This window comes from the organism of the source record quoted next, unplaced genomic scaffold, assembly GCF_019419815.1.
Source record: "Pyrus x bretschneideri cultivar Hongxiangsu unplaced genomic scaffold, Pyrus_bretschneideri_v1 Contig20, whole genome shotgun sequence".
NCBI classification, from domain to species: Eukaryota; Viridiplantae; Streptophyta; class Magnoliopsida; order Rosales; family Rosaceae; genus Pyrus; species Pyrus x bretschneideri.
This window is the reverse complement of record NW_025999502.1, coordinates 1,313,882-1,379,884: the sequence shown is the minus strand read 5'-3', so window position 1 is coordinate 1,379,884 and position 66,003 is coordinate 1,313,882. Positions and strand designations below refer to the sequence as shown.

General features: G+C 37.9%; 3 protein-coding genes, 1 non-coding gene and 1 pseudogene across 4 annotated transcripts in view; 3 read left to right on the top strand and 2 right to left on the bottom strand.

The window, feature by feature from the left end:
* Positions 1–21,686: 21,686 nt before the first annotated feature.
* On the bottom strand, positions 21,687–24,804 carry LOC103942006 (annotated as a pseudogene).
* A 2,032-nt stretch (positions 24,805–26,836) lies between these two features.
* On the bottom strand, positions 26,837–30,728 carry LOC103966535 (putative pentatricopeptide repeat-containing protein At1g17630). The gene is given in 3 exon segments (XM_009379707.3): positions 26,837–27,466; positions 27,468–29,292; positions 30,600–30,728. Coding segments are annotated over 2 exon segments (2,154 nt in total). The 5' UTR covers positions 29,067–29,292; positions 30,600–30,728; the 3' UTR covers positions 26,837–26,911.
* Positions 30,729–38,779: 8,051 nt separating this feature from the next.
* LOC103966544 (ethylene-responsive transcription factor TINY-like) lies at positions 38,780–39,885 on the top strand. The gene has a single exon (XM_009379718.3). It carries the CDS (start codon positions 38,888–38,890, stop codon positions 39,611–39,613), a length of 726 nt encoding a protein of 241 aa, XP_009377993.2. The 5' UTR covers positions 38,780–38,887; the 3' UTR covers positions 39,614–39,885.
* Positions 39,886–51,477: 11,592 nt separating this feature from the next.
* Positions 51,478–51,550, top strand: TRNAR-UCU. Its single transcript has one exon. It is a non-coding gene; the product is annotated as a tRNA-Arg (tRNA).
* Positions 51,551–65,341: 13,791 nt separating this feature from the next.
* LOC103966568 (ankyrin repeat-containing protein At5g02620) overlaps positions 65,342–66,003 on the top strand; it is a 2,147-nt gene continuing 1,485 nt past the window's right edge. The window contains 4 exon segments of the mRNA XM_048583807.1: positions 65,342–65,486; positions 65,488–65,555; positions 65,558–65,686; positions 65,769–66,003. The exon segment at positions 65,769–66,003 is cut by the window's right edge and continues 181 nt beyond it. Coding sequence (XP_048439764.1) covers positions 65,383–65,486; positions 65,488–65,555; positions 65,558–65,686; positions 65,769–66,003 — 536 coding nt within the window. The 5' untranslated portion in view covers positions 65,342–65,382.

Genomic DNA, 66,003 nt, shown 5'->3' with positions numbered 1-66,003 from the left:
GCCGCATGTCATATATTATGCCTCTCGGACTCTCAATGATGCCCAATTGAACTACTCCACGACGGAAAAAAAACTTCTAGCTGTGGTTTTTGCTTTAGATAAATTTCGTTCATATTTAATTGGTACTAAAGTAATCGTTTATTCTGATCATGCAGCTTTGAGGTACTTGCTCACGAAAAAGGAAGCAAAGTCGAGGTTTATCCGTTGGATTCTTGTTCTTCAAGAATTTGATATTGAAATCAGGGATAAGAAAGGAAGCGAGAATGTAGTGGCTGACCATTTAAGCCGAATGATCCACGAGGAGCATGAACATGCCGTACCTATCCCTGAAACTTTTCCCGATGAGCAGCTGCTATCCATTGAGGTAAGTGAACCATGGTATGCAGATTTAGTGAATTACTTGGTGGCTAAACAATTTCCAAATGAGCTCAATAGGCACCAACGTGACAAACTTAGGCATGATGCACAGTTTTATGTATGGGATGATCCGTACTTATGGAAATTTTGTCCCGATCAGATTATACGTCGTTGTGTGCGTGATTCTGAATGTCATTCAATTTTGAGTTTTTGTCATACATATGCATGTGGAGGGCACTTTGGCACACAACGCACGGCCCTCAAAGTGTTACAATGTGGATTTTATTGGCCTAGTATTTTTAAGGATGCTAGAACGTTTTGCCTAACATGTGATAAATGCCAAAGAATGGGTGGTATTAGTGCAAGAGACCAAATGCCGCAGGTTTCTATCCTAAATGTTGAAATTTTTGATGTTTGGGGTATTGACTTTATGGGTCCCTTTCCATCATCATATGGTTTTTTGTATATTTTGCTTGCGGTTGATTATGTGTCGAAGTGTATGGAAGCAAAAGCCACCCGGACTAATGATTCTAAAGTGGTTGCAGATTTTATTAGAACTAACATTTTTGCAAGGTTTGGCATGCCACGAGTGATCATTAGTGATGGAGGGTCCCATTTTTGCAACCGGACCATTGAGGCATTATTGAGGAAATACAGTGTCAACCATAGGGTTTCTACACCTTACCATCCTCAAACAAATGGCCAAGCCGAGGTTTCCAACCGAGAGATCAAGCAAATCCTAGAAAAGACCGTTGGGCCAACAAGAAAGGATTGGAGTTTACGGTTAGATGATGCACTTTGGGCGTATCGTACGGCATACAAAACCCCCATTGGGATGTCCCCTTTTCGACTTGTCTATGGCAAGGCGTGCCATCTTCCCGTGGAGTTGGAGCATAAAGCTCTTTGGGCCGTCAAGAAGTTCAACATGCACTTAGATGAAGCGGGAAGCCATAGGAAATTCCAATTGAATGAGCTTGATGAAATACGGCACGAGGCGTACGAGAATGCAATCATTTACAAGCAAAAGACCAAAGCTTTCCATGATAACATGATCCGTGGGAAATCCTTCTCCATTGGGCAGAAAATGCTATTGTTCAATTCCCGTTTACGTTTGTTTCCCGGTAAGTTACGTTCCAAGTGGATTGGACCGTTTGTTATTACTAATGTTTTTGTTCATGGTGCAGTCCAAATCCAGATCTTGAAAACAGGACATGAATTTAAGGTGAACGGGCATCGTTTGAAGGCCTATTATGAGAACTTTGTGGAGCACACCGTGGATGACACTTCCTTGGGTGCCGTGGGCTCCAATTTGGAGTGATTGGGTTTTTCGTCCGGCTGCAAGACGTAAAAGCAAGCGCTTCGTGGGAGGCAACCCAATATAGTGAATAAAGCTTGTTCATTGATTTCCGAGTGATTACAAAAAAAAAAAAAAAAAAAAAAAAAACATGGCAGAAAGATGGAGCCTTCACAAAGGTTGTGTACGTGAGGCCCCACTACGTGGCAACACTCTCGAAACAGGAGGCATCGGAGCAAGAGGCATCGGAGTGGAAGGCATCGGAGCGGCTTCATGCCTGTCGAATAATTGTTGGCAAGCACGTGCAAACTTCGGTTCTCGTACTTAAGCTGTTTTATCTCCTGCTTAAGACTCTCCACCTCTGCCATCAAGGATTCAACCTGACGAGAACGAGCAAGAAGGCGTTGGCCCATGTTGGACACAGAGCCAGCGCACTGAACGCTAAGAGCCAAGGACTCTTGAACGGCCAACTCATCGGACCGTCCTGAAAGCAACTGACTGTCTTTGGGGGTGAGGAGGTTCCGAGTTACTATCGTAGTTGTTGTTGCATTCGTCATTACAGAGTCCTCATCTGTAAGAGGGCCATGAGAAGATAAGAAAGACGGGCACCATACCTTATCCTGACGCGGCACAATAGGATCATTGCTTAGACTCAAATCTAAGCAAATGTTCGATGGGTTGGATGAGCTAGCCATTGTTCAAGAAGTTAAAAGAGAAGGGTTGGATGGAGTGAAATCTCGACAGGCCGGAGATGATTTCTGGGAAATTTTCAAGTGTGCATGCTAGAGGTGATCGATCACCTCTATTAAATGAGAGGCGTTCACCGATTCAGAGATGAAGAGACACCACTCTTCAAAACCGGAATTTCCGGCGTAAAGATCGCCAGCTCGTCAGATGCAATCCCAGCTTTTCAGAAATCGTGTGTAACTTTGTCAAAAGCTCCCAGCTTTTCAGAAGACGCGTGGAAGGCGAGAAATCAGCTGCACACTTTAGCCGACAAAAGTGGGTGACAAAGCCGAAAGCTCCCGGCTTTCCAGAAAGCGAGTGCAACTTTGTCAAAAGCTCCCGGCTTTTTAGATGACGCGTGACATTTTGTCAAAAGCTCCCGGCTTTTCAGAAGACGCGTGGAAGACATTGCCGCATCCGCACTGCCATTGACCATTACAATTCCTATATACATCAACATTCATGGCAAGGCATATACCCAGAAGTGCATAACTTTCCTTCTCGGCCAAAAATGTAAGCTGCAACCAACCCGCACAAACATGCTCAGTTTTCTCCTTCTCTTGAGAACACACTTTCAACCATGGATGTATCCCCCAAAGAAGATACCAAAGGCCTGGAGTACAAAGGAGGCAAGAGGAAACGGTGGATCGAAGCATGTGGATTCATCCGCTGCCTTTTCGAAAGCAAAGGTATCTCATATCATCAAGGGCGAAAGCAAAGGTATCTCATATCATGCTCTTTCCCTGTCTTTTCCTTTGTCCTTGATATTACTTGCATGGCAAAGTGAAAGAAGCAATCAGCCGGCACTTGGAGTCTATCTGGACTCTATTCCCTGGTTGCTTACCTAGCGTTGCTGAGCTATCCTCTAACCCTCTTCAATACTAATTGGAGAGATTGAACAAAGAAACAGATAAAAGGAGTAAGCTCAGACCTTCGGGGGAGACCAAAAGAATCTTGCTGCCCAGTTCAAGAGTAGCACAAAGGAAAATCAACGATCGGAGGAAACCAAAAGAATCTCCAGCTCAGTTCAAGAGTAGACTGTGGAAAAACTCAAGATGAAGCCTCACTGCAATCACCAAAGAGAAGATGGAATTTACACTCCATAACCAGATTTGCATCCCTAAACTCTTCTCTTTGTTAGATACATCCTGCCATGTTTAGTATGTTTAATTGTTGTTTATATGTTTGCTTGTGTTTAGTGTGGTTTTAAGCTTAAAACATTGAGGACAATGTTTGATTTAAGTGTGGGGGAGTTTCTAAAGTGTTTTGATGCAAATTCGTAGGGTTTTATCCACCATAACTTCAAATGTTGTTTCTTGCTGTTTTTAAGTGTGTTTAGTGTGTTTTGACTTAAAAATTCGAAAATCACATAAAAATTTGAAAAACATGTTTTGAAAAGCCTAAAAAGAGTGTTTTGAGTCGTTTTTGTGTCGTAGGTCACCTTCCAACACAATGATAAGGATTTGGTTTCTAATTGCATGACTGATAAAAAGAGTTATAAACATGGAGAAAAGTTTGATTTACTCTTGGTATATGCTTGGTTATGGTTATAATGTATGACTTCACATGCAATCATAAAAGAAAAATTCGTTTTTGTAACATGCTTGAAGGAAGGAACTCAAACAAACGCTACAACCCTGAGAGACTTGAGCCTATAACGTTCTTTGGAGAGTATAATCTGTGAATTCTTGTTTTCTAAAGTCGTTGCATGATCTCATTATTCTTTGCTTGGTTACTACTTAGAATGCGTTTCATCATATAGTTCCAAATGCTAGAACTCATGCCCATTTCATTCAAAGCATGTTATTGATTTGCATAACATATATCAAGATGAAGTTGTGTAGTTGCCACCATAGCCAGATAGCCTCACTTCCCATATTTCGTATATGTTGTAAGTTTTACCCCTGTTGAGCCGTGTTAGCCCATGTTCTTTGTTAACCCACTTTATTCTCACCTAACCTAGAATATGACCGTCCTTACCCTTGTTCTTGAAGCATAGTAAGCAATGAATTCTTTTTGATTAAGGTATTGCAGAAAATAAGTGTGGGGGAAAGAGTGTTTATGTAAGTTGATGTGCCATGGGCACGGCCAAAAAAAAAAAAAAAAAGAGAGTTGAAAAGTATTGTTGGTTGAAGTAAGGGCCCAAAACAATAAATTAGGCCCTAAGAGTTGTTGAATCTCCCCCTTATGTCTATAAGTTGATTTCTGCATGCCAAGTGAATTCTAAGCCTTAATTTCATTACTTTGCTTGCTATTGTTTAAAGAACTTTTGTTTATCCCTACCTTTCCTTGTGAGCCAATATCCCAAGCCCCGTTACAACCCTTGACTTCTATCTTGAGTGTTGTGCATTTCAATTGTGGAGTTTGAATTTGGTATGAGCATATGGTGTCACTGGTTCTCGCGTCTAAGTAGTAGCATTCCATTCATGAGATCATATCTAAACATGCTTATTAACTCCAGAAATTGCGTTCTTTGTGATATATATATGTGAGTGTCCGTTTTCATGTTTACATCAATCTTCTCACATATGACAAGATTAGGGTGTGTAGTTAGAAATTCTGAGTGAAAATCGAGTGCATATCTTGTAAGGAATTGAGCAAATTCTCTAAGGCATGTTACTACACTCAAAACATGGTTTTAAATGCTTAATTGTGAACTAGTATATGGTGACTATGATTAAGAATGTACTTAAGTGTGAAGATGACTAAAATCTGTGAGAATGATGATTTTTAAACATGTCATGTGCATTGGAAATCCCTAAGACGGTTGTTGGAAGGTTTAAGTTGTGTTTTACGTGTTTAGTGTCGTTTTGTTTATTTGTTTTTATTCTGTTTTGCTCGAGGACTAGCAAAAGTTAAGTGTGGGGGAGTTTGATAGGAGCATATTTAGGCGACTTACTTAGCTTGTTTTCATGCATCTATGTTGTTAATTCATAGTTATTTTAGTCCTTTATGCTTCTTTTGTGTGTTTTCAGGTTCTAAGGGCTTAGGGAGCAAGAAAGTGCATTTTGAGGCTATTTGGAGCATTTTTAGGCATGGATTGGATAGCTTATCCATGGATCCAAAAGGATGGACGAAATTGAAGGCCATTGATGCACTTTAGGACATACAACAAAGGGCCTAGCCCATTCTCTCTTATTCTCTCCCTTATAGCCATGCAAAGAACCATGCATTCCATCAAAAACAACCCTATTTTAAGCCCATTCTAAGACCTTGCCATGCATCACATGCATTCCTTCAATTCAGCCACCATTCATTCTTTATTCCACATGCAATCATCATCACACACCCTAGCTACCATTCACATGAATTCACATGTATCACAACCCCAAAACCATCAAGAAATCTTCCCCTTGCCGTGCACATTCACTCACCACAAACAAGCCACATGCATTACACCCCACATGTCCCTTTAATCCTTCAAACATGCACCCTTTATTCTTTCATTAATTAAACCACAAATCAGCCACACATTCACCCACATGCACTCTTTAATCATTCAACCACAAAGCCACATGCACATTCACCCTTTTCTCCACACCAAAACCGTGCATACACACTTCATTCCATTCATTCATCATTCCATCTCATGCATCACCATTTATTCCACCCTAGAGCCTCATTATTCAATCCATCATTCAGCCATCTTCCACCCCCTTTAACCATTTAACCCACATACATTCACACACACTTCACATGCAAAATGATGCGAGATTTATACGTACACAAATCAAACCCTCTTTTTGTCAATTGTAGTATAAGTATAAGTAGGGATCGTTCTGGACCGAGGATTAGGAGGGATTGCTAAAACCTTGGAAACTGACTCAAAAACGTAAAAACAAGATAAAACACTAAACTAGACTCAAAGAATGTGAAACTAAACGTTAAAACACTAAGACAAACCAAAAGACTCAAAATGCTTTAAAAACACAAACTAAATTGATTTCTAACTAAATTGAACAATAAAGTAAATGGGGATTGGATTTGGACGACTTTAAACTAAAAATGGAAACTTGGAAATAAAACAAATTGTAAATATGGATTTGACGGAAATGAATGGATGGGAAGCTAGCTAAGGGGTTCATCTCCACATATGTTATACTTGCATACAAAACGATGTCTAATTGCTTTTCAATAAACCATGAATTCTCAACGCCCCGGGTTAATTAGGTCCGCTTAAATTAACCGTCAAGTTTTGCTTAAGTTAATGAATTGGATGATTGCATACGACAATCCAAAGCATTCCTTACAAGTTCCCTACATGAATTGCATAATAGAGATACAAGCAAGAATCATTAAGCATCATGAAAACTATAAGTGTTGACGAGGCATTCGTTACTATGATTGCATGAAACTTATGCCAAGAATATGTTTAACACGATTGTTTATAAGCAACCTCCACTACTTGTGAATATAAGTTCATAACTATTACGTGAAACTCACTTATATTCTAGCGTCAAATTCATGCATGAAAATTAAGCGTTCATTCTTAATAAACATACATAAATAGGATATCAATCAAATAATTAAACAAATTGAATTCACAACTTATGAAACGTAATTAAAAGTAATCAAATCATATTGCAAGCATAAACATATATTTCGAATCACCACCTAGCTAAGGGGGGTTTAGTTCCTCATACGTACAAAACAAAGAGAATTGAAATTAAACATTGAAATCAAAGAAACGCCTAAACATTCCAACAACTCAATCTTGAATTGTATGAACGTTTAGGCCCTCTTATCTTCCTTTTTATTGTAGCATAAGGTCTAGGGATAGTTGGTTGGGGGGATGGAAGTGTTGGGGAATTATGGAAATGGATGAGGATTGGTGGAAATGGAAGATGGTTTTTGGATTCTAAGGGAGACTCACGGCTAAGGGAGAAAGGAATGTGTTTGTGGTGTGTTGTTGTGTTGTGAATGAGATGATTTTTGAATGAATGAATGCAAGGGTATTTATAGGAGGAGTGGAGATGTATATGGCTATTTGTTTAAGGTGTTTGTGGTTGCAATGATGAAGAATTGCATGTGGAAATAAAAGGGAAAATGTGGTGAAATGATGAAGTAGGAAGGTGGAAATGCATGTGAGATGTTGGAAAGGAAATGGGAATATGAGTAGGCCATGGCATGGGAGTTGTTTTGTTGGTGTAAATGTGCCATGGTTGCAATGATGAAGAATAAAGGGTGCATGTGGGGTGGAATTGAATGAATGCAAAGTGAATGAATAATGAAATGAGTTAAAGAAGGAGAATGTGGTGAAATGATGAAGTAGGAAGGTGGAAATGCATGTGACTTGTTTGTGGAATAAAGAATGAATGGTGGAATGATGAAGAGTTGCATAAAGAATGCATGTAGGGTTAGCTAGGTTGGCTTTGTTTGGGTGCATGTGTGTTAATGGTGGTTTTGCATGTGAATTGATGGATTGTTTTTGATGGAATGGATGGTTCTTTGCATGGCTTTTGAAGTGATTGTGGGCTTTTGGAATTGGAAGGAAATGCATGGCCTTGGGGTTAGTTTAAGAGAGAATGGGCTAGGCCCTTTGTTTTATGTCCAAAATGAATACAAGGCCTTCAAATTCGTCCAACACTTTGGCTCCAATCATATGCTATCCATTCCAAGCCCAATTTTGCTCCAAAATGCTCCAAAATGCATCTTTTTGCTTCCTTAGCCATATGAACCTAAAAACACACGAAAATGGCTTAAACTACTAAAACAACTATGAATTAACAACATAGATGCACGAAAACAAGCTAAGTAAGTCGCCTAAATATGCTCCTATCACAAAACAACAACCATTCACACACAAAACATCACCATTCACCCTTGTGCCGTGTATCCCAATCCCTTTCCAGCTTTCCCTTTCATTTCCACCACTCATTATTCATCATTGCAGCCACCTACATGCATTACTCATTAACCTTTCATCATGTAGACAGAAAATAACACAAATTCCACTCCTTTGCCGTGGCACACATTAACATTCCAACACCTTCACATGCAATTCCAGCTTGCATATGCTTTCTTAGCTGTTTGTTCATCATTAATTAGCCACTTGCATGCTTAAACAAACAGCCATTTACACCTTCATTCTCCTATAAAAGCCCTTGCATTCTCATCATTCAAGGCATTCCTCATTTCATACACAACACACCACAAACACACCATTTCCCAAACCTTTGCCGTGCATATCCTTCCATTTCTGTGCAGTTTTTCTCCTCCATTGCAGCCACTATCCAACCACTTCCCATCCCTCCAAAACACTTCACACCATCACACAACCGATCCTTAGACCTTGTGCTACAACAACGAGGAAGAGAAGAGTGCCTAAACGTTCATACAATTCAAGTTTGAGTTGTTGGAATGTTTAGGTGTTTCTTTGATTTCAATGTTTAATTTCAATTCTCTTTGTTTTGTAAGTATGAGGAACTAAACCCCCCTTAGCTAGGGGGTGATTCGAAATATATGTTTATGCTTGCAATATGATTTGATTACTTCTAATTACGTTTCATAAGTTGTGAATTCAATTTGTTTAACTATTTGATTGATATCCTATTTATGTATGTTTATTAAGAATGAACGCTTAATTTTCATGCATGAATATGACGCTAGAATATAAGTGAGTTTCACGTAATAGTTATGAACTTATATTCACAAGTAGTGGAGGTTGCTTATAAACAATCGCGTTAAACAAATTCTTGGCATAAGTTTCATGCAATCATAGTAACGAATGCCTCGTCAACACTTATAGTTTTCATGTTGCTTAATGATTCTTGCTTGTATCTCTATTATGCAATTCATGTAGGGAACTTGGGAGGAATGCTTTGGGTTGTCGTATGCAATCATCCAATTCATTAACTTAAGGAAAACTTGACGGTTAATTTAAGCAGACCTAATTAACCCGGGGTGTTGAGAATTCATGGTTTATTGAAAAGCAATTAGAAATCGTTTCGTATGCAAGTATAACATGTATAGAGATGAACCCCTTAGCTAGCTTCCCATCCATTCATTTCCGTCAAATCCATAATTACAATTTGTTTTGTTTCCAAGTATCCATTTTAGTTTAAATTCGTCCAAATCCAATTCCCCCCTATTTCGTTGAAGTCTTAGTCTTAATCTTTCTTATTTTTAGTTTTGCTTTCTTCGAGCATTAAATAGTGTTTTATATTGTGTTTTTACGTTTTTAAGTCAAATCCAAGTGATTAACAATCCCTCCTAATCCCCGGTCCAGAACGATCCCTACTTATACACTTCACTACAATTGACAAAAAGAGGATTTAATTTGTGTGCGCATAAATCTCGCATCAATGTGAGGTGTAGGATGTTCCTTGAGGGCTTAGCCGCGAATGTACACTTCGCCTGGAAGGTTGCTCATGTTGACTATCGGAGTTTAACCCCCAACCGTGAATGTATGTTCGTTCGTGGGCCTAGTAGAGAGTGCATGCTCCTCCGTGGACTAAGACGGGAGTATACGCTATCTCAAGGGCCTAGTCGGGAGTGTACACTACCCAAACGCTCGGTTCATGTCTGGTCGAGTGGTTGCTTGCCAGGACGCTGCTGGAGAGGTTTTTCATCTATACTTGTCCTTCTTCGGGACACCTCGTTTGGGGCACGTTGCATCTCGGTGCGCTGCAAGAGCTAGTTCACCATGGTCTTCTGATATACAAGGGCGCTCGTCAACTCTATGACTTGTCGAGATAAGTTTTGTTCTCCATTTGGGTTGGAAAAGCTTGGAAGAAATGTATCTCCTTGAGTAGTGGAAATGTAGTAGACTCCGGGATACATTGATGGCCTAAATGGGGATGCCCTTGAAACTACCATTATAAGAGGAATGGAACTCAAAGACAAAGGGACATAACCTATGCACACTCAAGGCAAGAATGAGGATTCCCTTGCCGTGCCCAATTGTGAAGAAGTGGAGATAGTGGCTGCCCTTGAGTCCTTGCCACAACATATTAGTAAGCCTCCAATCCCAATTCCAATTCCCGTTTCTACTAATAAGTTGTTACCCTCAGTGATTCAGGTACCCTCTCTCGAGCTTAAACCATTACCAAATCATTTAAAGTACGTTTTCTTGGGAGACCAAGAGACTTTACGGGTCATAATCTCTTCATCACTCACGGCATTAGAAAAGGAAAAACTAGTTCAGGTGTTGAAGGAGTACAAAACAGCCATTGGATGGACCTTGGCCACATTAAGGGGATAAGACCTACAACTTGCATGCATCACATACTTCTAGAAAATGGGGCTAAACTAACTCGAGAAGCTCAACTCAACCCTCCAATGATGGAAGTGTGAAGAAAGAGATTATCAAGCTTTTTTATTGTGGAGTGATTTATCTAATTTCGGATAGTCGTTGGGTTTCACCGGTTCAAGTTGTTCCAAAGAAATCTAGAGTCACTATGGTGAAGAATGAAAAGAACGAGCTTGTGCCCACCCGTATCCAAATAGGTTGGAGAGTTTGCATTGACTATAGGAAGCTTAACGCCACCACAAGGAAAGATTATTTCCCTTTGCCATCCATTGATCAAATCTTAAAAGGTTAGCTGGTCATTTTTTTTTATTGTTTTCTTGATGGTTATTCGGGATATAATCAGATTGTTATAGCTCCAGATGATCAAGAAAATACCACTTTATTTTACTTGTCCATTTGGTACTTTTGTTGATCGTCGAATGCCATTTGGTTTATGTAATGCACCAGCCACCTTTCAAAGATGCATGTAAGTATCTTTTTAGATTTTGTTAAGAAGATTATTGAAGTTTTCATGGATGATTTTAGTGTTTTTAGAGCATTGAAACTAACCTTGTTTTAAATTGGGAAAAATGTCACTTCATGGTAAAATAAGGCATAGTTTTGGGTCACATGATTTTAGAAAAGGGAACTGAGGTTGATAAATCAAAAATAGATCTTGTACGCTACTTACCCTCTCTCACTTCGATGAGAGAGGTTTGTTCTTTTCTTGGATATACAGGTTTCTATAGACGGTTCATCAAGGATTTCTCGAAGATCTCTACACCCCTATGCCGACTTCTCCAAAAAGATGTGCCATTTGTGTTCAATGAAGAATGTGAGAAGGCCTTCAATCACCTCAAGGAGATACTAACTTCAGCCCCCATCATAGTTCCACCAGATTAGAGTCTTCCTTTTAAGCTTATGTGCGATGCCTCTGATTGTGCAATAGGAGCTGTTTTAGGGCAAAGGAAGAACAAGCAGTTGCATGTCATTTATTATACGTCCCAGACCTTGAATGATGCTCAATTGAACTACTCTATAACTGAAAAAGAACTTTTTGCTATTGTGTTTGCTTTAGACAAGTTTTGTTCTTATTTACTTGGCACTAAAGTTATTTTTTATTCTGACCATGCAGCGTTGAAGTACTTACTCACAAAGAAAGAGACCAAGCCAAGGCTAATTCGCTGGATGCTTCTCCTCCAAGAGTTTGATATCGAAATTCGGGACAAGAAAAGAAGTGAAAACATGGTGGCTGACCACTTGAGCCGTTTAGTGCATGATGAGGAGTCACTACCTATCCCTGAGACGTTCCCAGATGAGCAATTGCTGACCATTGAGGTAAGTGAACCATGGTATGCTGATTTGGTGAATTATTTAGTGACTAAACAAGTTCCAAGCCCCCTAAATAAGCACCAACATGATAAACTCAAAAAGGATGCACGGTTTTATGTATGGGATGATCTATACTTGTGGAAATATTACCTTGATCAGATTCTTCGTAGGTGTGTGCACGATTATGAGTTTAATTTGATTTTAACTTTTTATCACCCTTATGCATGTGGGGGTCATTTTGGCACACACACAACGCACAACCTTTAAAGTTTTAGAATGTGGATTTTATTGGCCTACTATCTTTAAGGATGCTAGAACTTTTTGTATGACTTGTGATCGTTGTCAAAGAACGGGCAATATAAGTGCGAAAGATCAAATGCCTCAAAACCTTATCTTTTTTGTTAAGATTTTTTATGTTTGGGGTATTGATTTCATGGGTCCTTTTCCTTCATCTCATGGTTTCAATTATATTTTACTTGCGGTTGATTATGTATCGAAATGGGTGGAAGCAAAAGCCACCCGTACTAATGATTCCAAAGTGGTTGCAGATTTTGTCAAAACTAATATATTTGCCAGATTTGGAATGCCAAGAGTTCTTATAAGTGATAGGGGTTCCCATTTTTGTAATCGAACCATTGAGGCATTGCTTAAGAAGTATAACGTCACACATAAGGTTTCAACACCTTATCATCCTCAAACAAGTGGGCAAGCCGAGGTTTCTAATCGAGAAATCAAGTAGATTTTGGAGAAGACAGTTGGGCCAATTCGAAAGGATTGGAGCTTACGTTTGAATGATGCATTGTGGGCGTATGGTACAACCTACAATACTCCAATTGGGATGTCTCCATTTCAGCTCATCTATGGGAAACCATGCCATCTCCCTGTGGAATTAGAGCACAAAGCACATTGGGCAGTCAAAACGTTCAATATGGACATAGATGTGAATGGACTTCGTAGGAAGCTTCAATTGAATGAGCTTGCGAAGATTAGGAACGAGGCTTATGAGAACGCTCATATTTACAAGGAGAAAACAAAGGCATTCTATGACAAGATGATTCGTAGCAAGACATTCTCAAAAGGGCAGAAAGTGTTACTTTTCAACTCCCGCCTTCGATTGTTTCTAGGTAAGTTACGTTCTAAATGGATTGGTCCTTTTGTTGTTACTAATGTTTTTCCTTATAGTGCAATCCAAATTCAAAGTTTAAAGACCGAACAGGAATTCAAAGTGAACAGACACTGTTTGAAGCCTTACTATGAGTATTTTGGGGAACATGTCGTGGAGGATGTACCCCTCCATGTCGTTGGCCCTAGTGAAGCTTGAATGAAGGTATCGTCCGGCTGGAAGATGTTAAAGCAAGCGCTTCTTGGGAGGCAACCCATGTGTTCAAATAAAGAAGACCTAGGAATATCCGACTCCACAACCAGATTTGCCTTCCTTAATCCTACTCTTTATTGCTTTTACTTTGCCATAATTGTCATGTTTGTTAGTTGTGTTGTTAGATTATTGTGTGTGAGTCTATGTTTGAAACATTGAGGACAATATTTGGTTTAAGTGTGGGGGGTGAACAAAGTGTGTTTTTCATGAATTTCGTCAGATTTTATCACCTATCACTTGTGAAGCTGTTACTCACTGTTTTTAAGTGTTTTTATTATGTTTTGAAGTGTTTTAATGTGCTTTGAAAGGAAAATACAAAAATTTGAAAAAAAAATCGAAAAAAGTTTTGAAAAAACCAAAAAAGAGTCGTTTTTAGAGTCGTTTTTGTTTTTTTTGTTAGTGTCTTAGGGTACTTTCCAACACAATGATGAGGATTTGGTTTTTAATTGCATGATTGCTAAAGAAAGTTACAAACATGGATGGTAGTTTGATATGCTCTTTGGTTTATGCTTAGTTGTGGTTGTCGTTTATGAATTCACATGTAATCACAAAGAAAAAAAAAATCAGTTTTTGTAACATACTTAAAGGAAGAAACTCAAACTAACGCTACAAAAAATCAGTTTTTGTAACATACTTAAAGGAAGAAAAAAAAAATCAGTTTTTGGAGAGTTATTAATCTGTGATTTCTTGTTTTCTAAAATCGTTGCATGATCTCATTATTTCTTTGCTTAGTTGCTACTTAGAATGCGTTTTCATCATTATAGTTCCAAATACTAGAACTCATGCCCATTTCATTCGAAGCATAATATTGAGTGCATAACATACAATAAGATGAAGTTGTTTAGTTAAACCAGAGCCAAAAAGCCTTACCCTTTGCATATGTATTGTAGGTTTAACCCCTTTGAGCCTTATTTAGCCTATTTTCTTTGTTAGCCACATTAACCTTACCTAACCTAGAATAGGACTATCCATACCTTTTGGCCAATATTATGCAAAAAAACAATATTATGCAAAAAAACAAGTGTGGTAAGGTTTCTTGTTGGAAATTTATGAGGTTGTACGTTTTGTGTGCCAAAGAAAGAAAGGGCACGTGAAAAAAAAAAGTGAAAAAGAAAGAAAAAGAAAGGAAAAGAGTTGAGAAATAAGTGAGAATGATCTCACAAGTATGGGTTGTTGAAGAAAGGGTCCAAAAGTTTGAATCTGGCCCTAAGTGTTGTGTGAATCTCCCATGGGTGTTTAAAGTTGATTTCTGCATTCAAAAGTGAATTCTAAGTGTTTATTTCATTACTTTGCTTACTATTGCTTTAAGAACCTTTGTTTATCCTTAACCTTACTTTGTTAGCCAATACCTTAGCCTCATTACAACCCTTAGACTTCTATCTTGATTGTTATGTGTTTCAATATGTGGAGTTTGAATTTAGTACGAGCATATGGAATCCCTGGTTCTCGCTTCTAAGTGGTGGCCTTCCGTTCATGAGATCATATACATGTTTATGTTAATAATTCCAAAAAGTGATTTCTTTGTTATAACACATATGAGTGTTAGTCTACACATTTACATCAATCTTCTCACATATACTTAGTGTAGGGAGTGTAGTCAGAAAATCTGTGTGAAAATGAGAGTATATCCGATGAGGAATTGAGGGAATTCTCTAAGGCATGTTACTACATTCAAATTGTTGTTTTAATTGATTAAATGCGAGCTAGTAAGTGGTGATTGCGGTTAAAGTATAGGCTCGAGGGTAAGGATAGCTAAAATCTGTGAGAGTAGTGATTTTTAACATGTCATGTTGCATTGAAAATCCCTGAGGCAATTGTTGGAAGGTTTATGTTGTGTTTTGTTTGTTTTGTTTTGCTCGGGGACTAGCAAAAGCTAAGTGTGGGGGGATTTGATAGGAGCATATTTATGCGACTTTGTTAGCCTATTTCCTTGCATTTAATGAGTTAGTTTCTATTTATTATAGTGATTTAAACTATTTTCGTGTGTTTGTAGGTTCAATTGGCTAAAGTGGCAAGAAAAGGCAATTTGGAGCATTTTAGAGCAGTTTTGGGCTTGGAATGGATAGCATATGCATGGAGCAAGGTGGATGGACAAATTTGAAGTTCAAGAAGGGCTAAGAATATACTAAAGAGATGGAAGAATTAATTCAAGACAAAGAAGATATGGAGTTCATCAAAGAAAGAAGGAAACATGAGCCAAACTACCTTATTTTGTCTTAGCCAATCCTAATCCTACACTACCTAAGTTCCAGCTGCCAAGGGGATCCCTAATTATATTAGGACACCTAAATATATGATTCTAGAAGGCTTAATCCTATTTCTACAAGGGTGTCGCACCTATTCCTTCTAGAAAACCCATTCCTTGCCATGCACTCCCTTTCCCTTTTTCTCCAAGATCTTGCCGCATCTTCTTTCCCTTTTCTCTCTTGGGTTCTTATTTTAATTAGCCTTTTTCCTTGTGGATTTGGAGTACAAATCTTTCTCAAAATTTAATTAATGCCATGCCCTTTCCCTCTAAATATATACATTGTGCCGCACCAAATAAAAGAAACAACCAATCACCCACACACTTTAACCTATTTTCAGAGCCAAACACCTTTGTGCCGTAGCCTTGCAATGAGAAAGGAGAGGAGACCCTTGGAGCCGTGCCCTGCCATTCAAGTTTGGATTGTTGGAACGTTCTTAGGTGTATTTTATCTTTTGTTTCAATGTTTAATTTAAGTTATCTTTGTTTAAGCGCGAACATGAGGAGCTAAACTCATTTTGGCTAAAGGAGACTTCAAAGCCATGAACATATATGTGATATGAATTGATTTCATCCAATTATTGTTTCGTAAAACATGAATGTGATTTACTTATCTGTTTGATTGATAACTTATTCTTGTATGTTGATTAAGGATGCATACTTAGTTTGCATGCATGAATTTGATGCTAAAATATAAGGGAATTTCACCTAATCGTTATGAACTTATATTTATAAGTAGTGGAAGTCAGTAGTCATGATTGTGTTAAGTAAATCCATGGCAGGAGGATCATGTTTTTCATAGTTACGAATGCCTTGTCAATGCTTATGATTTTCATAGAACTTAATGATATTTGTTATGTGTCTCTATCATGCTAGGGAACTTGATAAGAATAATTTGATTGCGTCGCTAAGTCCAATTCAATGAAATTAGGGAAATCTGAGAGTTAATTTGTGCAGTTCACAATTAATTTGGGGCATTGTCATTCATGGTTTATTGGAATAATAATTGGAAATCGATTTGTATGCATATGTGTCATGTGTGGAGAATGACCCTTTAGCTAGCCTATCACCCATCAATTCACCCAATTTCGTATCAACTTACTTAGTTTCGGTAATTTGTTTGTTTAAGTTTTAAATTCGCCTTTTAATAATTTGTGTTTACTTAGCTAGGACCTGTTTAAATCTATTTCTTTTAGTGTTTTGAGTCAAAGTAAGTTAGAATTCATCCAAAATCACCCTTAGTTTCTGTTTTGAGTCAATTTGCTTGTTTTGTACTGTTTTGAGTCATTCTAGTTTGTTTTGAGTCATTAGAGTTTAGTTTTCTGTTTTTGAGTCTAGTTTAATGTTTTAGAGTTTAAATTTGAGAGATTAGCATCCCTTTTAATCTCCGGCCTATAACGATCCCTACTTATTCATACTACAACTACATGGTTTATGTTTGTGTGCTATTTTATATCACATCAAGCAGGCTGGGCCGCGAGAATGGGCTACTCGGCAGGAGCAGGCTGGGCCACGGGAGTAGGCTGGGCTGCGAGAGTGGGCTACTCGGCAGGAGTAGGTTGGGCCGCGAGAGTGGGCTGGGCCACGAGAGTGGGTTGGGCCGCGAGAGCGAGCTACTAGGCTGCGATAGTGGGCTGCTGGGCTGCGATAGTGGGCTGCTTGGCGGGAGCAGGCTAAGCCACCAGAGTGGGCTGCTCAGCGTGTGGCACACGTGGGTGATAGGCTAGGGCTCCGCTTGGCAATGCGTTGGGTTTGCGTTAGGTTTAGGCAGCACGGGCCGATTTGCCTTGGGCTTGGAATAACAAGGCTTGGGCCGTGGCCTTGGTGCCGTGGGCTTTGGATGACACGGCTTGGGCCATGGTGGTGGCGTCATGGATCTCACCATAGGTGGCTACCATGGTGGCCACCGTGGTGGTTGCCATGGTGAAGCCTTGTGGTGGTGGTGCCGCTCCACTTATTGTCACGTTTAGCCTCATGGATCTTCATGGTCCCATCTTTTGAACATTGGAATTTCCGTTCGTTGAAGTTTCCAAATTTCTTGCCATTGTACTTTTCTTTTACATTTTACCAAAGAATTTTTGCAAATAAAAAAATTTTAAAATAAGAACGTACGAAAAATCTACAAATGGACAAGAAAATAGAAAACCTTGGATGTGAAAGTCTTTTACGAGTGTGGGACTCAACTCTCAATGAAAGCATTCTTCCTCTTTGTTCTTGGACAAAATTGCACCTACAAAACAAATAACACCTTTGGTCAAAGCCAAGAGCCTCAGGTGCCTACGATAAATTTTGTTGGGGGGGGTTGGGGCGGTTGTTTGGCCAAAGAACCTCTGATGCCAAAGTTAGAATTTTGAGGGCAAAGTGTTTGAGAATTTTAGCAAGAGCTTTGGAAGTGAGTTTTGGAGAGAATGAGAGGGCATTTATAGGGGTGTAGCTGGCCCCCTTGGGAGAGGAATGACCGGTCAATTGGTCCTATGGGCTAGGTTTTTTATTTGTGTTTAATTGGGCATAATTGAATAATTAACCAATTAATTAGCCAATTAATAGAATAATTGCCTAATTGATTAGCTAATTAGTATAATAAAAAGGGAAAGATTTGGGAGTTATCTTGTGGAAAGAATTTGATGAGGATGGATGAAATAGGCTTTGAATTGTTACCTATTTTGGGCACTTTTGACTTGGTTGAAAGATGATTACCTGTTGCTCATGCGTAGGAATCCTGATCTGCCTCAAGGGTATTCTTGTCCTTTTCTATCCAAAGATCCATGTGTTACATTGTGATTATTTTTGGCTCCACATCCACGTCTGTTAAGCCCAACTACTTAAGCCCGAGCCCAATACTTCTTCTGTTGTAGTAGGCTCGTACCTGCACCATCTTCGGGTCCATATAGCTAGGGTTACCTTTTATGACGAATATATATATATATATGTAATAATGAGAGCTGTGGAAACTTATGAATGATTGAATGAAGTCTGTCTCTTTTTCCTCAATTCCTTTTTTTCCCCTTTCCTCTTTAATTTCTGCATTGTCTCTGTCAAGTTTCCCTTTTTCAGCCATCTAAATCCAATTGGGCATACCAACTGTTATTAGAACCCGTTGATTTGATGGCCAAAAACACACATTTCACCACCCCCGATCCAGATGTCATGGCTGCGGCGGTCGATGTTCATCACAAACACCTACGTATGCAAGTTGATGACTTGGATGAGTCTATTTCCACCTTGGAAATGCAGCAAACACACCTCAAGAAATCTATTGATACCTTGAACTCATCCAACACAGCTTTTCAAAACAATACGACATCTTAGTTTGCAGCGTTCCAATCCCTTTTCCTTGACGAACTTAGACTCCTCAAATCGAGTTCCCCATCCTCCCAAACAACCACCCACACTGTCACTCACCACACAGCCATCCCATGTTCAACCCCCTTTCACCCTCCACATCAGAACCCTTCACCCTTAGGTCACCGCCATTTTAACCCTAACTCATCCCCCTCATTTCGCTCACGTTTTGCACCTCACAGTGCTCAACCATCAAGCCTCGGCCTTTCTCACTCACTTTTCCCAAACATAGGCCTCCATCCACCTATACCACCACACGACCCACCCCAGTTACAACCACCACACCAAGCTGACCTAACCCTACCCACCCTCTCTACGTTTTTCCTCACTCTTCTCACCACATACACCATCTTCCTTCTCGACCTATCCACAATCTTTTCATATCATACCCTTCACAACCCCTAACTCATCACCCCCCACTCCACCTATATTACCAACCCCACCTTTCTAAAATCCTCGTTCCCATTTTAAAACTATTAAAATGGAACTGCCAAGATTTAATGGTAAAGATCCTTATGGGTGGTTAGCCATGGTAGAACGCTACCTTGACTATTATGAGGTACCCCCTCTCAAAATCAATAGGTTCTCGTGGCTGCGTGCAATTTTGGAGTTGATGCCTCCATCTAGATAAAAGGCTTTGAGCAATGTTATGGGCATGAAAACTGGAACCTTTTTGTGGAGATGTTACTCCAACGATTCAGGGGCGGTGATCGTGCCAACATTGAATCCCAACTCACACATATCCAGCAAAAGACCTCTGTTAATGATTATTTGGCAGATTTCACAAGGCTTTCTTGCCCAGGTCACGGATTGGACAGAAAACCAATTGAAACATGTGTTCTTAGGCGGCTTGAAAAAGGACATCCACCATGACGTCCTCGCCCTTGAACAGGAATCATTACATCAAGCTCAAAAATTAGCCAGAATTTTTGAATCAAAACTCTAAGCCAAACGTTATGTTCATCCCACATTTCCCTGCCATTACCTACCCCCTACCACCACTTCCCATTCATCCATCTCCTCTCCAACACCAACAACCACCACAAAGCAACTTCTCTACCTCTTGGGCCTTTCAAACACCTAACACCAGCGGAGGTGCAGGAAAAACGACAGAAGAATGAATGTTTTGGTTGCCACAAGCAATATTCCCCCACCCACAAATGCAAATCCCCACTGTTGTCATACTCGACCCTTCACTACAGGAGGACGATTCACCTGGAGTTCCATGACTATCATGAGGAGGCCACAGTTGTTGAAGAACCCGCTTGTCACATGCTTGAGTTTTTCACTATCCCTGGAATAAATATAGGCAGACCAATGCGGTTGAAATGGTCCATTTCCTCCAAACCAATCATTGTCCTCATTGATTCCGGAGCAGCATGTAACTTTTTAAATCCTCAAATTGCTGAACAATTGGGCTTACCTGTGCAAGAAATTGAACCAGTGAAATTCACCACAACATCACATGACTGCTACTCCTCTAAACGAGTAACAAATGTGACTCTCAAGATCCAAGATTACACACTGCACAGTTCTTTCCTCTTACTCACCATACCTAGGTGTGACATCATTTTAGGGGCGGAATGGTTAGAATCTTTGGATTTTAAGAATAAAACAATGGTGTTCTCAGTGGAAAACAAGACTTATACCCTCCAAGGATTGACACCCTTAGTGTCTTTATTCCTTACAGGCTACAACATCGATACTTTACTGGAACACCCATACTCCCTCTTAGCCTCCATTACCACCCCAGATACTACATTTACCCCACCCATTGACGCTCACCCAGCCATCATATCTCTCATCCACCAATACAAACACCTCTTTGATCCCTTAGTCGGCCTTCCACCCAAAAGATCAATAGACCACACAATCCCACTCCTTCCAAATACAAACCCCATCAATGTCCGCCCATATCGATATCCCCACTACCAAAAGGCTGAAGTTGACAAACAGTGCAGGAATTCTTGACTTCGGGTTTAATTCACTCAAGTTCAAGCCTCTTTTCTTCCCCAGTCCTCCTTGTTAAGAAGAAAGACGAGACATGGCACTTATGTATTGATTACCGAGCCGCATAGGGTTGGAGGTGGAAAAAGAGAACGGCAAGTTGTCGTTTTGAAATAAGACAAGACAAGTCGTCTGGAATGAAATAGCAACATAATTCGAAAAAAGAAAAAAAAAATCGGAGAAGGAAATGCCTACATAAATAAAGTTTACCAAAAATTAAAAATTAAAAAAATTAAAAAAAACTGTCACTGTCACAATATTGTCATGTTACGTGTCCGTGTATGTGCAACATAGTTATTGACTAAGGAGAAGGAGCGGAGCTTTCATGAAATCGAGAGGAAGAGGATGGGGTCATGGTTACAGTTGGATTCAGTTTCTCCGAAAATTACATAGCCGCATAAGGTTGGAGGTGGAAAAAGAGAACGGCAAGTTGTCATTTTGAAATAAGAGACGACAAGTCGTTTGGAATGAAATAGCAACATAATTCGAAAAAAAGAAAAAAAAAATTGCAACATCAAGCATCCATAACTAACTAAGACTGGAGAAAATGTAAATTAAAAAGAATAATACTAGTAAATATTTGGCTTGTCAGAATAAAATGTGTTATATAACCGATTGTATACAATCATATGTCTATTCCTCTTATCACGTGATATATAAACAGTGACTTTAAGTCTTTTACAACACTGACATGATATGTATTGTATTTGTCATGTCGTACCCTACTTTAATATCGTCTCAAAATCGGCAAAGTGTAATTCTCATGACAAGGAGGGAAATGAATCAAATGACACAAATAGCAAGGCAATAGAAATCATAAAAAAGAGCAAAGAAGATACAATTTGTTTTCTAATTTATGTCTGATTTACACAATTCGATTCGTTGGTTGTATTTATTTACAGGTATACATTGGCTACTTCAGACTTTACTTCAGACTTTTCTACACAGGGGAATTGCATTCCACTTGAAAATTGAGAAAAAAGAGCCGTTGGCTCGCCTCACCAACAAAAAAGCTAAAGCGACAGCGAGAAGATGTTTGAACACTCGAACTGCTCTATCGGTTACTTGCATGTCATGTTTTTGACATCCGTAGTTGAGTCGTTGAAGCGCTACAACCTACACTGGCTTCTGGTCTTGGATGTGAGAAAATTTTCTGGCTGCAGTTCTATATGCGTGCGGATGCTGAATTATTACCAAGACAGAATCCTTAGCGCTTTCTTCGCAAGATGGTGAAGTTGGCTGCAGTGGTTCAAGCACTTTTTAATTAGGGGATGAGGAAGTTTCCAGAAAATTAAGATCATTATATGAAGAATAACGGGCATCAGTTATGTAAAATCAGATTGTGTTCCTATTGCTCACCACTCCAATGTGCCATTCATGCTTAGTGAAATCTCTGAAAGTTTCTGCATCCACTTCCTGCATTGCCATGAGTAGAAGGGAAAGTAAATACGAAAATTCTACTTTTTAATTACTTGTTTCCTTCCTCATTGGATGCTAATTTCTGAACCATGGATGCATATGTTGACACTATTTCTTCAACGTCAAATTTTTTCAGTGTGGAAATAATGAAAATAACTTACAATGCTATAAATGGGAGGCACCACTAGTTCTCCTTTAGATTTCAATGTTGGCATAACGGAAAACCGTGGTGCCAAGTCCCTTGACCTAAAAGTCCACCTGCAAGATACAGTTGTGGAGTTTCAACATCAAATAGGAGGAAGGTGAACAAAGGAAAACCAAGGGTCTTCTTGCATGATGAACTTTAGCTATTTCAATGAATTCAAAAAACATTCATAACCACATCTGTTCCCATGAAAGGAACATTCACGGAACCAAGAAGGTAAACATACCCGATGTAAACAAAGATGCAGAACTGTGCCCATTCTCGAACTAACAAGCGAATCCAGTAATTTTCTGATGAGTCATCCATGTTATGTATATCTGAGAACCAGAATGTTAGTTCTGTCAACTATTGTCTGTATATATTTATATTTGTATACGTAATTATAATCAATAACATAAAGATATCATACCACAGCCTCAGTCACGGCTACTATCTGCATTGCACCTTGAAACTTTCTGCATCGACATCAGAATACAGCATATGAGGTTCAAAATGTGATATCATCTCTTTTAAGGTCACTGTATGTTAGAACAAGGTTATAAAATGGGAGTATGACTACAAAAATGTGAAACACATACTTGAACATGATGTACTTTGTATAGACTGCATCATGCATTGCATGAACATCTTCGTCATCTATGAAGCTTAATTGGTGGCGCAATACTAAAAGATTTTGCTGAAATATGGTGAAATATCACATAGAATGAGATGAAATAGCTAAGCAGCAGCAAGACCTGAATCAAGGCAGTAACGGAAAATTAGTACGCACTGATAAGTAACTAAAAACGATTAAACAGAAGTAACAGTTCCTGCCTATTTATAATTGTAATGCTTTTTAGCTAGTCAAAGAAGGAAACTTACAGAGAAATAAGGTACAGAAGCTTTGTATCCGACAAGAGTCAAGTAAAAGACACAGCCCAGGGAAGCAGTAGTACGCCGCTCAGTCACTGAAAGGCGCTCACACATGATGCAGTAACCATGGGAGATGAGTAAAAAAGACACAAAAGAAGCTGTCTGAAATATCACACCGGTTACATACATCCCAAACGACATCCACAGGGAGCATATATGAAGATGAAAGCATGAATACCTAAAAGTGATTCTTCAAAATTAGTATGCGTGATGGAGGAAACAACGGTAGAATATTGATAACAAAGAAGACCAAATGTGCTTTACTTCCTCACCGATACACATAACAAAATCATATGATATATACAATTTCGTATAGATCTCTCTAAACTATTGGCCTCAGAACTTTAGGCATTGACAAATATCCTGTTAACTGATAAGTAACATCATATTAGCTTCAGAGCGGATGAAATGTTTTGAAGTTCTTCAAGTGATTTCTTTATCCCCTACATGGAGATTGGAGAAGGGTTCTTCGAAAAAGTGAATAGGGAATTGATTTCAAATTCAAGACATGAATTTATGTCTGTTGGCAGTGGCACAATGAAGAGCATCTACATTTCATTTCCTAAAGATCAACAGACATACCAGAAGAGGAAAGACAATGTAAGTTGCAAGGCTTTAATCAGCGGAACAGAAGCGAGCGTCCACTGCAAATTATTCGTCTGCTCTAGTTTAACAACAAAGCAACACAAACAATTGAATCAAATAAGTAAAATATTATTAACACGCACAAATGAGCCAAATTCATGAAAATTTAAATGTCCGCCTCGTTTGGCTCTCAGGACATGTAGACAAGTAAACAACTTTTGGTGTATATACATACATACATACATACATACATACATACATACATATATACATATAATTTCTCAGCAACCAAACAGAAGAAATAGATTAAACACTGAAACCGATTACCCAAAAGAAAAATAGAAATGCCCATTTGTTCATTTGCCTAGAAACAGAGCCACTGTAACATAAATTAAATTTTGAAACGTGAATCCTTTAACCAAACAGAGCACGGTAGAAAAGCCTTTCAAATTTTCTCCTATAACCCAAATTGTACATCACCAACATTATCAAGTTAAACAAAACCCAGAATACATATTCAAATCAAATTTTTATTTAAAAAAAATGGAAATGGAGAAAAAGGGACCTGGAGATGGCGGTTTTTGTAGGTGTTGAAGGTCCAGAAGCAGGCGGAGACGAACCAGATTGTCAAGAAGGCTAAGTAGACCGACGGCAGAGACCGATGCGACTCGTCGAGTCCGATACGATACGCTCCGACGCTCTCCAATTCCGCCATTCTAGCGAACCGGAAGTTTAATCATGAAAAGCACAAAGCATGGAGCTTTTCCAGTTTGATTTTTCGTTTTTCCGTTATGTTTTCGCTCCCTGCGCTTTAGGCATTTTATACATCCGCTATTGCTGACACATACAAACGCTGCCGTTTTAATATTTGTATTTTAATACTATTTGTTTAAAAAATAGACAAAATTTGGAAATTACTGTAAACTTTGGGCCATTTAGGCCATAAATATGAATGTTTTGGGATCATTTTGTTCTGTGTTGAATGATAAATGTCTCCTTTTTGGGAATTATATTTTTACTTTTACCTTTCTTTTGTTCGATTAGAGGAAACAAAAAAGTTTTAAGTCAAAATTTTTGTCGTGAGTTTGCACTCTTTCTTGGTTGCATTAATCGGATTTTTTTTTCCTTTTAGGTAGGAATTCGAGTTTAGATGAACACTGACTTAACTAATCGGCTTAAGCCACGTATGCAACTACTAATTAATTTATTTTAGATTATTGCACTAAAGTGGAAGAAGATTGAATAGTATAAGAATGTAAAGGTGATGAGCCAGATTCAAGGAAAATGAAGTTGGTGATCCTCTCATAGTCTTTCATACTGTCATACAACAAACCCACTCCCTCAACTAAATCCACCAAAACCAATTATTTTGCTCCATCAAAATCTTCTGCTACTATTTTTAAGGGACGTTGAGGATTTTAGAAGGAGCCTACCCAAAAACGTGGAGAGCACTCTACCAATATTCTTTTTGGATATATTTTTGTTTTAGGTGAACTACGGATTTAGTCTCTAAATTGTCATCTGAGCGAAAATTAAGTTCTTGAATTTATTTTTTTATTGAAAAAATAATAATCCTTAACAACAAAAATCTACCAATTACATCCCTAATATTAGATTCAAAGCTATTTTATTCAATTTTCCGTCAATTTAAGTCACATGACTCGCATGTAATACACTTTGGAAGCTAGGTTGTTGTTTTCCTAAGTTTAAGGACATTTTTTTTTTCCTAAGAAACAGTGTATGGAGTTAACTTTGGATGGTACATTAGACATTAAATTCGCAATCCATATGCAACTTTAAGCGCTTATAGGCGATAAAATAACGGTATTACCCTCTATAATGTGTCATATGACTTAAGTTGACGAAAAATTGAATAAAATAATAGTTTTGAATATAATAGTAGGATGAAATTATCAGCGTTTAATGAATTTTGGGATTGATTTTACCCAAAAAAATATAATTTAGGAACCTTATTTTCACTGGAGTGATAATTCAGAGAGCAAATCGATAGTTCATCCTATTTTTTTTTAATTTCTTACATAATGTATGCATGGCGCTTCAAAGTTCAAACAAACAGAGGAATTAACGACTGTTTTGATTAAACAAAAACAAAAGAGTCATATTTTTGCAGACACATCTTGTATATAATTTATATATATGTTGTTTGATTAATGTCTATTAAATTTCGCTACTCCAATATAAGTATATGATTAACAATTCTAACTAGCAGTTTGACAAAAATAATTATAAGATCGATGTACAATTTGTGCGCTACTTGTCCTGACATTTAGCAACTCGTAAATATGATCAACTATATATGGCCAACCTGCTCGTACAAGCTGGTTTGCTATATGCTTCGGATTATGAGGTTTTAATTTAGTTTGGTCATTTTATGTAAGCATTAGGTGAACAAACTCACAAACACAATTTATTCTCTTATATAAATGGGGTGATCCGTGGCACAACTCCTTTTACACAGTTTTTGACACGATTTTGTGAAGGCCTCTTTGCAATGTATTTTAACAAAGCGCTATTCTTCTTCATTTGTAAGTGAATTCTTCTTCACTTGTAAGTGAGAGGTTTTAGGTCTAATTCTCGCCAAAGGACAAAATTGAACCACATTATTACTAGTACATTGTAAGGCTTAGCCCACTCCTCCGTCCCCTTACTTTACTGTAGATAATATCGTTTGTTCAACCAAAAAAAAGAACAAAAAAATTCTTGGGTGCCAAGAAAATATTAATCCAAAGAAAAAGGTACCAATCAATTAAACCAAAGTCAAAACTAGTATTATAGTGCACAAGAACTAGTAGTTAATAAACAGTTTTCACATATATTGACCAAGAATAACACAATTCAATTTATCATTTGGAAAAATATGTTTACATTTGTAGCCTGTTCTGTTGAATCCCTCTTTCATTGTGTAAATAACCCTCACTCTCCATTTGAAGCGCCAAGTCTTGAAGGATACCATGAATCAACTCCAACCCTGCTTGCATAGTCTCCCCTGCCGAGAACATAAAAACCTTATTCTTCACCTCGATCCAACTCTGGCCCCGGATTTTCTTCAAACCCTTTGTCTTTGCTGAGATCCTCACCTTCGCCGACTCCTCCCATCTCCCGCTAGCAGCATACATGTTTGACAGCAGCATGTAGCTCCCGGTCATGTCAGAGTTCATGCTGAAAATGTCGGTGGCAGTTTCTTCAGCAATGTATCTATTCTTGTGCATCCTACAAGAATTAAGAAGAGCACCCAAAACACAAGCATTGGGTTCCATTGGCATGTTTTTCACAATCTTGCTTCCTTCTAGCAACAACCCAGCACGGCCGAGAAGATCAACCATGCACGCATAGTGCTCCATCTGGGGTTCTATACCATAGACGCTAATCATCTGATCATAAAGACGACAACCCTCCGTGACTAGCCCGCCATGGCTAGCAAGCGGAAAGAACAGAAACAAATGTTACTTTGTCTGGCTTTAATCCCGAGTCAAGCATCTGATAAAAAACTCTTAGAGCATTCTCACCAAGTCCATGCATCCCGTATCCAGCAATCATAGTGTTCCACGTTATCAAGTCCTTACTGTCAATACTCTCAAATACTAGATGCCCTTCCTTAAAACTTCCACACTTCGTGTACATGTTAACCAAGCCATTTCTAACCAAAATACTACCATCTATCAAAGCCCTAACCACATGACAATGAATTTCTCTACCAAGGTTCAATGCTGGTAGTTCGGCACAAACAGACAAAACACTGGATATGGTGACAGAATTGCCAATTATTCCTGCATTCTGCATCCGCCGAAAAAGTTCTAGAGACTCCTCTCCTTGTCCCTGGGAAGAAAGCCCTCCAATAACAGCACTCCAACTTATGATATTAGGTCTCATTAATGGGTGTTCATTCAGCCGAGAAAATATTGCAAAGGCCTCATCGCACAAACCACATTCAGCATAGGCTGAGATCAAAGCATTCCAACTGACCAGGTTCTTGCTTTTCATTCCCAAAAATGATTCGTGAGCATTTTCTACATCACCACACTTTCCGTACATACATATAAGGGCATTTTCCACAAACAAGTAATCTTGGAAACCACCCCTTATAACATATCCATGAATCATCTTACCCTTGTCAACCACAGCCAGATTAGCACATACAGATAACACCACAGAAAGCGATTCAGCTGTAGTTTCAATTCCTACCGCCCTCATTCTACCAAACAACTCCAAGGTTTCTTCATGGCGGCCACAACGAGCATGACTTGACAATAATGACGTCCAAGTCACAGGGTTTGGCACAAACCCTTCTAACTTCATCCTCCTAAACATCTCAGTAGCACCATCACAGTCATAATTAAAGGCATAGCTAGAGACCATAGTATTCCACGAAACATAATTTCTCACACCCATTCTATTAAACAACTGGCGAGCACAATCCATCCGACCAATTTTCCCATACATTCCCAACAAGTCGTTGATAACATGAAGATGATACTGAAAACCCATATGTATAACATGACCATGCACACTCCTGGATAACTTAAGCCTAGATATAAATGCACAGGACCTAATAACCAAAGGAAATGTAAACCCATCTCCCCAAACACCCAGTTTACGCATTTTGCCATATAGTTGGATTGCTTCTTCATAAAACCCATGAGAGACATAAGCTCTAAGGACTGAATTCCACAAGAGCACATTTGATGTACCTTCAACTGTGGTGGTGTCAAAAACTTTCTTTGCATCCAACACGAGGCCAAGACGTGCATAAACAGCTATGAGCCGGGCTGCCAAGAATGCTGACTGACAGGTGCCCGTAGTAACAATTTGGGAATGAACTTGTTTGCACTGTTCAGGTCCAGCACATTGTCGAAGAAGGTGTTCAAAGAAGTCAAGAAATTCATTGTCGGTAGTGCAGGATGGGTGTGATATGATTTGGGTCTGATGAACCTGGCGGTGTTTAGAGAGCAAATGGTTGAGAATTTGTGGGAAATAGAGATGGTAGTGATGGAGATGCTGAGGCGACGCATGAAGCATGAAGAAGAAGTTGAGATTTTGTAAGATGCTGAGACTGATGCTTCTACTTCTTCATCATCTTCATCTAATTTTTGATCATCTTCTACATCCCGTAATGTAACCAGGACCGAATCTGGATGGGAAATCTTTGAGTCCTTAGATGATACTGTGTTAAAGGATCTCCTTGATTTTGACAACTCAATTTTTTTCCTTAGTGAGAATACAGAACAGCAACTTTATTATGATCCTGCAAATTAACAAGAGAAAACCAATATTAAACCAGCCACAAATTTAAACACCCACAAGAAGATCTTTTCTGGGCACCAGTGAAAATTTTACAAACAACAGTGCAAAAGCAGGCACACACCAGTTTATATTTTTAAAATTCAATCGACAATGGACAATAATTCAAGTTTCAAACCGAACTTCAGCTTGCTGGACCCAATAAATAGCTTGAAGGTCTTACAATTCAACGCGAAATGCAGAGAGAAAGAATACCAAGTAATTTAAAGAATCGAAGATAACGATAAAATTCTTTAAAAATCATAGAAACACAACACAAATGACCTCATTACTTTTAAACAAATTTAGCACAAGTATTAACTCTTTTTCAGTCCCAATTCAACCTTCTAGAAGGCCAGGAAATATTTATATTTATCTGTCTCCTATCTTTTGTATATCTAATTAACAAAGCAAAATTGATGAATATTTGAGCAAACGTAAGGGAATGACCTCAATACCAACCTCTCTTTTACGGTCCCCAAAACAGCAGAATCATTGGTACAAAAATATACCTAAAAACTAAGAACTTCATCGTCTGCTCTGCTATATTATTTTCCATTTCCAATATGACAAGAAATACATGTTCCTTGAAAACTGTATTCAACTATACTACAGCACATTCACAGACAAAGGAAGCATATATGATAACTTTCATTAGGAAAATTGTTTTCTTTCCTTCCCTGACATACACCTGAAGCACGGGATACATTACTAGACCAGTGTAAAACATTCACGCAATAACATTCATTAGGGATATTGTTTCAAACACACACATACACAACTTGTACTATAGAACCCAGGATTAAACATTTTGAATTTGTTTAAGCATTCACCAACTCACTAGACAGCAATCATGTATCCAATCCAATCATGTGTACAAAACGAGCCCGAAGTGTGTACAGAAATGGTAACAGAAATCATTTTACAATCGTTAAAGGGAAACCGATATAAGGTTAATCTGTGGGACTCCTGTAATATAGTTGCTTCTGTGATGTTACACAGCAAAGACAAACAATTAGCGGCCGCTTGATAACCGTTCCGCTTCTCAAAGACAAAAATAAGAATTGAGAACACATCAACCAAAAGAACGCAAAAATACAGAAATTAAAATACAAAAACTGAATCATTTAAAGAAATTAGCGAGCATGGACTGACTGTGATAGCAACCACTTAGCAATTTGGAATTTCGAAAAACTGAATCCATTGAATAAAGTTAAGAAATTTAGAAAATATAAAGCTTTAGTAAAAATTAATTAATTTCAGCTTACCAACCAGATTGGATTGGGGGGTTCACCCTTGCCGTTTGGTTGCCGTGAAAACGCAGGAAAATAACACTACAGAGAAGAAGGGAACAGGGGGAAGAAAAAGGATTAGGGATAAAACGGTGCGCGTTCGGTTTCCTTTTGCCGTTTTTTCAACAAGTCTTAATAAAACACACTTGTACCGTTCTCTTTTAACGTTAAAGACATTTTAACTCTAAAAAGTCACTATTTACTTACCGTATATTTTTATCATTTTGATTAAAACTCAAAGTTTTCAAACCATTTTCATTAATTTTCTTGTTTTTTTTTTCTTTGTTTTTTTACCTCTCACATCAGTACTTTTTATTCCTTTATCTCTTTCCTTTTGCCCCAAATTGAAATTTATGCAAATGATAACCATTTCTAGAATTTGCTTTTCGAACCCACCCATACATTTGATCACAATCATTGGACTACAAATAAAAATTAAAAAAAAATTAAAAATGTTTGATATATGACGGTTCGATCAACCAATGGTCATATTATTTGGACTGTTGATCATCCAAAGGGTTTTTGGCTCTATTCAAGAGTGGCCTACAAGCCTAACCGCATTGGCCTCGCCATGCTCCCCTCTAGCATGTGGTGTGCGTCCCGCGAGTGAATGTGTTGTGTTTGGGGTCAAGCCCGCAAGCTCACGCATATTGGCGGACCCAAGTGAATTAAGCCAGGCCTAATTCTTTGGTGGAATCTGGCCTAAAATGGCTTGGGTGGGCTTAAAGAAGTAAATTTAAGTTTTAAACCAAGGATGCCGCTTAATACTACGATCTAGTAATATTTCTCTTTACTTGTTAGTGAGAGGTCTTATGTTCGATTCTCGTCAAAAGTGAATTTGAACCACATTATTGTTGGTCTATTGTGAGACTAAGCCCACTCCCTCCCTCTTAATGTATATAATATCGTTTGTTCAAAAAAAAAAATAGATTTAAGCCAAGGGTTGGACATAGGTTAACGTGAGGGTGAGCGATCGCTTTTATAGGACAAGGGTTCTCCTCCCCTTTTACATATTTCATGGGCTAAATGGTGACCCAATCTATGTTAGAACAAGTTCTCTCTCTCGTACCTGCCAGTTAGCTTAACAGGTTATGATTGGACTTCCGTTAGTTGAGCGCATTTTTATTTACCATCTTAAAGTAATGTTAATGTTTGTCACTCTATTAATTATGGTTAGATAATTTAAATTTTGAGATTTGTGTATTAGATAAATTAAATCAAAATTATCCAACAACAATAAAAAATTGATAACCATCACTATCACTTTAAAATAGTAAGCATAAATATTTCCCCGTTAATTATGTTGCGTATATATACGTACACTGGATTTTTTAGAAAAGTTACATGAGTACTTGTCTCATGGGCTAACTTGCTGTACTCAGCAGAGGCAATGCTTGGCCCACTACTCAACCATGCTTAAACTAAACTAGTGATTTCTATTAATTTTTTTTAGGGTTAATGACAAAAAACTACCTTAAGTTTGGGTCAAATGACACTTTCATACCTCATCTTTTAAAATTGACAATGTCATACCTCATCTTACGAATTTGTGTCAATGTTATACCTTCCGTTAGCTTGGCCGTTTATTTCTCAGTTAAATGCTGACGTGGCTTGATCTGGGACCCATTTTTATTAAAAAATTAATAAAAAAATTATTAAAAACAAAAAAAATCATTTAATATTATTTAAATATTAAAATAATAATAAAAAATTATTTAAAAAAACCATTTTTTTTTTCTTCCCTCTTCTTCTTCTTCCCTCTTCTTTTCCCTCTTCTTCTTCTTCTTCGTCTTCTGCAGGGGACGAACTGGATTTTTTTTTTTTCTTCTCTCTTCTTCTTCTTCCCTCTTCTTCTTCTTCTTCTTCTGCAGGGGAACGAACTAGGATTTTTTTTTTTTCTTCTCTCTTCTTCTTCTTCCCTCTTCTTCTTCTTCTGCAGGGGAAGGGAACGAACTGGGTTTTTTTTTTTTTTTTCTTCTTCTTCTTCTCTCTTCTTCTTCTTCCCTCTTCTTCCTCTTCTTCTTCTTCTTCTTCTTCTTCTTCTGCACGGGACAAACTAGTTTTTTTTTTTCTTCTTCTTCTCTCTTCTTCTTCTTCCCTCTTCTTCCCTCTTCTTCTTCTTCTTCTTCTTCTTCTTCTTCTTCTTCTTCTGCACGGGGACAAACTGGTTTTCTTTTTTTTTTTTTTTTTCTCTTCTTCTTCTCTCTCTTCTTCTTCCCTCTTCTTCCCTCTTCTTCTTCTTCTTCTTCTTCTTCTTCTTCTTTTGCATTGGGACAAACTGGGTTTTTTTTTTTTTTTTTTCTTTTTCTTCTCTCTTCTTCTTCTTCTTCTTCTTCTTCTTCTTCTTCTTCTTCTGCACGGGGACAAACTGGGGTTTTTTTTTTTTTCCTTCTTCTTCTCTCTTCTTCTTCTTCCCTCTTCTTCCCTCTTCTTCTTCTTCTTCTTCTTCTTCTTCTTCTCTGCACGGGGACAAACTGGGTTTTTTTTTTTTCTTTTTTTTTTTCTTCTCTCTTCTTCTTCTTCTTCTGCGGGTTAGGTTGGGGGGGGGGGGGGATTGGGTGGGAGGGGACGGTTTGCTGGTGTTTTTTTTTTTTTTTTTTTTTGTTTCCCTTCTCTCTTCTTCTTCTTCTGGGTTTCCCATTGGTTTTTTTTTTTTTTTTTTTTTTTTTTTTTTTGGTGTTTCCTTCTTCTTCCTCCTCCTTTCTAGGTTGCAGGGGTTGAGTTTGTGGTGGGAGGAGGGGGGATGAACTGGGTTTGGTTTGGTTTGGGGTTTTTTTTTTTTTTTTCTCTCTTCTTCTTCTTCTTCTTCTTTCTCCTTCTTCTTTTCTGGGTTGCTGGGTTGCAGGAAGATGATGGGGAAGAGAGAGGGGGGAGATGCACGAAAGGAGAGGGGAGAGGGAAGATAGATGATGACTAATGTTTTTTATTTTTTTTATGTACTTTTTTATTATTATTTTAATATTTAAATAATATTAAATGATTTTTTTTGTTTTTAATAATTTTTTTATTAATTTTTTAATAAAAATGGGTCTCGGATCAAGCCACGTCAGCATTTAACTGAGAAATAAACGGCCAAATTAACGGAAGGTATACCATTGACACAAATTCATAAGATGAGGTATGACATTGTCAATTTTAAAAGATAAGGTATGAAAGTGTCATTTGACCCATACTTGAGGTAGTTTTTTGTAATTAACCCCTTTTTTTAGGAATTGTCATTGACACTCTAAAAATCTTATTATACACTTCAAACTTTCTATATTTGAAAAAAAAAAATACACTTGTGAGGAATGTGGAATAAGATTTTTGAAGTGTCAATAACACTTCCTAATTTTTTTTAGTAGAGCTATGTAGTTGATAATGGGAGAGCAATCTGTTAGAGTTGAACTCGTAGCACAATAGGTATACATAATTGTTTTTTATCACTGTTGTCGAGCACATGTATGAGAATATCCGATCTAACAAACGTTGAGAAAATTGGCATTAAATTCAAATGGTTTTTTTTCTTTTCTTTTTCTTCTTTGGTCGGAAAGAGAACTTTAAAAATCCCAGTGGCTTTGCATATTTCTCTTTTTAATTACTTATTTTGTATGCATATTTCTATATATCCAATTGCTATAGTTAGTTGGCACGTCCGGTGCACTTGCGAATTTAAAAAACTTGTGTAGGAATGTAAGAATAACCTAGAGATGAACGTTAAGTGTATTGACCAATTCAAACTTTGCCCATTTGCCAACAAATATTTAATTTTTACGACTAAAATGACCTAAAAGTTCCCTTTCGAAACAACTAATGTGGCACGAATCTCCTTGGTGGAGTGATATCTTCAAACATGCTATGAAAACTAAAGCCAATTAAAGACGACTGACTCTAATGGAAAACAATTTTCTAGTTTCTAAGAGTGTACCACGTGAAAAAGAATTAGGGATCTCTTAGTTTAATGTGATATTACAGTTATGGACGACTGACTCTAATGGAAAACAATTTGTTTTCCATCAAATTAATAATCAACTGTGTGTTATACTATTGGTTTATCATCCACCAACCTTGTCTAAAGGCAAACACATGTTAAGTCATCTGGCTCACGTCAATGTATACCACTGGCCTTTCTTTACTGACCGTCTGCATAGAATAAGTTCTAAAAGACACTAGGGACTAGTTGGGCAGCAAGTTTGAGCTTAGGCGGACTAGTTGGATTGAAGTAAATTTATTATATAGTGTATCAATAAGTGTCTATTTATACTTTAGAAAACTCATAATTGTATTGTGATACATACATTGCATAATAAATTGACATATATATTATAAAATATTAAAACATATTGAAAACATGGGGAACAAGCATATAATGAGTGTTTATCCAAGTATTCAACAAGTCTATTACATTTTATTGAAAAAGTAAAATGCAAAATAAAAGTTATCGATTTTCTATCTAAGTGGGAGTTGCGACTGAGGCGGGTGCCTAGACGGGTTCAAGTGGGCTAGGCGGACGCTTAAGCGGGTCTAGGCGTCTTTTCTTAATTTTCAAACGCCTAAGGACTAATTGAGGCAGTGGTCTAGGCGCTAGGCGGAGATTTTTAGAACGGTAGCATAGAAACATGTTATTGATAAGCAGAAAGGGATTCTCTCAAGATCCCTTCCACCTAATCCTCCTCATCAAATAATCTGGGCCCTTGAAATTTAATCCAACGGCTGAAGTTATTCTAACTTTTAAAGTGGACCCCTGTATTTATCCGTTGAATCAAATTTTAAGGGCCCATATTATTTGATAAGGAGAATTAGGTGGAAGAGATCCGAAGAGGATCACTTTCCATAATCTTCCTAACACGTCAGTATACATGTCAACTTGCAATCTACGCTTGTAGGTGTGCAGAATTGTCCTCATACATGTAAAGAGCACTATGTTGTAGGTGTGTAGGAGTGTTCTCATGCGTAAAATATGTCAAAAATAGATATGGAAGTTGAAACAAATTTATAAAACCAAAAGGGAAGAAAGAGGAGTTGGGGAGTGCAAAGAAAAAAGGAGTGAGACAAAAAGGAGAGCGATCGTGATATAGTTGAGGCAGTCGATCAATATACAGTGATCATCAATGTATATAATTACAACACATTGATCTCAATTTCAAATTATATAGCGCATCTAGGCACATAAGAAATGTAATGAATATATCCCTTTGCAACTTGCTAACGTCAACGGAATTTACAAGTTTGTCAAGTCATCATTCATCATAATGCAAAGGCTTTTTAGTTAAAATGGTCCCTGAGATTTGTATAACTCTTCACTTTGGTCCCTGAGATTTCAAATCAATAGAACTGGTCCCTGAGATTGTCCACCATCCATCATTTTGGTCATTCCGTTAAAAACTCCGTTAAGTGTCCTAGAGCTTTTGGTCGGAAGTTTAGGGCAATTTTCAAAACTTCGTAACTCAATCGTTTCTTAACCAAATTCGACCCATGATATATCAAAATGAAGATAGGAAAGTGTAGAATAAGATTATACCTATTTGTAAACCCAATGGTTGTCGAAGATGGTCAAAGAATAGCCTCAAAGTTGACTGGTCTGAGGGAAAACTAGAAAACTCACTGGAAACTGGGTAAACTTTAAATGTTCATAACTTCTTCAATACTCAATGAAATCAAGTGATTCAAAAACAAAAATCATACTTATCAACGAGACGAAGATAATGGTACATTTTTGAATGGCTAACTCACCGTGGTTTGGCCGAAAAACGGCTCGAAAGTGGCTATCATGGTCTCAAGTTAGCCACTTTCGAACAGTTTTCCAGCCAAACCAATATGATTTAGCCGTTGAAAAAGGGAAGCTATGAAAGTTTAAAGTTTATCCAGTTCCCGGTGAGTTTTCCAATTTTCCAGTTTTCCTTTGGACCAGTTAATTTTGAGGCTATTTTCCTACCATCTCCAGCAACCATTGGGCTTCCAAATAGGTATAATCTTATTCTACACTTTCCTATCTTCATTTTGATATTTATGGGTTGAATTTGGTTAAGAAACGATTGAGTTACGAAGTTTTGAAAACTGCCTAAACTTCCGGCCAATAGCTCTGGGACACTTAATGGAGTTTTTAACAGAAATACCAAAATGATGGATGGTGGACAACATCAGGGACCACTTCTATTGATTTGAAATTTCAGGGACCAAAGTGAGGAGTTATGCAAATCTTAGGGTCCATTTTGGCTAAAAAGCCTAATGCAAATGCGATATGTCTATTTTTTTTTTTACAAGTAATGTTAGTAAGACTAAAATTTGTAAAATAAATGAAATGTCACAAATAAAAAAAATAAGCACGTTAATCAACACTTAACTAATAATACAATTATCCACATCATTTAGGTTACAAAAATTAATTTAAAATTTTAATCTCCCTAACATTACTCTTTACATATATAACATGTTATGGCCGCAACGAGAGAAGGAAGAGAGGTGAGAATAGTAGGCATTAGTGTTATTTTTTTTTTAATGACTTTCCCCAAAGGAAAATCAATTAATATTATTTTTTTTTCAAACAAATGATATTATCTACAATAAGTGATGAGTGAGTGTGTTAAATCTCACAATAGATTAGCCACAATAATATGATTTAAATTTATTTTTGATAAAAATTGAACTTAAGATCTTTCATTTACAAATTAAGAATACTGCTCCTAGACTCTAATACTGAGTGACAATTATTATTATTATTTTTTTTTAAACCTACACAAATTCCAAGCTTTAAACATGGACCTTTTAAATGTAAGTACTGATTAATTTAATCTAAATGTAGCAATTAAAGGAACCTGCCTAACACAAAAATATAGGAAGAAAAGATGTGGTCAATAAGGTGTTGTTATGTGCTCATAAGGTGTTGTCATGTACTTTTATTATACGGTCAGAAATCATTTTAAAATTTAAAATTTAAAATTAAATATAAATAGTATCTAACGAAAATTAACCGCACGATATACGATAAACCATCACGATTGCGGAATTCTTAGGATTCCCAAAAAAGAATCTGACAAGGATTCTTTTCCTAATTAATTGCGCCAGTCCTTTTCCTAATTAATCTATCAAAGTGGGAATGGGATTTGAAACAAGGAGAATGATTCTCTCCCCTTCTAATCTCTCTCCCCTTCGCTCATCTTACATTTGAATGGTTACGGTTTAATTACGTCAACATCTTATATTGAGACAAAGCAACGGACAAAAGGAATGGACCTTAAATGGACAAAAGAAAGGAGAGACGTGGAATTAGGTTTGCAGAATAATTCAATTTTGAAAGTTGCACTCTCTCTCTCTCATTCTCATACCCTCTTTACTGTTTTCCCTTTTTAACTTAAAAAAATAAAAGGAAAGAGTTCCTCATCCCACCGATTAATTAATTTAGGCTCTTAAAATTTGATTCAATGACTAAATGTACTATAACATTTTAAGGGACCCTCTGCTTATAGCCATTTTATCAAATTTTAAGGGTCCAGATTAATTGATAGATGGACTTTGGGAGGATTCTCGTCTGATTCTCTTTGTGAGGATCCTGTAGATCCTTTAATCATATCATTTTATCGTATATCGTGCGATTGAAAATTATTTTAAACTATATTATTTAAAATTGAACACAAATAGGGTCTGACAAAAACTGACTGCACGATGTACAATGAATATACAAGATTAAAAGATCAACAGGATCCTCAAAAAAAGGATCCAGCAAGAATCCTATCTCATAAAATTGTAGTGTTTTTTATACTTCGACAGTTTCATGCGCTTGTGTAAAAAAAAAAAAAAGGAAAAAAAAATCTTTTTGTGTTTGTATGTATGAATAACTCGCTTTTCTATATATTTTCATACAAGGAGACTTCATGTAAATTGTTAGTAAAGTAAATTAACAAAGGTAAAAGCCATTTATCACTACGGTTTAGTAATATTCATTTTCACTGGTAAGTGAGACGTCTTAGGTTCGATTCTGATCAAAGACGAATTTAAACCATATTATTACTAGTCTATTGTGTGGTTTAACCTATTCTCCTATCCCTTAATATAAATAATATCGTTTGTTTAAAATAACGGTAAGCTAAGGGTGAATGCAAGGGAGCGTGTACCCCATTTCATATCCAATTCCCTACACCCTCATCTCTCTCTCTCTCTCTCTCTCTCTCTCTCTCTTAATTTTTTTTTATATATAGTTGCATATTGGCTCCCACATCAATAACATATACACTGTGCTACATTTTATTTGCTCCACAATTGTTAGCTGGGGTAGGTCTCAATCTGTCAGCAATGGCACCAGAACCAAACATTTCAGAAGCTGAAAGCACCAGCAACTCACCCTCATGCTCGTCTGGTTTGTTGCATACTCGCCCGAATTCAACCTCCAACACGCCCAACACCATAACCAAGAAGCCCAGCTCAGAGCAGCAGCAGCAGCAGCAACTAATACTCAAAAGAAAGAGACATGATGATAGCAACGTCAACAGCAGCAAACACCCAGTTTACAGAGGAGTTCGTATGCGCAACTGGGGAAAATGGGTGTCTGAAATTCGCGAGCCGCGCAAGAAGTCAAGAATCTGGCTTGGCACATTCTCAACTCCTGAGATGGCAGCCCGTGCGCATGACGTAGCCGCCCTCAGCATTAAGGGCAGCTCCGCCATTCTGAACTTTCCAGAACTGACCGAGTTGTTGCCACGGCCAGCGTCCCTTAAACCTCAAGATGTCCAGGCTGCCGCGACCAAAGCAGCAGCCATGGTTCATTTAAATTCTACAACATCATCATCATCGTCCTCCTCCTCTTCCTTGTTGTTGTCGCAGTCCGAGGGTTCGGATTCTGAGGAGCTAGGGGAGATTGTGGAGTTACCCAATATCGAGGGCAGTTTCGAGTCGCCCGAGTCGAGGAACGAGTTCATACTGGTTAACGACTCATTGGATGCGTGGGTATATCCATCACTGGGTGTCGAGGGAGTTGAGTTAAACTTGTGGGGATTTTTCTCATCAGATATTAGCAGCTGAGAGAACTTAATACTCCCAGCAACTTTGGAGGTAATGTGGGTTGTTCGAATGACTTAATTGGTGTTCGCAGTTTTATTTTTATTTTTATTTTTAACTTTTTCATCTCTAGAAAATTGCTGATTTTATATGGTCCTATATAATTCATTGTGCAAGTTGTTTGCCTGCTTTTGCCAAGTGGTCACAACTGTCATTGTAATATAATCCATACAATTTGGTGATATATCATTAATTATTTAGTATACGTCTTGGTTTTTCTTCCAAGATATATAATTTGGATGATCTGTATATAATTTACATTCCATGCTCCGAAAGATCTTCAAACATATATGGCATATTCTTTCACAGTGACCAGGGACCCCGGCTTACACATAAATGGTTTTTTTTTTTTTTAACAAAAGTATTTATATGTACTAAAGGAGTTAGCTAAGCCTCACAATAGGCTAGCAATATTGTGGCTCAAATTTTCTTTTGACGAGAGTTGAAATTAAGGCATCTCACTTACAAATAAAGAGAAACACCACTAGATTGTAGTACTAAGTGACTACATATCATTGGTATTAGCTGCACTGCAAGCAATCATTACCATAATGCATGATAATTATCATTAATCTCCAATGTCTCCTCTTTATCTTATTCAACTTTAGAAGTTCGCATTACTATTCGTTACTTTGTTTTTTCTTCTGGCCTTCAATTGTGGACTAAGATGTAATGACTCTTATGTATTGGCCAAATTGGAAAATTCTTCCGTTGGAAGGTCTAGAATTATGTTGTCATCACATAGGGATTTGAATCCCATCCATATCTAAATTGTAGAGATTTTATGAAGCTCACATCCTAACCATTCATTATACATTGTGTGGTTAGAATTCATTTAAAATTTTTATTTAAAATTAAGCATAAATAGTATCTAAAAAAAATTTGATCGTATGATATATAATAAATGATAAATTGTGAGGATTTCTAAAATTCTTACAAAGAAGATCGGAAGAAAATCTTCATCCATCATATAGTGTTAGACAAACAAAGTTAGGTTGGAATCCTTGTGTAAAAATGCATGAAATAAACATGTTGAAATAATGGTAGGCTAGTCAATTTTCTTGTTCAAAGTTAGGCAAGTTAGGCAAGTTAGGCAAGTTAGGCAAGTTAGGCAAAATTAGGTTTATGTTCTTTTTCTTTCCTATATATATGTTTCATCTTGTAATTGTTCAATCAAGCAAATATACATCAAAATTCTACATGGTATACAGAGCAGGTTTATAAACCTAGCCCTAATTTTTTTTTTTTTCGGCAGCTTTCTCTGCCGTTCCCATGGCTGACTCTTCTTCTTCCGATGGTGTTTTTTCCCTTCATCATTCCGACCACCCGAATCTTGTCCTTGTATCCAAGAAGTTGAATGGTGATAACTACACATCCTGGGCCCGTGGCATGCAGCTTTCCTTGAGTGCCAAGAATAAACTTGGTTTCATCACTGGCGATATCCAAGAACCTTCTTCCTCCGACGATCCTGATGCTCACGCGGCTTGGCGTCGTTGCAATGACATGATTCTCTCTTGGCTTCTGCATTCCTTGGAACCTGACCTTCAAGAATCTGTACTTTTTTCCACCTCTGTCCAAGCTGTATGGGATGATCTTCGCGAACGCTTCTCTCAGAGTAATGCTCCACGCATCTTCCAACTCAACCGGGAACTTGCTACAATTTCTCAAGGTTCTTCTTCTATCTCCGCCTATTTTACTCGCCTGAAAGCTCTCTGGGATGAGCTTGCTTCTTATAATGATGGCTGCACGTGCTCTTGCAACGCCAAGCATGACCGTCAACAACTCATGCAATTTTTAATGGGCCTCAACGAATCCTTTGCTGCTGTTCGTGACCAGATTCTTTTAATGCATCCCCTCCCTACTGTTCGTCAGGCCTGTTCATCGGTGTCTCAAGCTGAAAAACAACGCTCCCTGGGCGTCCTCCGCTCTGTCGATCAACCTGCTGCCATGGCTGTTCGTGGCCCATCCCGTCCCTCCTCTGCTCGTCCTCCCCTCCACTGCACCTACTGCAATTTTGATTATCATACCCGAGATACCTGCCATAAACTTCATGGCTATCCCGTTGGCCATCCCCTCCATGGCCAACCGTGGCGACCACCGCGCCGTGCCACTGCTTCCAGTTCTTCCCGCAGCCATGCACCTTCCAGTCCTCCCCAGCAACCACGGTTTTCTGCTTCCCGGCCCCATAATTTCACCCAGGCCCATCACGTGCAAGGCACCCAGGCCCCCGCCTCCTCTTCTACTCCAGCGACCCACCAAGTGCACGGGACCCAGCCTACTTTACATGACTTGCAGCTTGCCATGCCTGACCTCTCTGCCGAGCAGCACTCCCGTGTTCTAGCTGCTCTACGTGACACCACCACCCCTCCTCAGGCCAATGCCGTGCTCACTACTGATTTTGCCCAAGGTTTGTTACCTATCACCTCTCGTCATGGTCAATGGATTCTTGACAGTGGTGCTACGGATCATATTACTTCTTCCGCTTCATGTTTGGTTAATCGTTCTCCTTCACATTTGCCGCCTGTTTCTTTGCCTAGTGGTGCTTCCGCTCCCATTACTTTTACCGGCACTCTTCCTTTAAATTCCTCAGTTACTTTGAAGGATGTTTTATGTGTCCCTAATTTCCGAGTGGACCTTTTATCGGTTGGTAAACTTACAAATGGATTATCGTGTTCCATAACCTTCTTTCCTTCTTGGTGTGTTTTGCAGGACTTGGTTTCGAAGGCGATGATTGGTGTGGGTAAGCGACGTGGCGATCTGTATTACCTTGTGGCCCTTACCTCTTCTCTCCCCACCCGTCAACCTCTCTGCAACATCATTACCATCCCCTCCTCCCTCTGGCATAGGCGTCTTGGTCATCCCTCCTCCACTCGTTTGCAAGCTTTAGCATCTAGCTCTCTTAATTGCACTTTTGATTCTAGTCATATTTGTGATGTTTGTCCGTTGGCAAAACAAACTCGTCAACCTTTTCCTTTGAGTTCAATTTCATCAACTTTCCCTTTTGCTTTAATTCATTGTGATATTTGGGGCCCGAATCGTCAATCTTCTCTTTCTGGTGCTAATTATTTCTTAACCATTGTGGATGATTTTTCTCGCTTTACGTGGGTCTTCCTCATGAAACATAAATCCGACACTCAACAATTAATTAAGGATTTTTTTGCTTATGTCACTACCCAATTCCGCACTACCATCCAATGCATTCGTACTGACAATGGTGGTGAATTTTTATCTCTTCGTAGTTTTTTCTCTGATCATGGGGTGCTTTTACAAACTTCTTGTGTTTATACCCCCCAACAAAATGGCGTTGTTGAAAGAAAACATCGTCATCTTCTTGAAACCGCTCGCGCCCTTCGTTTTCAATCCCATCTTCCTATCAAGTTTTGGGGGGAATGTGTTCTTACCGCTACTTATCTCATCAATCGTCTCCCTACCCGTCTTCTCCATCATAAATCCCCATTTGAGGTTCTCTTTTCGAAAACCCCATCTTATGACCACTTCCGCGTCTTTGGTTGTCTGGCATATGCCACCTCTGTCACTCCAACCACCAAATTTTCCCCTCGGGCTCATCGTTGCATTTTTCTCGGTTATCCTCATGGACAAAAGGCCTATACCCTTTACGATCTCGACAATCACCGCATTTTCACTAGTCGAGACGTCATCTTTCACGAAAGTACTTTCCCTTATGCCGTTTCTCACCCTCCTATCCCATCCTCTTCGCCTACCCTACCCATCCCACCCCCTCTGGACTTTACATATAACTCACCCCTTCCTGCCCCGACGCCTCACCCTCCTCCACCTTCCTCCCCTTCCACGCCTCCCATAGATTCCCTTGCTGCCCCATTACCCGTTCCTCCCCATGCCCCTACCCTCTCGGCATCCCCTCCTTCCCCCCCCGCTACTTCCTTACCTTTCACCCTTTTACCCACGGACATCCCTACCCCCTCACTACCTACCAATCCTCCCCTTCCCCGCACCTCTTCCCGTACCCATAAACCTCCATCCTATTTAAAAGACTACGTTTGCTCGCAGGTGATTCTGCCATCCCACCCATCTTCGACTTCGCAACCCGGTTCTACACAAGGTACACGATATCCACTTTGTAATTTTCTCTCTTATCACCGTTACTCTCCCAGACATTTTTCTTACATTAACTCTGTCAGTCGGACTGTGGAGCCTTCCTCCTTTGCCGAGGCTGCCACTGACCCCAATTGGCAACGTGCTATGACTGAGGAGCTTCAAGCTTTACATGCTAATGGTACTTGGACTTTAACTTCCTTGCCCCCTGGCAAAATTCCCATTGGTTGTAAGTGGGTGTACAAACTCAAGCACAAATCCGACGGCTCTATTGACCGCTACAAAGCTCGTTTGGTTGCTAAAGGCTTCACTCAGGCTGAAGGTATTGATTATCATGATACTTTTTCTCCTACTGCTAAGATGATTACGGTGCGTTGTCTTCTTGCTCTTGCTGCTAGTCAGTCTTGGTCTCTTCATCAGCTTGATGTTAATAATGCTTTCTTACATGGTGACTTACATGAAGAAATCTATATGTCTCCTCCTCCTGGTCTTCGGCGACAGGGGGAGAATCTTGTGTGTCGCCTTCACAAGTCACTTTATGGTCTTAAGCAGGCTTCTCGCCAATGGTTTGCCAAATTCACTAGTGCCATCATTTCTGCCGGTTTTCAACAATCCAAAGCTGACTATTCATTGTTCACTAAAAAGTCTGGTATTTCTTTCACAGCTTTGCTCATTTATGTGGATGATATTGTGATTACAGGCAATGATGCTAGTGCCATTAATTCTCTGAAGTCTTTTCTCCGTGATCATTTTCGGATAAAAGACCTTGGTGATTTAAAATATTTTTTGGGTATTGAGGTTTCTCGTTCCAAACAAGGGATTTATATTTCTCAACGCAAGTATGCATTAGAGATTCTCAAGGACTATGGTTTTTTGGGAGCACGACCCATTGCTTTTCCTATGGATGACACAAAATTATCTGATAAAGGAGAACTTCTCAAGGATCCTGAAAAGTATCGACGATTAGTAGGTCGGTTAATATATCTCACTATCACTCGGCCGGATATCACTTATTCTGTGCATGTTTTAAGCCGTTTTATGCACGAGCCAAGGATATCTCATATGGATGCTGCGCTTCGTATTGTTCGTTATTTGAAGGCTACTCCAGGTCAAGGTTTATTATTTCGTTCTGACAACCAGACCAAGTTAACTGCGTTTTGTGATTCTGATTGGGCAGGTTGCCCTATCACTCGCCGTTCGACTACTGGGTATTGTGTATTCTTGGGCGGTTCTTTGATATCTTGGCGGACGAAACGACAGAAAACCGTTTCGCTCTCTTCAGCAGAGGCGGAATATAGGGCCATGACAGGTGCTTGTTGCGAGATAGTTTGGCTTCGTTTTTTGTTGAAGGATTTGAACATTCCTTTGGATGGTCCTTCCATTTTATTTTGTGATAATCAAGCAGCGTTACATATAGCTGCCAATCCTGTTTTTCATGAACGAACTCGTCACATTGAGATGGATTGTCATTTTATACGAGATAAGATTGTAGATGGCACAATAGAGACCAAGCATGTGGGTACGGCACAACAGTTGGCAGACTTGTTTACCAAACCTCTTGGGAAAGAAAAGTTTTCGGGTATGTTACGCAAGTTGGGAGTTCTTGACATCCACTCTCCAACTTGAGGGGGAGTGTTAGACAAACAAAGTTAGGTTGGAATCCTTGTGTAAAAATGCATGAAATAAACATGTTGAAATAATGGTAGGCTAGTCAATTTTCTTGTTCAAAGTTAGGCAAGTTAGGCAAGTTAGGCAAGTTAGGCAAGTTAGGCAAAATTAGGTTTATGTTCTTTTTCTTTCCTATATATATGTTTCATCTTGTAATTGTTCAATCAAGCAAATATACATCAAAATTCTACATATAGGACTACAAATGTACAGTTGGAAATTGCAATGATTCGAAGTGACTTCTTCCGTATATCCTAGGACAAGCATGCCATAAAAGAAATTTGAATATGGTGCAACATTTTTCTGTGTGGGGACACAAGATATGTGGCAAATTTGAATATTGGATGACAACTGGAAAGAATTTTCCAGGAGACCAAATAGGAAATCGGAATGGTAATGGCCAGTCAAAAGACCGGGAGCACAACTCTAGAAAACTAGGGGATAGACAAAACTCTATACAACGAACGGGGGAGAGATGCCGGGAGTAAAACTCCTTATTTCTAAAAAGCTAAGAGAAGAAAAGAAAAAGATCCTGGGGTTTACCGGGGCCGGCAACACCCCGGAATCAAAGACGAAGGTTCTCTTTTAGTGTGGTTGTTGGCGGAGAGTGTTCTAGATAGAGAGACGGGAGAGGTTGAGTTGTTTTAGTCTCACCAAGCATGTAAAGCTACATACACCATTCTCTGTACATAGACCATGAGTTTTCCTTTTTTGTAGGATTAGAATAGCGCTAGTAAATTTGTAATTATATTCAACTAAGATGTAAGTAAATGACTAAAAGAAAGTAGGATTCTCATATAAAATTGGTGAAAAAAAGTTGGATGATTTTAGATTTTTTTTTTTTAACAAACGATATTATCTATACTAAGGAAGAGGAGATGTGCTTAGCCTCACAATGAGCTAGCAATAATATGGCTCAAATTTTCCTTTGTCGAGAATCAAACCTAAGACCTCCACTTACAAGTGAAGAGAAATACCACCAGATCGTAATACTAAGTGACAAAATTTAAAATGAGTTTAAGGTGGATTAATAGTCATCAAGCTGACAAAACTTTGTTAGGGACTGAGCACGAACCCACAATATTTTTTTCCTTTTTTTTTTTCTATTTAGAGGAGGAAAATAATATATGTCTCAATCAATAGTCAGTTGATTAGTATTCCACTTTGATTTATGCAACTTATTGTTTAACATCTATATAAGAATATGACCTTAAAACTTTTTTAGCCCTAGCTAGGTTCTTGTTTAATTAGTGACTACCTTTGTTGTCTTTTGAAGAAATTAGTTGTCAAACTAATGTAATTCAACCCTGAACACTGAAAAAGATGCAAATTAAACATGAGTTTATCAAAAGGGTGACAATGGTCAAATAAAATAGAGTGAAACTTACATGTCATATCACAGGTTGAGTAACATGTATCATCTAATTAAAATTTAGTTATTATGTGTTGTAGATTTTTACCTAAACTTAAAATATTTTAATTAGATTGTATCGATGACGTGACACACGAAAAACTCTCACCTACATTTTTTCTTGTAATCTAGACAACTAGCCACTTACTAATTAGTGTTTTAGACATTTAGTAAAAGCAATTTTTAAGCTCCAATCCCGTTTGCGTACTTTAACCTAGAAGAAGATACAAATAACCTGTAGTCGGTGGTTGAAGTTAGACACATCGATCTGTCTGTTTCAAAGTTTACTTTTGGGAAACAGCCAGTTATTAACGGATAATTGAGGTGCGAAAAAGATGTTTTCGTCGGGGACAATAGAAAATAACACAGTTTCTGTGTACTCAACTGCGATATTTTTGGTTACATAATCAAGCAGCGGGACCAGTGACACAACTCACCCAAGTCTTTCATTAATATATAACAAGGACTCGTTACTTTGTCAATTCTAATTGCAAGTTGCAATAATTCTCAATAGTATAATTACCATAAAGTCGATGGTTTATTATTATTTTGTCTCTATATTTAGAATAATTAAGGTTAAATTTTTAATCAATAAGAAAAAGGTTAATTTTTTTAAGGGATTTTCATTCCATCTTTGAGAATAACCTCTTCCTTCTCCTTGAATCTTATTTTCCATCTTTCTGTCATTTATGCTTTAGCTACTTACATAGGTTAACATGATCAAACATGTTGTTCTTCTTATTTTGGCTGATTTAGCGTTTGTTGTTGACGTGCATTAGATGTCCTTTCTTGACCATAATAAAAAGTTGTCCTATTATCTAACTTTAAATTTGCGTATATGACTAAGGCCATGACAAAACTTTTATATTATTACAAATTTAACTTATTTGTATGCTTGCTTTTATTTATTTTATTATTAATGGAGAAAATAAATACTTCTACTTCAATATACAAAACATTTAATGGCTTTCCCGACGATTATGCCAGGGAGTTTTTGCTGCGATAGGTCAAATTTCACAGGTGAATGGCTTTCCCGACGACTATGCCAGCGAATTTCTGCTGCGATAGGTCAAATTTCACCCGGTGAAGATCAATTTTTGTCAGGAAAGATGTTGCCAGCCAAGCCTAGCCATCAAAGATCTTTCCCGACGGCTATTGTAAATTTTTTCTGCATAAATCTTGCATGACGAACCTAAGACTGCAAAATAGTAACGCCAGTTAGGAATATAGAGGCAAAAAGGATTATGTTGAGTGGCCCGAAGTCTCAACTCTTGTTCAGTTCTGTTGAATTAGTCCGAAACTCTAGATTCTAGCAAATAGAAATTGCTCACGATAGACTTTTGTGTTTGTAACTTAGGGTTACAATGTTATTGCCTGAAATCCAGATAGGCAATAGGAGAATTACTTTATTAAATTCATGAATTGATACTTGGTCTTATTGATTGGCTAACATAGTTAAATTATGCATCTTTGAGTCATTGAATCGATTAATTGTTGTGGTTGTGAAGCTATGTTGGAAAACATTGTGATTTATGTGAATGACAAACCTGGTTGTGAAATGGTTGCTTTAAGTAGTTTGGAATCTTGTGATTCTAGAATTCTATGCTTTTCTACTAAAAAGTACTATGATAAATGTCGGAGTCTAGTGAAGGATGAACGACAAATGGCTTGATCCTGTCTGAGGGTACATAGGCAGACTAACATAGGATTAGATGCAACCATGACATTAAAAAAAAAAGTTTACTATGTTATTGAGCCATTGAGTTTTTATTTTTTTATTTTTTTTTTAACATGATTTGCAAGTGAGGCAAGATCGATAAACACATACCTTTAGTGTCACGTGTCGATCCTGAACGTATTCGAATATTGAGGTGTGAAACCATTAATTCATCTCCTATAGAAAGAAATCAAACAAGTTTTGGCAAGTCATTTTATCTCAAAAAAAAAAAAAAAAAAAAGCTCTAAAACCGAAAGATCTTCGAAATTGTAATTCTACGAGCAATAAACCCAATTTACAGATTATTCAGTAAATCAAGCCTCCCTCGATTTCATTTATTTCCTCCAAATCGCATCGAAACATACTCCCAAGTTCAATCGATCAGGAAATTCATATGTATTATGATGATAAATTCAGTCCTTAATCATCATCAACAACATGAAAATAAGTCCAACAAAGCCCCATAATTTACTAAATGCACAGATTAAGCATAAACAGTCAAATCTAACAAACTATCCAAAAAGCATAGAGCATTGAGTAATTATTAAATAAGAGTAGATGTAGGATGTATTACGATAAATTTTAAATGTTAACAAACTACACATGATTTGTTCATATTTTAATGAAGTTCAATTTCACAAATAATGAATGAGGGCTTTTACAATAATAAATGAAATATTTAGAAATACTTTTAAAATAATTAAAAGCACTTTCAGGCTCATGAGAAAATAAGGAGAACTTAAATTCCTCCAGCCCCTTGGTATTCATACTCATTCCCAAGATAAACAAAAAAACAAATGTTATATACCTACCTACCTACTTTCCCCAATGTTAACAAAATGGGAAATAAATTTTGCATATCCCTTTCCCCTAAGTAAAGATATGGGAAATCATTTCTCATGAATTCATTTTCTCGTATCAAACGCAACCTACAAACGCTTTTGGTTGGTAGAAAAAGTAAAAAGCACTTTCAGTGCTTTATGAAAATAAAAATGCTATTCCTACACTCATCTTTGTCTCTCACACATCCTTATTTTATTTTTATCATTGATCTGCTTCAATTTATTTAATTAGACGATCGAAAATTGAAAGAGATGTGCAATAAGTTAGAATAGGTGTGTGGATAACACTACCTTGAAAAGACACTCATTGTTGTATGCTTCTTTCAAGAAATACTTCAAATATTTTCAAGAAATACTTGCATTTTTATTAAAATTTTCAATGTGTTTATAATGAAAACGGTTCCAAACGAGACCAAAGACCTTTAGCAACCTATTATGAAAAAAAAACAGGTTGTTCAATTTGATTATATCAACACATCAACATATTGTGTTGTGCGAACTATTATAAAAATTCCTGCCTAGGCATCCGCTTAGATGACGACTCTCACTTAGACAAAAAATAGATAAATTTCGTTTTGCATTTATTTTTTTTCAATAAATTGTAACAGACTTGTTGAATACTTAGATGAACATATATTATATACTTGTTCATCATATTTTCATTATGTTCCAATACTATATAATCTATATGTTATTCTACTTTCTTGTTTATGTATTCCAATAAAATTATATATTTTATAAGTATAAGTAGACACTTATCTATACCATATATAATAAATTTATTTAAATCCGTCTAGTCCACCTAGCCACCTAAGCTCTAGGTCCTAATCTGTTGCGTGACTAGTCACTAACATCTTTCAGAACTTTAGTTTTACGGTACAACAATTTGAATTATAACATTACTAATTTTGGATTATTTTAATTTATACTAATTTTGGATTATTTTAATTTATAAAGCATGCCGATAGCTAGTGCATTTGGTAGGTGATGGGAAAAAGTTGATGGTATACCAATTGAAATATGTGGGGTTAACTTATACAAGAGCTCGTGCCGGTATTTAGGGCAATATTCTACTACTGAAGCTACAACAAGGCCTTACTATTTCTTTTCCAAATACCCTACTACCAAATGTTTACCTTTTCTTTGTTTTTGTTGGATAGACCAAATTTAGATCACTTGATGAGAATCTTATCAATCCTTAGAATAATGGGGCTCCAAATGAATGAACCCAACCAACTGTGATGCCTGATGGCCACATAAGTAGCAATATTATTGGTTGCTGGACCCCTTCGTCCTCCACTGAATTTCCTCTTTGGATAATGGAGAGATTCATAGAATCCTAATCACATCATTATGTACTCACTAGTCAACCACATTTAGCTCTTTCATAATACAAGACTTTGTCCCACTGGTACTCCCAGTATTGTTCTAAAAATTCCCGTCTAGCGCCACTTAGGTCGCATCTAGGTGTTAGGCAGTTGGCCACAGCTCCAATTAAAGCTTAGGCGTTTGAAAATTAAGAAATGACACATAGACCTGCTGAGGCACCCGCCTAGACCGCTTAGGCACCCACCTAACCCGTTTAGACTTGCTTAGGCATCCACTTAGGTTGCGACTTACTTAAACAGAAAATAGATAACTTTCATTTTGTACTTTTTTTTTTAATAAATTGTAGGAGACTTACTGAATAGTTAAATGAACACACATTATATGCTTGTTTCCCATGTTTTCATTATGTTTCAATACTTCATAATATATATGTCATTCTATTTTGTAGTTTATGATGAAATTATATATAGAGTCTTTGTCTTTTATTTTAGTAGTTAGAGTCTTTCTCATTGATTTGAGATTTACTTTGTCTTTTTGTCTTTTATTTTATTAGTTAGAGTCTTTCTCTTTATATTCTCTTCTTCTTAGTGTAAATTAGTATAAAATAGTGATTTTACTGGTAAAAAGGAAATTAACATTTGCACTCAAAAACTCTAATTATGCACTCATCACGCAATCATTTTTTTTTAGTGGCAATAATAGTTAAAAAAAAAAATTCTGCGTTTAGTTTTAGATAAACAAATAAACTTTTGTATAAATAAATAATTTAGACAACATCTGTCAACAAGCGCCCATGGCCTAATGGATAAGGCGCTTGACTTCTAATCAAGCGATTGTGGGTTCGAGTCCCACTGGGCGTGCACCCTTTTGTTTTCTAAATTTTTTTATGCTTCATCATTTCACAGTTCACTTTCTCCCTCTCCCTGCGTGTACAACACACTACGTGTCTTGCGAACTACAGTTCACTGCCATAAGACCGGCCGCCTTTCCGTCTTCCACTCGGTTCCGCTGCTGCTCCGGCCAACACGTACTCACGACCCCGTCGGTGGCATTGCCTTCATACCACATGTATATCATTTTTCTATAAAGGTGGGGCTCACATATGTTGGTGGAGACTAATTTTATTGGAAAAGTGGTACAAATATGGTATAAAAAGCGTAATAAGTGTAACATTACTCCGATCTGACTCATTATGTGACTATATAATTCAATGGCGTAGCCACACCAAAGGCTACGACAGGCTGTAGACAAGGACAGATCCACATAGGGACCTGGGAGGTCTTAGGACCCGTCGGCGATCCTAAATCTCTGCTAGAAATTTTTCGGGGACCCCTCGTACTCAAGCATAAGGTCTGTGCAGGTTGCATGTTGTAGTGGTTGTCTTCTTCTCGGAGAAGATGACCGCACACTGAGAAGAAACAAAATAGGGACCTTTCCAGCCTCTCTCCTCCTGGCTTCTACCATGGTCTCATCCATCGGTGCCAACCACTTCTCCTCCAACCTTTCTCTGTCGTTTGGCGGGGCAGTACATAAGCCCAAATTTCCCCAAATTATTTCAACCACCTTAGTAATTTTTCTTATGGGTGAAATTTCCTACATAAAGTTAGTAAGATGGATATGATCTGTCATGGGTTGGTGAAATTTGGGGGTGGATCTGCCATGGATTCGGGAGAATGGGAGGGAGGCGGTTGGTGGAGGTATAGCAGCTGTGTTGTTAGTGAGAGAGAATGTGAATGTTTGGAAACTAGTAAAAGAGAAAAATAGTGTGTTTGGTTAGAAAGATAGTGGGAGTTTGGGGAGAGTTTTATTTGAGCAGTGTTTTAAATTTAGTGGTCCATATTAAATAATTAACAACTTAGGTACTCCCTATTAACTTATGAAACCTCGTAATGGATGCTTGAGTTATGATTTTATAATTTGTAATATTGTTTGGCATGTGATTTTTGACCTTTATTATTGGGACCCCCCGAGTTTAAAATCCTAGATCCGCCACTGGCTGTAGACGGGAGGGTTTGTGGCAATATGTATATATTTTAGTGTATAGTGGAATATAATAGGAAAAAAAAAAAGTGCAAGAAAAGTTATTTTTAATGAAACTAGCCCTGTGAGTATTTAGCACAACTAAAAATATAAAAATTACCATAGAAATCGTGATGTTATTTTGTTCAAGATTATCTTTCTTTGGTTCAGCAGGCTTTATATTACTTTCAATCATTTTTTTTTTAAAGATAGCCTTTACTTCTACTTTCATTGTTTTGCTTTGTGCTAGTTGTGCGGTTGTAATTAAGATATCAAGTTTTCTATTTTTTCTTGTGTTTGCATCTAAATATATGTGAAATTTGATGATTCATTGTAATTTTGTAGTTTGCAATTTCAAAACTTATTGAGTTCATGCCAAACAAATTTTAAGTATACAAATATACAAATTCAACTTAAATTTTTGCATACAATACGTATGTAGAATATATATATATATATATATATATTTGATTTTAAGGTAAATATTTTAGGTAGCTCACCCATAAAAAATTCGGAGCTTTAATAAAAAGAATTTGGACTAACTTTTTCTTAACCAAAAATCATTCATCATTTTTATTTAATAAAAAAGACTTAAAATTTAATGAAAATGACAAAAGTAACATATAACAGGCCCAAAAAATTGAATTCCACGGGCTGAAATAGAGCCCAACATGCAACATCAAATCTTTCTTTCAGCTTTGCGCTTGAAAGAGGTTAACCCAACTTCACGTTATTTACGGAATTGCCATCGAGCGCAGAAAAGTCAAATAAAACCAAAAAATTCATTTTTTTTTTCTTGCAACAGGCCGTTGCAACCCCACCCCCCAACGCCAAAATTAAAGCTCATATCCTGACATGATTAATTTAAGAAGCATCCCCATTTCTATTTTTCCTCTATGGCGTCCCCCATCCCAACTTCTATTTTTCCTCTGCACAATTCCCGCAAACTAAAAATATTACTTTTCAAATTAAATTTAATAAACAACGAACTTACACTTCCATTCCATACATATATATCAGAAAGAACAAAGCTCTTATCAAACAGAAAAATAATCTACATGTTAAAAAAAAATATATATTAAAAAAAAGTAACTTATGTAAGTAATTGATTGTCTTGGTAGTTAAAGTTATATTATGACGTTGCAGGTTTTACTATTTATCCTCTTGGAATAAATTAGTATATAATATTGCTTATACTAAGAAGAATAAGCAATTAGTATAGAATATCGTTGGTACTAAAACAAAATTTACATAATAATACCCATCAATTATCTTTTATATTAGCAAATCAATTGTATTGGATTATAGCTTTACAAGTTGCTTTGTCATGTCCAGCAACAACATGAAAACAAATCAACAAAAAATGCATTGGTACCATACTAGGAATATGATATTTTATGATTCCGCAAGTAATAAAAAAAATCAAATAGCTTAAATATTTCCACAAGTAAACAAAATTAGCAATTATAAACAAATAAAAAGTGTCCAAAATCTAAAATCGAATATTTAGACTATTTCTAGAACTAAATATTGACTATTTTTAGAATGAACTCTAATTATTTCTAGAATTAAACATTGATTATTTCTAGAACTGAGCACAGACTCTTTTACTGTAGTTTCATAAACAATATTTATCTGTTCCCTCTCAAAAATAGTTTTAGTTATTTTAATTCAATTTTCAGAAATAGTGTGCAATTTTGTTGTAGTTCCAGAAATAATGTAGGTTATTTTGGTTCTATTTCAAAAATAGTGTTGGTTATTTTGATGCAGTTTAAAAATAATGTTTATTTTGTTTCATTCCATTAATAATGTGAGTTATTTTGGTTCAATTTCAGAAATAGTGTCAGTTATTTTGTTGCAGTTCCAAAAATAGTTTGAGTTATTTTGCTGTAGTTTCAGAAATAGTATGTATTTTATTCTATTACAAAAATAATTTGAGTCATTTTGCTGTAGTTCCAGAAATAGTGTTTATTTGTTTAATTGACTTCAATTTTCAGAAATAGTGTGGGTTATTTTGTTGTATTTTCAAAAATAGTGTGGGTTATTTTGCTATAGTTTAAAAAATAATGAGTTATTTTGTTGTAGTTCCATAAATAGTGTGAGTTATTTTGCTACAGTTTTAGGAATAATGAGTTATTTTGTTGTAGTTCCATAAATAGTGTGGGTTATATTAGTTCAATTTCAAAAATAATGTGAGTTATTCTGCTGTAGTTCCAGAAGTAGTATGACTTATTTTGCTATAGTTCCAAAAATAGTGTGAGTTATTTTGGTTTAATTTCAGAAAGAGTGCAAGTATTTTGGTTCATTTCCAGAAATAGTGTGGGTTATTTTGTTGTAGCTCCAGAAATAATGTGAGTTATTTTGCTATAGTTTCAGAAATAGTGTGATTTTTTTTACTGCAGTTCTGGAAATAGTGTGAGTTATTTTGGTTTAGTATTAGAAATATGGTGGGTTATTTTGGTTCAGTTTTAGAAATAGAAGCCACTGTTCATGTTTCTAATTTCCCTTTCCTCAGTTTAAGTAAACTTATTAAATGTTATATAAATAAATGTTTATTTACACTTAAAAAAAAACTATATTTGTATTATGAATTTGGGTTTATTATTTAACATAGAACATATAAACATTAGAATTTTAGAATTTTCTCTTTAGTATCTCAGTAATTTGATGGTATGATATGAAATGCAAACTTAAATGATTATGTGACATCCCACATCATCCAAGGGAGTGATCCTTATATGTATATTCTCATCCCTACCTAGCACGAGGCCTTTTGGAAGCTCACTGGCTTCGGGTTCCATGGGAACTCCGAAGTTAAGCGAGTAGCGCACGAGAGCACTCCCATGATGGGTGACCCATCAGGAAGTTCTCGTGTGAGTTCCCAGAAACAAAACCGTGAGGGCGTGGTCGGGGCCCAAAGCGGATAATATTGTGCTACGGTGATGGAGCGGGTCCGGAAAGTGATCCGCCCCGGACCGGGATGTGACAGATTACGAGTTTGTAGTACTTTACAAAATATTGTTTAGAAGTCTGATGAATTTATAATAAAGTTTAAAAGAATTAATGATGTTTTTACACGTGAATAAAAAACATAGGCTGATATAAGACATCGCATCACACCTCCCAATTTTTTTTTGTCGGCATGTGTATCACCTCCCAATTCATAAGTCCTTGAGTTAATAGGATGCTAGGTGGCGGAAGCTCATAGGATTACAATTACAAAATAAGACTTTGTTTGTCACGTGGGAGAGAGAAAATAAGACTGAGGTTTCACGAAGACACATGGGAGACATATTGGCAGAGAGACATTAAACGGAAAAGGCAGGGGCAAAATTGAAAAATTTAGCGTTTGGACCATTTTAATTGGACTGATTTAGTATTGGACTTTATTTTAATTATTAAATAAAGTTATTATCTGATTTTTTATTAATAATCAAAGTTTTCAAATCATTTTCATTAGTTTTCTTTAAAATAATTTCTAACCCCGCCCTTGATATAATTGGAGAAAGCAAAAATATTCAGCCCGCATGGGTCACGTTGAGTTATTTAAGATTCATGTTGGATAGCATACCTAACATTAGTTCTGTATCTTTTTCACAAATCACAAGCAAATGATCCTAATTAACATGGCCTTAGCCTTAAGCCTTGTTTTGACAAGACAGAGACAGTTAAATGTCATTTCCAAGTTCTCACATGATTCTCGAGTAAAAGGTGCATGTTTTTTTTTTTAAATCTTTTTACAAAAAAATTATTGTCAATATATAATATAATTGTCATTTATCTTTTCATCACATTAACTCTCGTTGGATAGTAACAATACTATCATGGCTGTTTGAGTGCGTGGACAAATTCTTACTTTTTAGGGGCTTCCCTGCTACGTTAATTAAGACACGAGCATGGACATCTTTCCATTTGGATCTCACACAAACTCATTTTAGTTGATCCGAATGCTGAAATTATTTGTGTCTTAAATTTACAAGCAACATGTGTTGGTGTCAACATTTGTACAGAGTCTAGATTGGATTTAACACGTAGTTGTTTCTAGCATTATTTTTGTTCTCAACAACATGAGATGGCTCGAGAGAAATAGATAATAGATGTGTCATTGTTGGAGGTTGGGGTGGAGTGATGTAGTTGTAGCCTTGAATAGGATCTCAAATTAGGTCTCGAAGTTGATGGACGGAGTCGTGCGCCTTTTGCGTGAATGAAAAATAATTTGACCCCATAATATGCCTTATGTTTATTTATGGCAAAGAACGTGACACGAAAGTTCTTTATCTCATTTTGAGATGGCCAATTTCCGATTTTGGTTGAGGTGTAATATCATATCATTCACTAATCTCTCCCATTTCTTCTTCCTCTAGTTGTTTAAATTATTGCGTTATAGCTCTATAAGGTAGAATAAGTGCCACGCATCTGAGTTATTTTCTACTGGGAATCACACACAGGTGTTTTCTAGTCAACTTGATGGATGAATTTTTGAACAAACGCGGCAGATTTCTTATCTGAAATTAGATTTCTTAAAAATGTCCCATTTCTGCAACTACCCATGTGATTAAATACCATTTTTTTGCTTCTTATAAGTGTGTTGCTATTGTATTGTGTGATTGAAAACACCATGTGTATGATGAGGGCATATTTATTTATTTTTATTTGTTTTAGTAAAGTAACATACAAACTGTTGATGCACAAAATCAATCAAACTTTGGAACAATGTAAAATGTTAAGTTTATGATCTTCAAAAGATTGTTCCTGTCATCTAGTGGGGATAATATGCAAAGAGATAGAGATAGGGAAGTAACACAAGATGTACGTGGTTAACCCTAAGTTGGGCTACGTTTAATAGAGTAGTGGAGTTCTCATTAATAGTAATGAAGAGTTTACGCATACATAGGTTCAAGCATAATCATCATTAGTGAGTTCTAATGACGAGTTTAAGTACAATAATGACATTAGAGGTTAAATGTAGGAGAACGGTCTTCCTTTATAGTTGACGAGAGTCTCTAGCTTCCATCAGTGGTCGGTGTGGAAAGCTAAGTTTTACTCTGATGTTAGCACATGTCACGCTGTAATTGGCTTCCTAGTTGGATAGAACTTGTGATTGGCTTCCTAGTTGGATAGAAATTCTTGTGCCTCGGCAAAGGTCCCTCAACATGAATCCTTGAGTGGGTCCCTAACTATATGGAGTTGACTAGTGCTCGATACTTTCGAGATTGGTGAAGAATGGTACAAACACCAACTAATATTTCAATGTAGTGGTGAAAAAACTTGAGATTTCACTATAAAACAAATTGATAATATGGAGAGTAATCCAATTTATTTACAAACAAGATCCCTCTCTCCGTCAATGTGAGATTCATTCATCCATTCATTTTCTTTTGTTAGTAAAGATATTGGAATTGACTCACACAAATGGCAGTGACGTGCAAAAATTTGGGTTTAGTCTAATAGCAAACTAGTGGCTAACTTAGTCCCTCTTTCTCTTATGGGAGAGTACCGTTGTATAAAAACAAATGATAAGCTGAGAGTAAAATATCTCTTATCGTTGTATCAAAAACAAAAGATAACTTGGAAAACCCTACAATTGGTTTCTTCATCATATGTATGAGGTTATGAGTTTCAAAGAAATGTAATTGCATACTTGTAAGTTATATATATAAAGTAAATTTAAGTATTTTTGTAATGTGAAATTAAAATCTAAGACGTTTGAGCTTTACAATTCATTGCATAATCGTACCTCTATCACTGTATCGATTGGGGGGTTAACGTGGGTCGACATAGATTTTGATCATTCCCGTAGAATTCTAGACCTAAAATTGCTTCATGACCACGGCACTTTTGTTTTGGTTGGTTGTTTGGTTTTGTTCTTTTTCTGTTTAAAGTATAAATAATATAAAGCGAAAGAAGCCCCCCCATATGATTGACTTAAACTGGTTCTGCTAAATATTAGGGAAAGCTATAGGAATTTTCCCAAAGGCAAGAAAAATTATTGTTGGAAAGATGCATGTTACTTTAAAAAAAAGAAGTTGGATGACCCATTTTCTCACTCTCCGTGTTGTTGCAAATTGCAATACAAAGCAGTCACTTCATAATTTCTCTCTCTTTTCTCACGTGCTAAAATTTGGAGTCGAATATGTCATGGTATTTTTCTTGTAGAAGCTTATAAATTGATTGAAGATAAGGAAACAGGAATAAAAATTAAACTACAATAAACAGGGTTAGAAATTGAGTGGAAAAGATTAATAAATTGCAATATCTAATAAATAGACTTATGAGCTCAAACATTACGCGGTTGCGTGGTCATTTTATTTAATTATTAAGTTCACACTGAATGAAACTCCAAAGGAAGTTTCTCCATTGACTTAACCATGGAGTCGGGTCCATTTGCAAGACCTTCTTCAAGTCTCCTTTTCTTTTTCTTGTTTTTTGTTGCACCCATTTGCTTTGCAATACTCCATCAATTGACTTGTAGTCGTCAAGAAAGAGATTACGTCTTGTTTTTGTTACAAAATGATAACTTTTGCAATTTCTTCAATGTAACGTATTATTTAATTATATGGAACATGAATGACTAAAATTGAGAATAGAAGGTTTAACAATTGTAAAAATCAAATCTAAAACAACAAAAAAATTTTATCCTACTAATTGGTGCCAGCTGCATGAATCCTACTACGCCACTACGCTCGATTTTGGGCCAAGTTTTCCATTAGCCCCTGTGCATGCAAATTTCCGCCGTCTTCTCCTTTACCGAAAATGCACCCACAAAATAATAACACATAAGATTAAGGCTAAAAGCCTCACGCATCCACGATGAATGGAGGGAGTGCTTTGGCTAAAGAATCTCCGATCAAGTTAGAATTTGAAAGAGAATGTGTTTATGAATTTGTGGGTAAAGAATGGCTTAGAATTTTAGTGGGAGAATAGGGCTATTTATAGGGGAGTGACCGGCCCTATTTGGAAAATAGGGGTTGGCCATATATGGTCAAATTGTGAGTGTAATTGCAAGATATTATGTAAAATAATATCTTGCAATTAACTTGGCAATTAAACCTAAATTGAATAGGAAAATTAGGAGTTACCTTTTGAATAAGGATTTGATGAGTGATGAGAGGGAATTGAATAAATAACATTTTGATCACCTTTGATTCTTCCTTGATTGAGCCGTTATTGTTTGTTGCATGCGCGTGGGAATTCTTGTGTGCCTTGAGGGTAATTTTGTCTTTTTATCCAAAAGTCCACGTGTTGCCTTTTTGCTCCACAAATGCACCCACACTTGTGGGCTGCTAGCAGGAAAGGGCATCAGGTGTAGAGATCTTCCTTTGCTTTAGGAAATGTAAGATTGTTTCCTATTTTGATGCAGATTCCCACATTAATTGGAAATTAGATCATTCTAGTAAAGGGAACTAAATCACTTCTAAAGTCTATTTAAGTCTACCTTAAGTAGATTAAATCAACTTCAGAGAGCAATTTATTCTACCCTACAAGAGAGAGAAAAGCTAGAAGATATTTGTTCCCCTTTCTCTAGCAATTTTTTTTCACTTGTCCGTGCAAATGACTGTCATTCGTTGCTTTCTTCATTTGCATGCTGCACCAAGGTAAGAAAAAAAATCAAATTTTCCTTGTCTTCGTAATTTTTTGGAGCCCTGGGGCTTGAAATTTGGCTCGTCGGGGGTCAAGGATGTGTGAAAAGGTGGCTTGGAAAGACCATGGCACTATTTGCTGTGGGTAACATGGTGTGGCGGCAGCTCGGCTTAGGTCGAGGGCTAGCGGCGCTAGCCTTGGGCTTGGAGTGTGGTTGGCTTGGGCCAGGGCTCTGGGGCGCTTGGGTCTGGCTCGTTGTGTCTAGGCCCATGTTGGAGAGAGGAAGGGAAGCTCGAGCCTCCTTCCTGAGCTAGCTTGTTGATGGTTGGGCTTCAACCCATAGGAGAAGTGAAAGAGTGAAAGAGGGAAGCGCGGGGGTGCTAACCCCCTTCCAATTGGATTAGGCTGAAAGAGTTTGGACCAGGCAGTAGGGCCTGATGCACTGACATTTTTTTCTTTTTAACGATTCTTTCTCTCGTCTTTGTAGAATTTCTTGGAGCATGTCTTCTTCAAGCCACAAGAGTAATGATGGTGTACCGCTGTTGTATCGTCAAGATGGGTCTTTAAGTAAAATGGGCTACTTTAAGGCTGCTTGCTTTAAAATTAGCTCCGATGACTCATTCAGAGATTTCCTTGAAACATATAGGAATGCCATTTCATCTAGGGTGTATATGAAGCATGTCAAGGAGGGTAGCAGCTATGAGCCATGTAATAGGCCTCGGAGAGCCATCAAGTTTCACCCTTACTACTACATGTTAGAATTTACTTTTCCTATGCCGCGTTTTTTCCAGGAAGTGCTTTGCTCCATGAAGCGTGCCCCTGCTCAATGTTCTCCAAATGTGGTCAGTGTGATAGTGGGATTCCTCAACCTAGCCAATTCTTTGACTTGGGTCTAACCATCAACGAATTCTAGTACTTCTTTGACAAAGGCCATATTGATGGAGTTAGGCACCTGCGATCCTGCTATAGGCTCTTCGATCATTCAAGCAAAGGAGATCATGATTGGGCCAAAGAGACTTTGGAGATAAGTGGAGAGTAGGAGTCTAATTCTTCCCTTGAGCTATAAGTTTCGACGATTTTTGTCACCGAAGTTAACTGCTTAGTTTTTAGGCTGCTTTGTGCTTTTGCTGAGTTGCTATCTAATTTGTTGTTTATCCTCCTTAGCTTATGTAGATTTGAAATTCGGCTCAACTCCCAAAACTTCTCTAGATATGAAGAAGGTGCATGTTGCTTTGGGTATCCCTGTTGACTACCGTGAATGGCACTGGCTACTTAGTCCTCTTCGCTAGGAGAAAGGTGGGATGTTTGCGAGAGAGGAGATAAAGTGAATCAAGGCAGAGGCATTAGCTCTTCTGATCGCCGTCATGGAGCTTGTTGTGAATGAAGGTGGAAAGAAGAGATTTTCCCCGCCTGCTCAAGAGATACCCCTTGAGAAAAAGCTAAAGACGTCTTCCATTGTTCGTGAGGGGTCTGCCTGTTGCCAATAGGCTTGTGATTTACTTGACTTCTTCCAAGGAGAAAAAAGATAGGGCTGCTAGATCCGAGCTAGTGATGTTTGCTATGCCAAAGGTGGCTAGTGCAATTGCTGATAGGATTGCTCAGCATAGATGTTCCGTCATGTCCCTAGTGCCGAAATTTATGCCAAGACGTTCGTTGAGAGCTAAGTCTGGTTATCTTCGGAGATGCTTGCTACTATGAAAAGTGATAAGGTGGATTCGCGGCTAAAGTGGCGCCAAGGCATGTTCTTTTACTACTAAGCTGGTTCGCCTGCTGAGAAAGAAAAGACTATTTGCATGGCAGTTATGAGAAATCCACCAAGCTTGTTTTTGGAGAGGCTGCTGAGATCTGTGCGCTTTTGAAGCCAGATATGCTCAAAGACATGGACGCATGTGCCAAGCTTGTTGATGGCGTTAAAGGGGTTATTTGCCCAAGTTCCTTTGCGAAGCATACGACCAAATGTAGAAAGACTGCTCTACTTGCTATGATGCAGAAAAGGTTAGACTTCTTCTTGATCAAGCGGTAGGATGAATACTCTTGGTGAAAACCAAAGAAAGCTTATTGAAATTCCAGATGGATTATGGAGGTAGGGTGTGGAACCAACATAAGTAGGTCATCTTTTACAGAGCCTCGCTTTGTAAAATAGTGGCAAATATCTTGCACATAAGAGCGTCGTTGTTCTAGTAAATGACCATTATGCTTCAGTAGTGCTTCAGGTGTCTTTTCGGGTCACCATTTCATTTGAAAGATGTGAAATGTGGCATGCTGAACTTGCATGGATGCTTTGCCTGCTCGATCTCATCTGTGAAAGATGACCTACTTATGTTGGTCATGTCCCGTTATAATGCTTTGTCAGTGACCTCGTTGCATTGGAAATCGCGTAATTGCTCAGTCATGTGCCTCTCTACTTTTTCCTGAATTTAACTTTGTTGGGGTAATGAAAACTCTCGGCTGCCACCGGTCGTAACTTACGGGTCTAAGTTGCTATTCCATGTGTTCGGCTCTTCTATGTCGCGGTTGCGGTGCATGTGGTATGTTCCTAACAGGCAAGCGAATTTCTCGCAGACTACCAGTTGAACTTGACCTAGATTTAGTGATTGCTTCTCTCCGTCCATCGTGCTGCCTACTCCGATGTGAGGTGGAGGAAGCTCTTGCGGGCCTAGCCATGAATGAACACTTTGCTTGGAAGGTTGCTCATGTTGATTATTAGAGTGTGACCCCAACCATGAATGTATGCTCATCCGTGGGCCTAACCGATAGTACAGACTCCTCTGCGCGCTAAGGCGAGAGTATACATTATCTTAAAGGCTTAGTTGAGAATGTACACTGCCTAGAACACTTAGTTCATGATTGGTCGAGTGGTTGCTTGCTAGGACGCTGCTGGAGAGGTTCGTCGCCTGCCCTTGTCTTACTTCGGGACATCTTGTTTGGGGCACATTGCATCTTGGTACGCTGCAAGAGCTGATTCACAAAGGCGCTTGTCAACTCTATGACTTGTCGAGACAAGTGTTGTTAGCCATTTGGGTTGAAAAAGCTTGGACGGTATATGTTTCCTTGAGTAGTGGAAGTGTAATGGACTCTGGGCATGAGATTTAAGTTGGGATATGTCAAATTTATAGAGAAATGGGGTGAAAATACTCTCGGTTTAATCGTCGGTCTAGAAATCTGAAGTGGGGACCGTTAAACCTCTCTTGGACAGGTTTGGGTTACTATAAGGGCCATGGGAGTGAGCCAGACCTTAGGTTGAACCTCGAAAGCGGGTTGGGTCACAAGCACAAGTCAAACTGTAGGCGTAGGCTGGATCGCTGAAGCGCATGGGTATTGGGCTCCCTTTGACGACGTCCTGGGCCTACTGGTCTTGGGTCGCTGCCTTAGCAGCTGCGGTTGCAGCTTAGGCCTACTTGCGCTGGGCCGTGCTAGGCTCTCTTGTGGCACGAGCCTGGGCTCGTTGCTGCAAGGTGGCATGGGCTTGAGCTTGCGGCTGCAAGGTGATGCTTTCACCGTGGGCTTGGGTCTCACTATGAGCTACCATAGTGGCTGCTACCGTGGTGGATGCTGTTGGCATAGTCACAGTGGTGCCCTGTGGGGTGGTGCAGCTCCACTCGTCATCACGTTGAGCGTCGTGGATCATCATGGTGGGGCTATGCGTTGATCTCCATCACTTTGTCTAAATCCTTGAACGTAGGAAGTTCCTATCGTTGTGGTTTCTGAATTTCTAGTCATTGTACTTTTCTTTTATGTTTATTCAAAAAACTTTATAAAAAATTCTAAGAATAAGAACATACGAAAAATCTACAAATGAACAAGAAATGGGAAACTTTGAATGCAAGAGTCTTGTTTCAGCGTGTGAATCAAGACTCTTAATGAAAACACCAATTTATGGATGCAAATTTCCGCCATCTTCTCATTTGACGAAAATGCACCTGCAAAATAATAACACCTAAGATTAAGGCTAAAAGCCTCACGCACCCACGATGAATTTGGGGGGGTGTGTTGGGGCTTTGGCTGAAGAATCTCTGATGCCAAAGTTAGAATTTGAAAGATAATGTGTTTAGAAGTTTGTGGGTTTGGAGTGACCGGCCCTATTTGGAAAATAGGGGTTGGCCATATATGGTCAAATTGTGAGTGTAATTGCAAAATATTATGTGGAATAATATCATACAATTAGTGACAATTAAACCTAAATTGAATAGGAAAATTTGGAATTACGTTTTAAATAAGGAATTGATGAGTAGTGATGAGAGGGATTTCAATAAATACCATTTTGATCACCTTTGACTCTTCCTTGATTGAGTCGTTATTGTCCGTTGCATGGGCGTGGGAATCCCGATGTCCTTCGAGGGTAATTTTGTCTTTTAACCCAAAAGTCCACGTGTTGCCTCCATAATTTTCCTGATTATTTTTGGCTTCACAGCCCCCAGTACTCCATGTCTTTTCTTCGAGTCTCTTTCTAAGTCTTCCTAGATCTTCATCTGCCCCTTTTGCCCTGAGCCTCAATCTCATAATCCTATCTTCCAATTAGAGCATATATAGGTCTTCCGTTCATATGAACAAATCACCTGATTTTCTCTCATCTTATCCTCAACTATGGCCATTCCTACTTTACAGATATCCTCGTTCTCAATCTTGTCATTTCTTGCATGCCCACATCTAACGAAGCATTCTCATATCCGCTTACACTTTTTTTGCACGTGTTGATGCTTGAGCGTCTATACAACATTGCTGGCCTATAAAAATTTTCCTTGAGCTTCAGATGCATATGTCGGTTGCAAAACACAACCGATGTGCCATTAGACGCTATGTAGAATTGAAGGTGGGAATGCGTTTGTAAGTATTATCATCTTTTCCAACACGAATTTTCTTTGAAGATACAAGGACAACTTAATGCAGGGACACAATTTATATCCTTTATCAATTTGTCAACGTTTACCAACTTTTGTGTGATCCCTCATGCCCCAGTAGCTGCAGTAAACTTTCGAAGCATCTTCCTTTTGTTGTCTTTTCTCTAGACCTAGTTGCTTTTAAGTACGTTGGGTACCTGCTACAATTCTCAAACAAAGAAAGAAAATTGGAGTTTGAATCTTACAAAGTTGCAATGAGTTTGTTCAAAAACAAAGAGCCAATGGAGGGAAACGACGCATTTATCACCACGTCTCAGATTCCGGATAACTTGAGAGGGTTGCAACTTACAACCTTGGAACTCAAAGGTCTATATGGCTTGTCGAACGGGGAACGCTCAAGCCTTAAAGCTTTTACTAGATGCCAATCCGGATTATCTAGTACGCTGAACACGAAAGACAAGAGTGCACTGTCCTTGGCCTTACTCAACGAGTCTGGGATGCTAGGGTTAGGGAAAGATCAAACATGTATCCATGTGGCTGTGTCTGGTGGACATATTGGTAAGTATCAAAATTCTCTCTTCGAATTTAATTTGTTTTTTGGTACAATTTCTTAACCGAGTTTACCTAATCTTTTATGCAGATGTTGTTAAAGAGTTGCTAAGAGTCTGTCCTGAGCTTGCTCGTGTGGTTGATGAGAATGGAAATTCGCCGTTGCACTATGCGTCTTGCAAAGGGCACAGGGAGATGACGGGGATGCTGCTGAGGATTGATCCGAAACTTGCGCAGGAGTACAATAACAACGGACACACGCCATTGCATTTGGCAGTAATAAACTACAAAGTTTCAGTCCTTCAAGCGTTTGTCTCTACGGCTAA

What these genes read in the sequence shown, in the direction of transcription:
- LOC103966544 (XM_009379718.3), top strand. Translation starts at nt 38,888, where the DNA reads ATGGCACCAGAACCAAACATTTCAGAAGCTGAAAGCACCAGCAACTCA.